The 72089-nt window shown below is 42.6% G+C and overlaps 2 protein-coding genes across 3 annotated transcripts in view; both read left to right on the top strand.

Moving 5' to 3' along the window:
* Nucleotides 1-24196: 24196 nt before the first annotated feature.
* DSC1 (desmocollin 1) lies at nucleotides 24197-44468 on the top strand (the record flags this gene model as incomplete). Its single annotated transcript, XM_080685954.1, has 16 exons — nucleotides 24197-24259; nucleotides 26923-27007; nucleotides 28285-28487; nucleotides 29905-30024; nucleotides 30861-31016; nucleotides 32287-32431; nucleotides 33545-33711; nucleotides 34067-34201; nucleotides 35614-35799; nucleotides 37267-37526; nucleotides 37685-37827; nucleotides 40168-40380; nucleotides 40844-41089; nucleotides 41935-42056; nucleotides 42730-42960; nucleotides 44061-44468. 16 exons carry the CDS (start codon nucleotides 24197-24199, stop codon nucleotides 44256-44258), a joined length of 2673 nt encoding a protein of 890 aa, XP_080542080.1. The 3' UTR covers nucleotides 44259-44468.
* Nucleotides 44469-59116: 14648 nt separating this feature from the next.
* DSC2 (desmocollin 2) overlaps nucleotides 59117-72089 on the top strand; it is a 31765-nt gene continuing 18792 nt past the window's right edge. The window contains exons 1-5 of one of the 2 annotated variants that reach the window (XM_080685953.1): nucleotides 59117-59543; nucleotides 67618-67702; nucleotides 68888-69087; nucleotides 69981-70100; nucleotides 71180-71335. In XM_080685953.1, the coding sequence (XP_080542079.1) occupies nucleotides 59475-59543; nucleotides 67618-67702; nucleotides 68888-69087; nucleotides 69981-70100; nucleotides 71180-71335 (630 nt within the window). In that variant the 5' untranslated portion in view covers nucleotides 59117-59474. The remainder of the gene's footprint in view (nucleotides 59544-67617; nucleotides 67703-68887; nucleotides 69088-69980; nucleotides 70101-71179; nucleotides 71336-72089) is intronic. The other variant, XM_080685952.1, reaches the window with a different exon arrangement.

Genomic DNA, 72089 nt, shown 5'->3' with positions numbered 1-72089 from the left:
CTCTCCTTTTACATTCCGGGAGACGAAGGGACCTTGGAGGGACCTTGTATGAGGAGTCCTGTGCCACTGAACAGTCAATATAGCGAAGAAGATACCTGAACGCTCTGCCACTTCTTAGGAACAATGGAACCCTTCATAGACTTGCTTGTTTGTTGTTGTGATAAAGAGAAAAGGGAAAGCAATGGCCGAGACTGGAACTTCTGAGAGCTTGTTATATTGCAGGCCCTTCACAGGGGTGTGTGTTGGGGGAGGACTTTCCTTATATGACTGCATTTTATCTTCATAACAACATTGTGAAATAGACATCATTATCTGTTTTCCTTATGAGGAACTTAATGTTTGGGAGGATAAGCATTAAGGGTTGAGCATTTTCCCTTCACCCACGGTGGCTTTCAATTTCCTTTTTTTTTTTTTTCAATGTTTTATTTATTTTACTTTTTTTTGCATTTTAATTTCTTTATTGGTTAAGGTATTACATATTTGTCCTCATCCCCCCATTACCTTCCCACCTCCTCCCCACTGCTGCCCTCACCCCCCTGTTGTCTGTGTTCACCGGTTAGGCTTATATGCACACATACAAGTCCTTTGGTTGATCTCTCCTCCTTATCCCCACCCTCCCCTACCTTCCCTCCAAGGTTTGACAGTCTGACCGATGCTTTCCCGTCTTTGGATCTGTTTTTGATCATTAGTTTATGTTGTTCATTGTTTCCCATAGATGAGTGCAATCATGGGGAATTTATCTTTCTCTGACTGGCTTATTTCACTTAGCATAATGCTCTCCAGTTCCATCCATGTTGTTGCAAATGGTAGGAATTCCTTCTTTTTTTAGTGCAGCGTAGTATTCCACTGTGTAGATGTACCACAGTTTTTTAATCCACTCATCTGCTGATGGGCACTTAGACTATTTCCAAATCTTAGCTAAATTGTGCTGCTATGAATACAGGGGTGCATATATCCTTTCTGATTGATGTTTCTAACTTCTTGGGATATATTCCTAGAAGTGGGACCGCTGGTTCAAATGCGAGTTCCATTTTTAGTTTTTTGAGGAACCTCCATACTGTTCTCCACAGTAGATGCACCAGTCTGCATTCCCACCAGCAGTGCACCAGGGTTCCTTTTTCTCTGCATCCTCGCCAACATTTGTCGTTTATTGATTTGTTGATGATAGCCATTCTGACAGGTGTGAGATGGTATCGCATTGTCTTTTTGATTTGCATCTCTCGGATAATTAGTGACTTTGAGCACATTTTCATATGTCTCTTGGCCTTCCTTCTGTCTTCTTTCTAAAAATTTCTATTTAGGTCCGTTGCCCATTTCTTTATTGGATTATTTATCTTTCTTTTGTTGAGTTGTATGAGTTCCCTGTAAATGTTGGAGATTAAACCCTTATCAGTGATAACATTGGCAAATATGTTCTCCCATGCAGTGGGCTTTTTTGTTGTTTTATTGATGGTTTCCTTTGCCGTGCAAAAGCTTTTTATTTTGATGTAGTCCCATTTGTTTATTTTCTCTTTATTTTCTATTGCCCTAGGAGCAGTATCAGTGAAGAAGTTCCTTCGGTATATGTCTGAGATTTTGCTGCCTGTGGATTCCTCTAGTATTTTTATGGTTTCCCGTCTTATTTTTAAGTCCTGTATCCATTTTGAGTTTATTTTTGTGTATGGTGTAAGTTGGTGGTCTAGTTTCATTTTTTGCATGTATCTGTCCAATTTTCCCAACACCATTTATTGAAGAGACTGTCTTGATTCCATTGTATGTTCATGCCTCCTTTGTTGGATATTAATTGGGCATAGTGGTTTGGGTCAATTTCTGGGTTCTCTAATCTATTCCATTGATCTATATGTCTGTTCTTGTGCCAGTACCAGGCTGTTTTGAGAACAGTGGCTTTGTAATACAGCTTGATATCTGGAATTGAGATCCCTCCTACATTGCTCTTCTTTCTCAGGATTGCTGCAGCTATTCAGGGTCCTTTTTTATTCCAGATGAATTTTTGGAGAGTTCTTTCTAGGTCTATGAAATATGCGGTTGGTATTTTAATGGGGATTGCATTGAATCTGTAGATTGCTTTGGGTAGTATGGACATTTTATGATGTTGATTCTACCAATCCATGAACACGGTATGTTCTTCCATCTGTTTATATCTTCCTCTACCTCTTTTTTCAGTGTCCTGTACATTTTTGCATACAGGTCTTTTACCTTTTTAGTTAAGTTTATTCCTAGGTATCTTAATTTTTTTGGTGCGATGATAAATGGGATTGCTTTTTTAATCTCTCTTTCTGTAAGTTCACTATTGGTGTATAGAAATGCCATAGATTCCTTGGCATTAATTTTGTATCCTACTACCTTGCCGAATTCATTTATTAAGTCTAATATTTTTTTGATGGAGTCTTTAGGGTTTTCTATGTACAGTATCATGTCATCTGCAAATAAGGACAGTTTTACTTCTTCTTTTCCAATTTGTATGCCTTTTATTTCCTCTTCTTGTCTGATCGCTATGGCTAGTACTTCCAGTACTATGTTGAACAGGAGTGGTGAGAGAGGGCATCCCTGTCTTGTCCTGTTCTTAGGGGAAATGGCTTTAGTTTTTGTCCATTGAGTGTAATGCTGGCTGTGGGTTTGTCATATATGGCTTTTATTATGTTGAGGTATGATCCTTCTATTCCCACCTTGCTGAGAGTTTTTATCAAGAAAGGGTGTTGGATTTTGTCAAATGTTTTTTCTGCATCAATTGATATGACTATGTGATTTTTCTCCCTCAATTTGTTTATGTGATGTATCACGTTTATTGATTTGTGGATATTGTACCATACTTGCATCCCTGGGATAAATCCTGCTTGGTCATGGTGTATGATCTTTTTGATGTACTGCTGGATCCGATTTGCTAGAATTTTGTTGAGCATTTTGGTATCTATGTTCATGAGGGATATTGGCCTGTAATTCTCTTTCATTGTGTTGTTTTTATCTGGTTTTGGTATTAGGGTGATGCTGGCTTCATAGAAGGAGCTTGGAAGTGTTCCTTCCTCTTGAATTTTTTGGAATAGTCTGAGGAGGATAGGTTTTAGTTCTTCCTTGAAAGTTTGGTATAACTCTCCTGTGAAGCCATCTGGCCCTGGGCTTTTGTTTGCTGGAAGCTTTTTGATGACTGCTTCAATTTCTTCCATAGTTATTGGCCTATTGAGATATTTAGAATCTTCCTGATTGAGTTTTGGAAGGTTGTATTTTTCTAGGAATATGTCCATTTCCTCCAGGTTGTCTAGTTTGTTGGAATAGAATTGTTCATAATATTTTTTAACAATCCTTTGTATTTCTGTGTTATTTGTTATTTCACCTCTATCATTTCTGATTTTGTTTATTTGAGTCCTCTCTCTTTGCTTCTTGGTGAGCCTGGCTAGAGGTTCATCAATCTTGTTTATTCTTTCAAAGAACCAGCTCTTGGTTTCATTGATCTTTTGTATTGTTTTTTTGGTCTCTATGTCATTTATTTCTGCTCTAATCTTTATTATCTCCTTCTTTCTGCTCACTCTGGGCTTTTCTTGTTGCTCTCCTGCTAATTCTTTGAGTTGTAGCGTTAGATGATTTACTACCATTTTTTCTTGTTTTTTTGAAATAGGCTTGTAGAGCTATAAACTTCCCTCTCAGGACTGCTTTCATTGTGTCCCATAGGTTTTGGATTGTTGTGTTTTTATTGTCATTAGTTTCCAGAATGTTTTTAATTTCTTCTTTGATCTCATTGGTAACCCAATCAATATTTAATAACATGCTATTCAGCTTCCAAGTGTTATCAATTTCCTTTTTTTTAAAGAAAAGATCTGTAAGTCTAGAACTATGCACCTAAGTGAAGGTGAATTTAGTGATTACATATAGCTCACTCGGTCCAGAAGACTTTGGGGATTGAAGTTATAATTATGCCCCAATAAAAGGTATAAACAGGGACTATCTGGGCAAACCTGGACCTCTAGTTACCATGACTTCAGGTCAATCCTAAACCACCAGAGGTCTTAGCTAGGAGCACTGTAGCTTAAGGACTTGATCGCAGCAATTGCATCTTTTGTTTCTGATTCGCATGGTCCTTGTCTCTATGTATAGTATGAGAAAGAATATATCATCTGCTTACATCCCATCAGCATTTAACCAGGAAGTTGTTTTGTTTTTGTGGAGGGTATATTTTTATCTAAATTCACCTGAGTTCCTGAAAAAATTCCAAACCAGAGGGACTTTGTTATCTCCTCCAGGGCAATCGTTGAGCTCAAGTTCAGTCTTGCATGGTGTGGTACCAACTACTGGTCAGACAGCTCACCTTTGGCTTCCCATCCACTCGGTTTCTCAAGGGTTGAACAGGTTGGAGCTGTTCTCCAGCGCTTTGCTTAGTCCTGTGCAATTGCTCTCCCTACATACCTCCGGAAAAGGTGAAATGAATGTTTGTAGAATCCTTTAAAGATCCATAATGAAAGATGGTTTGACAGTATAAGATATTAGAATAAACAGACCCTGGGATACTCTCCCAGGGGGAGCACCATGGAAGAGATGAACTTCAAAGGCCCACTTGGTAGTACCTCCCAACGACTTTCATTCATTTGGATCAGCAAATGTTTAGTCAGTCCCTGGTGAGAAACGCCCTGTGTGATTGTTACTCAATGAGAAACTAAAACTTGTTCTACATGTACGAGTAGACTGACTCAGGTTTTGAGTTGGGATAAGCACTAATCATTCAGGTGGAAACTTGTTCGAATTGCCTTGGAGGAGACAATGACCAGACCGAAGACTAAGTTTGTCAGCATTCTCCCAAATCGCTCAAGTTTGGAGAATGCCAAATTAATAGAATCTTGTCCAGTTTTACTCTGCTATCTTCAAACGTGCAAGTTTTAAAAAGAATGCTGTCATTTTATGTTAAACTAAAGAACACGGAAGTTGATGCTAACCATACTCTATTAAATAAATGTATCACTATGCAATTAAATATGTAAGATTATAAAACTCAATGTGGAAAAATGATTTCCATTTCTCTCTTTTTCTTAATTCCCCTCAACTGACAGATTTGAGACATATTCTTTTGGCTCAAGTATATTTTTGGATGATCTGCTGTGTCCTGATGCTGTGATAAGTGGTAAGAGTCATTACTCAGGAGTTGGCCGTTGTGATACAATAGTAAATAATTTAGGATTAAATTCTCTGTTTGATGTACTCACAACTGTAAGCCTAATTTTGCCCAACCCTGTATGTTACTGAATTTAGCAACAGATATTTATGCTTATGAATATTTTTATAGTTTCACATTTTAAAATATATCTTAAACCTCAAAGCCTACTTCCAAAACAGAATACTTGATTGTGAGGATGTACAGTGAGATATTTATATAAACATTTCTTACCTAAATGAAGAAAGATACTTGAGGGCACCTAAAATACCAGCAGAAGCTATTATAAGAACAGACAAACAGACTTTTGATTTTGTACAGTTCTCTGCCTATACATTTATTAGGGGTAGGTTGGTTATGCCAATTTTTTGAGGTATAATTTTGGCTTTCTTTCACAGGAGAAAAAGGTGATTGTGTTTTCCAACCTGTGCCATATCCAAGGGAAAATCGAGCTCTAAGGTAAGCGAGCTTGTTATGTGTGTTGGTGTCTGGTCCCAGGACTGTAGAATCTAGGAAAAGAGAGTTACTTTGCAGCCATTTCAGTACCTACGCAAAAAACTGTATGTGCATAAAGTTGTAAATCAGTAGTTTCCAAATTTTAGGGTGAAGAAATACAACCCGGGGGTTTTGCTGAACATGCATTTTCCTCAATCCCTCCCCCGTCTCAGGACAGATTGCTCTGGTCTGGAATGAGAGCAGGTGGCTGATGGTTGAGGGCTTCACTTGAGAAGAGAAATGTCATTGTTTAGGGAAATACTTGGTTTTGAGAAACTTGTTGGTGACATAAAGGACTGGAAGCAAGGACTCCCAGGAGATAGGAAATAAAGAAATGGATAAACCACTTTACATTAGAAATGAGCATGACTTTAGAGGAGGGAAGAGGGGAGAGCGGGGTACAGGAAGAGAAAAGGCAGGGAATTCCAGCAGAGGCCACTAAGCAATTCCTCCCCCGTGGTTGGGAAGATTTTCATATTTTAAGAAAAAGCATGTGTAATGTTATAGCATTGTTTTGCTTTGCTTTATTGTTTTCATTTCTTAGTTTCTAACAAGCACTCTCTCTTCCCTCTAAGCTCCAGTGAAGACTGATATGCACATGTATTTCTGTGGGGTGGCATTGTGAATAAAGGCTGGGACTATAAAGGAAATGTGGCTGATTGGACACTGACAGAGAGAGCGAGAGTGATCAAGGAATTCCACCTGGTGAATTGCAGGAAAGCGAATGACAGGTGATGGCAAAACTGGGGGTGATAGAAAAGCAGCTACAGAGTTGCCCTGACGGGGGAGTGGGTAGGACCACCTTCTCCCTTCCCCATTTAGTCAATAATATGTACATCTATTGAGCATCTACTGCATGCTATGCACTAATTATGCACTACGCACACATGTGTTATTGCTTAAGCCTCCCAGGAACGGATTAGGTAGGGACTATGATGCTTTTTATATAAACAAGAAAACCGAGGCATAGACAGACTAATTCATTTGTCCAAGATCCCACAGCCAGTGACTGGTGGGACCTGGATGTACAAAAGGCCGCCAGGTCGAGAGCACAGTACAGTCTTCACCACACATGGGGATGCCTTGGTTGACTTTGGAGATGAAAGGATGAGAGTGGGGGGTGATGTATGAGACCACAAAGTCAGAAGCTCAATAGGGTGACCTGAGAGTGGGATAAATAGGAGGGGAGCCCGGTGCTTAGAGCTCCCGATGATTGTGAACAGCCAAGCAGCAGTGTGGGAGTTCCAGACATGGTGCTCCTGTCCGGCTGGGATTTTTGTAGCTCACCGTGATGTGATGTGTTGGAAGGCCGGCTCCGTTTACAGCGTGAAAGAGTAGGACATCTTTAATGGGGAAACATGGCTGCCCCAAATTCAGAAACGAAAAAGAAATCTTCATCTCACTATTCTAGCACTATTCTAAGTTTAAGAAGACCTACATCAACAACATCAACAACAAAGAGATACAGAATTGGAAAAGATCAGAAGAGTACACGAAAATTGCTATTTGCACATACATTTTCGTTTCAATCTCACATCACCATGCATGAGATTAGTAGACACCTAATAGACGGTTGTTCATAGGAACGTTTGTGAAACACAGCTTTATCTTTATTTTATAGAAATATTTATAGGAAGCTGACTAAAGTTCTGATTAGGAAATGTAGGTTTGGTCATTCTTATAAATTCCTTTGCCTTCTTTATAAGGTTTTAAGTTTAATCCTTAAAGTATTGTTGACTTCGATGCCCAGAAACTAAGCAGCACCCACTAGTCCTTCTGTCCCACTGGCCCTTTGTTCTCAGCAAGTGCACTAGGTCTCAGGGGGAAAGAATAGTGTAAAAACTAAACATATTGTTTGTGAAAGCGGATTAAAAGGAAAAGAAATATATAAAAAATTTCATATTTTAAAATATAAATATTACCTGATTAACCTCCCCTCCTCAAAACACACGAACACACGACATGGGGTCCAGAAGGAACCTTCGCGTGAAAGAGAGGAAGAAACTCTTCTTCTGGCAGACACAGTGCGTGCCAGGGCCCCCAGCTGAGGCGAGGGGACCGGGCTGAGCTTCACCCCTCCGCCCCCTTCCAGTGGCACTTCCTCGGGGCGCAGCCCCAGTAGACAGATGAAGTAGATTTTTGGAAAGAGGATTTATTAGCAACAACAACAACCACTAAAATAAATTATGTACCGTTAGGATTGACCGGAATAACATATATGGATAATTAATAGGAAGAAACTTGCAAAAATTTACTGATAAATATATAATAATAAACTAAGAGTGTTTATACCTAAATTTAAAAATTAAAGATTTTAAAGACATCAACTAGCCATGCAAATAGTGACAGGCTTCGGAAACGCCCGTGTTTGGAAAATACTGTTCTGCTGCAGAAGCCAGGGGAATCCACAAGGTGTTTCTTAGATCAGAACACACATTTACTGACCACAGCACAACCCCACAGAAATATAAGTCCTCTTCAACTCTCCCAGATTATATAAACGCTCACTCCCAAACGGAGATAACCTGTGGGCAATAAGGAACAGGGGAAGAAAGATGCAAGGCTGGGCATTTATTACAAAGGGACTAACACTGTTCATAAGATGGAACTGATATTAGCAGATTGTGGGAACCCCTTTCACGTCCCCCGTGGTTCAGGGTTCCGGTTCAGGGTTCGGGTTCTGGAGAAGGCCGCACACAAATGAAAAGAGACTTGGAAAAGTATTAATTTGGGAATATTGGGGGCCAGGCGGGAGCCCACCTCTACTGGGAGGACTACCCCTTGCTCTGGCCTTGCTATCCCTTTTACTGAGACTATGGGATACTCCCATAACCTTTAGGCAGGAAATTCCAATAACAGAAATTTACATGAAGCAAACAGAGGTGGAGGCTGCTTCAGCTAACAATGTTTCTACTAAACAGTGAGCTAATGAGCTCTGACCTTTCAGAGCAATGAAGGTTGTTGACAATGATCAGTTTCTGGCAGCAGATCGGACTATATATTATCGATTATTTTTACCAGTACTATGACCATCACTACCACCCTTCATCCCAAATTTTCCCAGTCTTCTGATCTTACTTCTTTGAGGACTTTGACCAGACAGGCTGGTCTAACACTAGTCTAGATGTTGTTATGAAGGTATTTTTTCCATGTGATTAGTCCGTAGACTAAGTAAAACAGATCACCCTCTAAAATGTGGGTGGGCCTCATCCAGGCCATTGAAGGCCTTAAGAACAAGGTCAGAATTTCCCTGAAGTAGAAGGAATTTCTCCTGACGATGCAAACCCTGCCTCCTGAGTTTCTAGATTGCTGCTCTGTGGAATTTAGACTCAAGACATCAACTCTTACTTGAATTTCACATGAGCCAATTCCTTAAAATGAATCTCTTTCTTGCTCTCTCTCTACACACACACACACACACACACACACCCTATTGGATATATTTTGGTTCTGTTAGTTTTCTGCAGAACTAAACACAAAAGCTAAGTTTAATTATAGGCCTGAAGAGAACGAGGAGAGGCTGGGTGGATGTTGAAAGAGGATGCTCACTTCCAGCCAGGAGCATTCATCTTGAGAGTTTGTCTTCTAGGCTACTTCCTGTTGTCTTTGCTTAGATTCTCCCAGGAGCTGAGCCTGAGGGGAGACAGAGCCTGGGTTCAGGCTGCTTATTTAGGCAGCAATCTCAGGGCACAGGACTGAAGGTCAGGGGAGAGAAACACGGGAAGAGAAAAAGCCAGTACACAGGTACATTGCTGAGTCTGTCACCAGCACAGGTGGCTGACGCACAGGGAGCCTTATGAGATGGCTCCTAAACTGCCTTAGAACCTACTCATGGCCGTGCACCCTCCATTGTTCAAGGTTGGGCTCCACCCTGCGCCCCGGGAACAGCATATGGACTCACTACTTCCACAGTGAACCTTGACACTTGTCACACAGAACTACTGGAGAGGTAGAATAATAAACACAAACATTCTACTCTCTGACCATAACCAATCTCCTGTGATTCAGTCCTCTCACTTTATTACTTCCATTTTACCTGCTTTCTAACTCCTAAGCTCTGATTCCTACACGTTGTCCCATTCACAGTACCCTGCTGATTTCAAGTAGGTTCAAATTCTGTCCCCATCATTTACTAGCTCCCAGACCTTGGGGAAGTTACTTGAACTCCCTGGGCCTCAGTATTCTTGTCTATAAAATGAGATGATAATAATAGCACCAACTTTTTAGAGTTGCTATGAGCATGATTCGAGATAATGCATGTGAAACATTTAACAGTGCCTGCGACATAGATACCAGACACTAAATAATAGTTATTATGATGTGATGGTGATTATAATAATGATATTTGTCCAGCTTAGTTACCATAGTTCATCACTTCATCTGCTTTCTTACCTTTTGACTCTTGGGTTTCTTCTGGTCCTGACCAAGAAACTTTAAACCTAAATCTATAGTCTGTTCATCTCAGCTGGACTGCTGGAGCAGAGTTATATATAATTACCAAAAATCAAAAAAGAGGATTAGGGGCCTTATATCTATCCGAGGTCCCTGGCTGACTTCTGTCCTAATCTCATTTCTGTCCTAGAATGATGCTCTTACTTTTGAGTGAAAATTGAAATCCTGACATGGACTACCTCAAAACCACCCTCCTCTCTTGAGGAATACTGATCAATTATTTAGTAGAATATCCCTCAATTTAGGATTGTATGATATTTTCTCATGATTAGATTGAGGTTCTGCATTTTTTAAAGGATACCACAGAGGTGATATGGCCTTCTCAGTTCATTGTATCAAAAAGTACATGGAGTTGATATTGATGATATTAAGCTTTATTGTGTAATTAATGTGACAGGATTCTATTCTAAAGTCACAATTTTTTCTTTTATAATTAATATTTCTGTAGAGATACGTTGAGGCTATGCAAACATGCTATTTATGCTTACATCAGCAAATTTTCACAAGCAGGGGTGGGTGGGTCTTACCTGTGGCAGTTACTGTTGTGGTATTTCTAAAGGTGACTTTCTAGTTCCTTCTTTCTGTGCACATTTATTAATTGGAGGCCATCTGAAAAGAAAAATTGTCTATCGACTTCCATTTGTTTATTGGTCTATTTATATCAGCATGGGCTTGTAATGTTTATTTTAATTTGGGGCTATTGTCCAATAATATGTAACTATTTCATTTTTCAACTTGTTCTAACTCAAGGACGTATTCTAATGGGAAATACAGACAAAGAGATTAAAAAAGAAATGAACTAAGTAAAATACAATATTAGGTTGTAATAACTGCTAAGAATGAAACAAATAAGAGAAAATAATGGGATCCCTGGGATCTACTGTGAGCTGGGTGCCCGGGAGGAACTCTGAGAAGATGACTGAGGCTGGTTCATGCAGATGAGAGTGGGTGCCCCATGTGCTAGCTGGTGGGTAGGCATTCCAGACAGAGGGGCTGGCAGCGACCTAATCAAGAGGAGAAAATGACTACTGAAGTGGGTGGTCTCCTCTGGACAAATTAATCTCTCAGCACTTAAGCCCGTTTGTTTGTTTTTTCCCCATCCCACAGCTATTTATTTGTGTCCTCTACGTGGGAGGGAGGAGTCCAGCCAGAGGTAATACAGTCTCTGAACACACGGTTTATCTTCCAGGAAGGAAAACCGGCAAGTCAACTGCAGGTGACTAAGCAGAGTGAGGAGGCTCTGCCCGAGATGGGCACCGAACACTGATTTGGGTTCGGGAACAGAACCAGGAAAGGTTGCCTACCCGGGTGATGTCTAAGCAGAAACCCTGGACATAAATGGGACTTACATGTAGCAGGGCATGAAAGCACAGGTGGAATTGTCTTTTCTCACTGGATTGAAAGAGTTAAATACACAACCTCAACATAGCTCCGGGTTGAATTGTCTTCTTCGGAAATTCAGACGGTGAAGCCCTAACCTCCAGTACTTCAGACTGTGGCCTTATTTAGAAACGGGGACATTGTAGATGTCATTAGTTAAGATGAGGTCACGAGAATGGGACCTAATCCCTTGTGACTGGTATTCAAATAAAAAGGGGACATTTAGACACAGAGACATACACACGGAGGGAAGACAGTGTGAAGAGGCAGAGGGGGAAGGCAAGGCAAGGGGAGAGGTCTGGAGCAGATCCGCCCTCGAAGGCATCAGCCTGCTGACAGCTTGGAAACTGTGCGGTATTTTGTTACAGGAGCCCTAGAAAGCGAATCCCAACGACACGACATTCTGGAGGCAAAGCTGAGAGCGTGAGAAGTGAGGCGAAGAGCAGGATGTTTAGGCAGAGCACAGAGCATGTTTAGGGCAGTGTAACTGCTCTGTATGAGACCATACATTTGTCCAAACATAGAATGTATACCACCAGCAGCATAAACTCTTATGTCAACTGAGGCTTTGGAAGAGAATGCTGTGTCAGTATGTTATCAGTTACAGCAAGTGAAGGACTGTTGCTGGGGATAGTGATAGTGGGGAATCTGATGTGTGGGGTGGAGGGTATAAGAAAAATCTCTACTTTCCTCTCAACATCACTGTGAACCTAAAACTGCTCTAAAAAACGAAGCCTATTTAAAATGTTCCACCTTGCTCATAGAGCCCGTAAATTAAAATAGACCACAAAATATGCGACAAAGTATATTTCTCCTGTCTGTTCAAAGAAAACCTTTACAGGTAGGTATGCCAGATTTGTAAGTAGTACCTGATAACTATATCAGTTCTCTGTTTTATTGCATAAGTAACAAAGGTGTTCTCATGACTTCATGGGTTCCTGTCCGAGAGTGATACTCTGTCAGCTTACTATTTAAGTGGGCCAGCGGTCAGTGCCTATCATTCTTGGCAGCACATACAATCACCTGGAAGGGGTGTGTGTGTGTGTGTGTGTGTGTGTGTGTGTGTGTGTGTTTAATGAATGTGCGTGCGTTCCAATCCCAGAGATTCTGATTTAATTGGTTGGGGTGAGGCTCAGATATGAGTATTTTTTTTTTAACTTTACAACTGATGGAAGTGTGTTGCCAAAGTTGAGAACCCTGATCTAAGGCCGTGTTTCTCATCCTTGGCTACTCATCAAAATCACCCGGGGCACTCGCTAATGTAGATTCATAGGCCACACCCCCCAGAATCTAATTCCATAATCCTGAGTGGACTAAGGGAACCTAGTACTTTACAGGCACCCTAGGTGCTTCTGATAATTAGCCAAGTTTGAGAAACACTGAGGACATCCATTAAAAATACAGAACAAGCTAGACTGGTCGGCTTCTTGCTTTACGACAAAATTTCCTCAAACTAATTTTACTGCTGCCTCTCATTGAAAATTTTTTTTTTTACTTTTTACATTTTTTCCACGTGTGTGTTTGTGTATGTGTATTTGACTTAGCTATCCACCAATCCATTTAGAGTATTCAAGAACCAATTTGCAATATTATTTAATACAAACATATGCATAGTGGTAAAATATTTGTATAAATCACTAAACACACACATGCAAAAACACTTTAAAATGATATTTTTCTTTGGGGATCATTGATTTCTTTACAATAAGATACTACTTTCCTCAACAATTCTGCATCACCATGTTCTAGACAAATTTGGTATCGTTAATTGACATTCTGAGAGTCTGACGCATTGGGCCTAGAATGCATATGTTCCAGCACAATTCCTTCAATTTCCCTGCTGGCACACCTCATCCTCTTCTTCATTTGGGAGATAACAGCGCTAATTGGGGTGGGAAGGAAGTGCCGTTCTGTTGACCAGCCTAGTCAAGGGGCTCTGCCCCATGAGACTCTACAGAACTGCTTCTTCTCAGACAGTATCTTTCAACCAGGGATCAGATTACAACCACCACGTCCAGGTGGGTGGGGTTGGGATGAAAAAACTCCTATATTTTCATAATTTAAGTATTATATGCAGTATTCCAAGTACACTATCTGTTATGGGCGTTTGTACTTCTCAAGCTGACGTAGGGTTCTAGAAATATACCTGTCATCTGGGAAGATCTATCTGTAACTTACATTCAGGAAGTATGAAGTTGTAGCTCCAGAGACAGTAGTATTTCCACATTTAGCAAACAAACAAAACAAATACAAGTAAGTAAACGGTATTATCATCAATAACAAAATCAGACATTTGATAAAATAACAAATTAGGTTTTCTTTCTTTATTTCCCTTCTTCATTATACTTCTTTTTTTGCCCGTGGGTATTTTTCACTAGATCTTCAAACCCTCTGTAGCTAGATTTTTTTTTTTTTTTTTTACTTAGTCTCACTGTTTATTTTGTTTTAATTTTCTACTAGGAAGTAAAATGTACTGATATATTTTCCTGTTCTTTTTTTTTCTTCTTTTTATTCACAATTGAAAATAGAATAAGACTGTCCAGGTCTGAAAACAAAACATTGATATGTTATAATTGTTGCTTGTTTAATGACCAACTCTCCAGAAAAAAATAAAAATTAAAAACAATTCTGATTTTGAACAAGTGTGATTGTCACTATCAGAGGCCCTGGCAAAATACTGGGCTTTTTTCAATTGAACCCAGACTCAGAGAATGGAATCTGGAAGTTCCAGCATTTTCTACACTCACTTTCCCTCAATTATCCCATCGCAGGAGAATTGTCTGTAGATACTTGATTGCAAAAGCCCTATAATGCAATGATAATTTGAGCCCAGTGGCTAATTGAGGCAATTTCATAAAGGGAGCGTGTTTAAAGGGTGTAGTTTCTTTTGTTCAATGTTAATAACTCTTAATTCAATTACATAAAGAAAACCACAGTTAACACAAACGTAAAGTATATTTTTAAAGTAGTTTAGTTGAAAAATATTTATGGGTTACCCTGTCTCCATCCCGTAACTATTTTATACATCATATTTGAAAGTTAAAAGTTCTTATATACTTTATTAATAAAGATAGAAATGTAGGTGTCTAAGAAAATATTTCTTTCCATTATCTGTTTTGTCTATCTTTTGTATAATACAACAGATAACATGAGATTTCCCCAATATTTGCCCTTTCTTTTTTTAAAATATATTTTTTGTTGATTTCAGAGAGGAAGGGAGAGGGAGAGAGAGATAGAAACATCACTGATGAGAGAGAATCATTGATTAGCTGCCTCTTGCATGGGCCCCACACTGGGGGTTGAGCCTAAAACACAGGCATGGGCCCTGACCGGGAATCGAACTGTGACCTTCTGGTTCTGAGGTCGACACTCAACCACTGAGCAACACCGGCCAGACTTGCCATTTCTTTTAACTGAAATTCACTATGCAGTTTGCAGAAATCTGAATAATATATTACAACCATGAGCACCTAACATCTAATTCTAGAAATTATAATTATGAAAAACTATTTTACAGCTTTGATTTACTTACTGTATTTTTACTAATTTACTATTCAAATCAGTAAACCAGATCTATGGACTTCTAGAAAGACCTAAATCTGGCTCTAACTAAGATTAATGAAGGAATCCTGCACATATAATTGTTCTCCCAGAGTTTCCTCATTTGGAAGTGGAGCATTCAATGTGATAATGTACATGAACATGTGCTGTAAACTGTAATACTATAACATTTCAATACTTTTAAGAAGATACTCACTCTGCATTTTAGAATTTGAAGAAAAAAAAGGAAAGCCTGAGTAATGAAGAACCTTAGGAGCTCCATTGTTCAAGGGACCTTCAAATCAATCGAACAAAATATCGAGTCCTCTTTGGTGAAAGCAATTTTACGTTCATTCAGACTTTCCCAGATCGGTCGGGATGCATGTCAGGTGCACAGCACAATGGCATTATTCCAAGGGGATTTATGGTAATCCTATATAACAAAAGGCCAGCCACCATAAGCGTAATGACCGGAATGACCAGAGACCAGAACCACCATGGCCCCTCATTGGGCTGGCCCCGCCCCCAAGCAAGTGGTTAGGGGAGATCAGGCAGACAGGCAAGTGGTTAGGGATGATCAGGTAGGCAGACAGCCCCTCGCCGGGCTGGCCCCACCCCCAAGCAAGTGATTAGGGGCAATCAGGGAGGCAGGCAGAGTGGTTAGGGGTGATCAGGTAGGCAGACCAGTAGTTAGGGGTGATCAGGTAGGCAGACGGCCCCTCGTATAGCTGGCCCCACCACCTAGCAAAGAAAGAGGGAGGCCCAGGCCAGCCAAGCCATCGCACCCCACACCTGTTGCCTGCAGAGGGAGGCCACCGGTGGCAGGGGTTGGGGGGGGGGCAGTGCTGCACAGATGGCAAGCAGTGGCAGCGGCGGGGGTGGGGCCAGCTGCCTGCAGCCGGGGAAGAAAAGCCCCAATAGGCCCTGACCTCAGGCCAGGGCTAGGGACCCTACCCGAGGGGTCCCGGATTGTGAGAGGGTGCGGGCCGGGCTGAGGCACCCCTTGAGTGCACGGATTCTCATGCACCGGGCCTCTGCTTTTCTTTGTAAAATAAACATGCTTGATCGTGCTTCCTTGGGTCGCAGCCACACAGAGCTGCTCGGATCGGGCTGTAACTCTTTTACTCCTTCTCCTTTGTGCTGTTTTTCATTCCGCTATCAACATCAGAGACCTTCCTGTCTTTCTTCCTTTACTGATAGACTCCTCTACCTTCCTCAAGACGCATTCCAAATGTCATGTTTCTGGAAAGATCTCCCTGCCTCTTCGGCTCTGAGTTGGTTAATTACCACTCCTTTGTGCTCCCATCAGAGAAAGCTTATTGTAGTCAGATAACTTTCACTCCTGTTTGAATAGATACTGGCCATGTGCATGGGACATAATAAGCACTCAATAGAAGTAGCTGAATCCATCATTCTTCTTCTGTCCTCTCCTATCTTTGCTCATGTCTTCTCTCTTTTTCTTTCCTCTAGTCTTCTTATCTCTTATTCTTCTTTAATACTTTTGTCAAGCATAATATTTTAATATTTATAAACTTGGGTGTTTTCTAGTAACTTTTTGCTATCACTATTGTCTAATTTTGCGCTGTAGAATTTCAAAATCACGAATATTGTGGTTTTGTTCTGATACCTGGAGATGTTTGCAAGTATTTTAGTGAACAAAGACTAGAATTATAGGATACTTCACATTTCATTTTAAAAACAGTACAACTAAACGATACCCTCAAGCTTGTATTCATTTTCTAGCTTATTGGATAAACAAGGTATTTGCAGACTACCCATAAGCCATTGGGAAATGCAGCCTGCTTTTCATCTGTGGCCTGTTCCTCCTATGATTCTCTTCCTAGGCTTGGGTTGCTGGTTTTTCCTTTCTCTCTTTCCCCATATGTTATGTGTGATATATAAATTAAAATTTATGTACTAAAAATTATAAATATATAATATATGTGAAATGTCACACCTTCGGGAAAAGTTAAAACAATTCAACGTATAAATATTCCTCTCAAGTCCAAGCAGAAGAAGAAAAGGAAAAAGGTCACCAGAAGTTACTCATTGATTCTACTTCCTAGCCTGGCCCATATCCTGCCTTCCGTTGCTCATGGTGTGAATCCCTATGTCCTTCCTCTTCGTGAAGCTCAATATCCATCCTCCTGCCCCACCAGAACAGGCCACGGAGCGTAGAGGTGACACAATGCACTCCACAGAGTGCAGATTTTTTGGTTTAAGGTAACACTATCAGGCCCTTGGCAAAACATGCAATAATGTGCTTCCCTTTCAGAATTGTGGTAAAATATCAAGAGTCAGCGTAACAGTGGAAGCTAAGGTGAGGAAAGCTGAGCTTTTGGTCTGGCCTGGAGACCTCTGATCTTTCTCAGGAGAAACGCAATGTGGACACCCACGCACATCTCAGAGGGCAGGCAAACATTCTCAGGAACATTCTAGTTCAAGGTCACACGGAGAAACTTCTACCATAAGACACCCGATTTACAAAGTGCTTCCCTGTCCGCACAGGTGGGAGTGTGTTGTTTGATCACACAGAGCAGTTCCTGCTTCCCATTATCATCTTCCTCATCTTCCAGTGCAGGAGGCTTAGTCACGATCATAGCAGCCATTGTCAAGACCAGCAGTCCAATCATTAGGCCTGACGAGTGGCAGCAAGACCACTGACATGAGGGGCTGTTTGTGATCCAGCTGAGGTAGGAACGGATTCTTAGGGCGCTCCATGAAGCTCCGTACAGAACCCGAGGGCAGACATTCCCTTTTGTTCTGTCGAAAACAAGCTACAGGAACTCGGGGAATGGCTTCCATTTTTAGTTCAATAGCAGACAAGTTAGAAATGGTTCCTTTGAGTATGCATCGCATTTGCTGTGTAGAAAGGGCAACGCATACTTCTATTTAGCCAACAAACAAATTGGTCAAGCTCTGGGAGAATTTCGTGGTTGTTACCTCAGAAAATACCAATAGTTTCTCAGGGAAGATTAACATTCCAATGGATTTATAAGGCAAAAACACCTTTTTAAAAGTTTATCTTTGTTTTTGAAAGTATTGCCGATGTCTCCTCTTCCCCCCATTGCTCCCTCCTCCCCACTCCCGCCCCCTCTTCAGGTCTTCACTACTGTCACAGTGTCATCAGACTCAATCACAGATATAAAAGTCTAAAAATGTAGCAACCTCCTTATCTCAAAAAAGCTCCATTGAAGAGTTTTAATTATTAACTTGTTAGGGTTATTTCAAATGTGCCAATTCCCATATAGTTTCAAATATATGCCAATATATTGGAAGAGCATACACGTCATTAAAAAAAATTCAGTGGCTTGGCAGTTGTGAAAAGTGCTCAACATTATGACCAGGGAAATAATTCAGATTAAAATGATAATGTCTTTCTTATCAAAATAGCAGGATTTTTAATGAAATACTATTCGGTCTTGGCTGAGATATTTATTATTACATTCACTGTCAGTAAGAATGTACATTGGTACTCAGCTTTTGTGATACAAGTTGGTTTTACATACCAAGAGCCGTTACATGCCGTTTCTCCTAGAACTTCTAGGTGATCCTATATCCAGAAAAGGTTTATCTATCAAGGTGGTCTTTATAATAATGAATAATTGGGAACAACTTAAATACCCTATATCAGGGAGTGGTTAAATCAATTGCAATGCATTTATTTGAAGGAATTGAATAAAGTCACTAACATAGCTATATAGGTCTTGTCATGACATAGACAAATGTTTGTTTTCTATTATTAAGAGGGAAATAGATGCTACAAATTTGCATATGTAGCACAGTGTAACAATGTGAGAATTTCTACATGCATAAACTAGACTGGAAAATTACCCTTAGGTCATGAACAAAGTTTCCCTCCTTTTTTTTTTAAATCTTAACTAAGTTTAGGAACTGAATATCTATACTTATATTTAAAATTAACATTTAATAATATGATTTAAAAATATATTTTATTGATTTTTCACAGAGAGGAAGGGAGAGAGATAGAGAGTTAGAAACATCAATGAGAGAGAAGCATTGATCAGCTGCCTCCTGCACACCCCCCACTGGGGATGTGCCCACAACCAAGGTACATGCCCTTGACCGGAATCGAACCTGGGACCCTTCAGTCCGCAGGCCAACGCTCTATCCACCGAGCCAAACCGGCTAGGGCTAATAATATGATTTTTAATATATAAGGTTAATAAGTGACAGTAGGATTTCATCTATCATTAAAAACAACAACAATACTTCATATGTTTAACTTTGAAGGCCACCAAAGAAAATAATAATTGGAGGAAATACCGGGAAGTGAATGAGTCACTCATTATGTTCACTGCACCAGGATTTTAATCTCGACCACATCATATGAAATACTTTCACTCATATTCAAACACATAGTAGATTGTAAGCTCCATGAGCCAGGGATCATGTCTTCTTCCGCCTTCGGTCACCAGTAATGCTTAGAGTATAGAAGGTGTTAATAAATGATGGATGGATAGTAGACTGGTATTGTTTTAAATGAAAATTTTAAGAAGGTGAGTTTGGTGGACATATCTCGATTTGCCTGTCTAGCCACGATTCCTCCTTTTTCTGTTAAGAGGCCATAGCTGTCTTTGGGCAACGACCTCTTCCACCACCTTTTGCCCATGTGTCTGGCTCACCCCTTGACTTTAGGCTAATAATGCCAAGAGTTGGCCAGTGAGATTGTGTTTTGCTCCAACTATTGGAAACGAACCCTGCTTCTTCAACTAGGGAATACTAAGCCAGCAGGATGTGACCTTGAGCTTCTGGTGGCATCTTCGCCACCTCACTGAGAAAACTGAACAATAGCAAAGCCAACACCAGGAAAGGCAAAACTAGGAAATGAGGAAGACAATGCCTTGGTGACATCATTTGATCACTTGGCTCGAGCTATGCCTGAACTTAGAATATCCCTCCACTTCTCAATTACACGAGCTCAAGAAATCCCTTACCCTCAACAATTTCATTGCGTTTCTCTTAAGCCAGCTGGAAGTAGGTGTGCGTGCTGAATCGAGAGAGCTCTAAATCATACGGAGACGTGTGCTGGCATTTCTTTTTCATAGGTCTGCCAGCAGTGCTGATAAGAGCTCATAGGAAGTGGTCATTTCATGTAAAATTAATCAGTATTCTATGCAAGCAGCCTCAAGAAATCATTGCCAGTAATTATCAGTACCCACGTGTCACTTCTAATTTTTAATAACCTTTTACCCAGAGAGGAGCCTGTGAGTCCCGTGGAAGGAAAGGGGCTTTCCGCTGCAGAACATGGAACTCAACGGGACCAAGAGGCCCTCTGTTGCCAAGACTTCTTATTTCTTCGTTCAAACACTTCTACTCTCGCATAGTAGGATCACACATCCTGTGTCCCCCTGTCGTGTCTCTTTAACACAAAGAGCCCTGTCGTGGCTTCCTTAGTGTGTCCAGCGTTCCTAAGTCCCGCCTCTCCTGGAACAGATTGGTTCCCTGGTCAGAGGCAATAGTTGTGTCAGTAAGCAGCTATTCTGAGGCCTGGAATGTATGTATTTATACCCAGCACTTTCTGCAAGGTGGTTGTGCATAAACATAAACTTGGTCACTGTATTTTCATAAGACACATAGCTTTGAACTTCATAGGACAGTGTATTTTCTTGACAATGCCTTAAGATAAAACTAAACAACTGCAAAGGTCATATAGCTTTTTAGATTCAGATCTTTCTCCGTACAACCATAAGTCAGTGGTGGGAAACAGGTCATGCAAGTTGGTTGTGCATAAACATAAACTTGGTCACTGTATTTTCATAAGACACATAACTTTGAACCTCATAGGACAGTGTATTTTCTTGACAATGCCTTAAGATAAAACTAAACAACTGCAAAGGTCATATGGCTTTTTAGATTCAGATCTTTCTCCGTACAACCATAAGTCGGTGGTGGGAAACAGATCATGCAACATTTACGTATTTAAAACAAATTCTCTTCTACAGGAGGCTCCGCACTACGAATGCGATCATTGTCTATTAATTTCTCTCTGAATTGCTGAGATGCTTAATATTTTCTACAGTGCCTCTTTTCACCCCACACTTTGAACTGGAAAGAGAACTACATCTGTGTTCTTCTTTACAACATGTGCCTTTAAGAAATAATACGATTTCTGTCTTCTTTATTCTGCATGTGGTCTAGCCGGACCTTAAATATTTGTTCAGTGAATAAACGGGCTTGTATATCTTTGGATAGCTATTACCTAAGAGACCTTGGGTTTGCGATAATTCTTTTTGTTTCATTTTAAGTCCAGTCTCTTTAACTTTTTATTGCGCACCTAGGCAATTACTAGTATATGCTGTAAAAATTAGTCCTTGTTATGAGCCAGACACTGTCCAAAGTGCTTTCTATGTAGTATCACATTTATCCTCATAATAAGCTAGGAATTAACAGCTGTTATTACTTCTCCTTTATAGATGAAGAGACTGAGGCATGAGGGGTCAAGAAATTGCCGTCTAGCTGCAGAACCTAAGCTCCTAGCCACTGCACCACACGATCCGTTATTCAGTTCTGTTGTTAGACGTGTATTAGAACAAACAAATACAGCAAGCAGACACATAAAAAATAACATAGTGCTCTCTCTGGGAGTCTGATGGCAGGAAATTGGTAGAGATCAATCTTGTTTTTATTTAACGTGATTTTAAGGCAATCAATTTTGTTACGGTAGTTTGCTTATAAAGTACTTAGATAAGGACATCTTTGTGTACAAGTAGAAAATCTGGGAGGAATATTTTTGATGTGACCAAACCAATGACTTGGAATTAGCTTTTGTACAAGTTTTTGTGGTTGTTGTTGTTGTCAAGATTCTTTTCATCTTTATCGTTGAAAATACGTACTAGTTTTTTTAAATTACTTTTGAGGTAGATAATGGGAGAAGAAACGTAAGGGCAGCCTAAAAGAAGTAGGATCAAAATAATCAATTTTGCAGAACCGTGGAGACTATTCTGGACGCACTTGAATTTAGCAATCCGTGCATCTCTCCAAAAGGCAGATGCTAACTTTTCCGTATCGCCAGTCTGATTTTTGTAATGCATTCTTTGCATTTCCATAATATAGGAAGATGTGACAATGACTTCATTAGGAGGAACATGTATTCCCACTTTCCAGGACTGGAGAACTTGAATCTTTAAGCTACAGACATATACATTTAGATATACACTTAGATAATTAAATGCTTAAACCTGCACACACAGAGTTACACTTGGGTCTACAAGTACCCACTTCGGTAATTATTCCTATTTCTGTATTTCCATTCTTTTCTCCCCAAATATTATATATAAAATATTCAATTAAAGTGTTTTATTTTCTTATTAAGAAATCAAATTTCAATGCAGACATAAAATATACTTACTGGTGGCTATACCTTTGGCAATAAAATACTACAAAGATATCTTTTAGTTCTTGTTCCAGAGTTTTTACTTCCCAAATCTCTCTGGCCCGTAACTGCAGAGAAGTAGTGATGGGGTTATGTTCACCTCTCATACAAGATGGAGTGCGCTTCATGTCAAATCAGCAAAAGAAAACGTTCCATCCTTCTTTCCTCTGCGCCTGGGGATCGGGCTGGCCCTGCACTCCTCAGTTAAGGATGAGATGGAAAGAAATGTGAGTAGCAAGAGCAGGAAGAGTAATTTCTGGTATAAAAACGTATAAAGTAAGTAGTTTACCAGCCGTTTTACTTCGCTGTAGGATGACTCTCACGCAAGAGCCCAGATGGGCGTATTCTAGAACGATCGGCTGTTAGGAATAGGAGTAGATTTCAAGTGTTTCTGAATACCTTTTATTAGTCTCCCACTGGCTTACTGTCCAGCCAGACAGATTTCTCATGAACCCGATCAATACTTCCTGCTCCTTTTCGAAGTGACTGCACTCGGTGGCAGTGAGACCCGGGTTCAGACGTGCACTTCCCCATTGTCTGGGGGGTCATGGGCCAAGGATGCTTGCTTGCTTGCTCCTGGCTTCATCCTTTAAAAGGGGTCCTCACTGGACTACTCGGGAGGACTCACTGAAATGCCCATCATGGTTACCCTTCCTTTCCTCTCTCTCCCCTAAATTAAGCAATTACCACTTGAAAATACTTCCCCTCCTTCCCCAAATGCCATCACGGGTGTCGCGTGCCATTGATATTGAGCTCACTAAGTTGTGGCAGGAGATCTGCTGCTGAAGTCCTCATTGCAAGCATCATGAGTGTTTAAAAGAATAAACTTGGTGACATTTCTTACTTTTAGGCTAGGATGCCCTACATGTCATGTACCAGTAATTAGGATGAATGGAGTGATTTTAAAGACAGTGGGTCTCAGACAGTTGTTGCTTTTGAATAAGGATACTCAAGAAAAAAAATATTGCTTCATGCATAATAAAAAGAATGCAACAAGAAGATCATATCTCGGCCATTTCTTTACCCTCGTACTTTTCTGAGGACTATATGCATTCTGGTAAGTTCCGTGGGGCATCCAGAGGACCAAACCACCGAGGGCAGACAGCAAAGGGAGAGACAGGCTGCGTGGTGAGCTGCTGAGGAGTGCCCGGGCTCAGAGCCGCAGCGCTGGGAGAGCCAGCCTCCGCCCAGATGCTCAGATGGGGAGATAGCTGCTGCTGATGCGATTACAGTGTCTGTGTCCCCTGATTTGCCAATGCTGCTGAGTAGGTGTCGCTCCCTTGCATGGAGTTGTGCACAATTGCACCCAGGGGCAAGATAGGTTAATAAGGCCAAGGAGGAGGGGAGGCCGTGGGAGTGGGTAATGACTGGGGAGGACTTCAGAGCATCAACCTGGGGGGAAGGGGCGGAGGGCCGGGGAGCCAGGGAGTTCCTCCTGCTTCTGCTGATGTGTCAAGTGGCGGGGGAAGTTTGGAAAGCTGCAGTGAGGAGGAGCTAGTGACTGGGTTTGGGGCTGTGTTGTACCCCACCCGCCCCACTTGCAGGCAAACCTCTTACATTCAGAGGGAATTGAATTGGATGGAGAAAGGCTGACCAGGAGCAGGAGGGAAGCAGTTCTCTGCTGCTCCTCCTCTTGTCACTCAGCGACTCCTGACTCTCCTCCAGATCCAGCTGGTCTGGGCCCGGGGAGCAGCAGAGTTCCCTGCTCAGTGCCAGCCTCTGGGAACCTGCTTGGCGCCTTGTGCATCCCCAGCTGCCCTGTCCCCCAGCCACCGTCCCGGCCCCTGGGACCGCTCCCGATGGCTGTGGCCTCCGCTGCCCCGGGGAGCCTCTTCTGCAAGCAGCTCCTTTTCTCTCTCCTGGTGAGTAACAACCAGGGGATTAAGGGATTCAGGCAGGTTAACGAGCTAGCTTCCCCCTCCCGGCTGGGCTCGAAAGAGAGAAGGGGACAGGGTGGAGGCAGAGAAGATGAGCTGGGAAAAGAAAACAGATCTGAGAAAATCCCAGGAAGAGTGGGGAGACTTGGGACCCCGGATGGCAGGTGTTTTGCTGACTCTGCAAGTGCCCACGCCACACTGTTAGCTTCTGAAGGGAATCCCCTGTTCAGTCTTGCTGTGGTGTTTTCCTGAGGAGTATAGTGGGATGAATTCATTCCTCAGGCATTTGGCCCAGAAGGTTCTGAGGTTTGCTTTTACTACTAGTCATGAAATAAGCTGCAGTTATTAAACATGCTTAGTTCTGTTAAGCTGGGAGAAGATGAAAAGGATTTTGGGTAAAGGTGTGAATTATTTAAGACTTTCTTAACTTGGGAAGAGCTAAGAGAAGGGTGGCGCTCTTAAAGAAAAGGGTTTTACTTGAGAAAAATAAGAATAATGTAATAGTCATTGAAAAAAATAACATTAACTTGACCCTCTTTGTGTGTTGTGTTTTTTTTTTTTTTAATTGATTTGAGAGAGAGAGGAAGGGAGGGAGAGAGAAACATCGTTGAGAGAGAAACAATGAGAGCGAAATATCAGCCTACTGCCTCCTGCACGCCCCCTACTGGGGATATCAAGCCTACAACCTAGGCATGTGCCCTGACCAGGAATCAAACCGGCAACCTTTTGGCACGTGGGACGATGCTCAAACAACTGAGCCACGCTGGCCAGGGCCCACTTAGGTGTTTAGTAATGTTGTAACTGTGCACTCGGGTGCTACTTTTGATTTTGGTGGCGAGGGGGAGAGGTGAGTTGTCCCACATATCGGGCACTTCTGAGCACTGAATTTCCTCCTCTTCATTTTGACAAAATATTTTAACTTCAAATTATATTTTCCGCCAAAACCGGTTTGGCTCAGTGGATAGAGCATTGGCCTGTGGACTGAAGGGTCCCAGGTTCCATTCCGGTCAAGGGCATGTACCTTGGTTGCGGGCACATCCCCAGTGGGAGGTGTGCAGGAGGCAGCTGATCGATGTTTCTCTCTCATCGATGCTTCTAACTCTCTATCCCTCTCCCTTCCTCTCTGTAAAATACCAATAAAATATATTAAAAAAATTATATTTTCCGAATGTAAAGATTTTATTGTGCAGGGACAAATACTTTCTCCACATAAAAAATACATTGATGGTGGTTCTCATTCTGTAACTGCCTGGAGGGTAAAGAACTCGGACGCCTGCTTGAGTCAGTACTAGCGAGGTAAAATGTGGTGGAAGCTTTCCAAGGCTTTACCCAGATTTCTTTTGCTTTTACTCTCTGTTCTGTCCAGCCTCCTTTGGTTCAGCCCGTGCCCATCTATCCCTTATCCTCATGATGACCAAAGGGTGTCTACCCCCCCACCTCCCTCTAAATCGCTAAGCTGCTAACTTAGCCTGAGACTTGGAATGGTAGTTCTGGAGCCTTCCACTAGCTCTGCTGGCAAAGGCAGAACCAACAACTGGGGGTCCTGGGCAGGAAGGAGAGACCATGGGTGTAGGAATAGGAATATGGATATATCCTGTGAAAATAATGTATATGTGTGTGTGTGTGTATGCATATGTATGTATGTGTCTATTTGTATATGTATACATATTTCTAATTACAAAATACTCTTTTCACATTATATATTTAGATGATTAGTAATAGAATTTTTTATGCTCAGAAAGGTCTTTAGATATAATTTAGTTCATTCCTTGGCATTAGGAGTAAAAATATTAAAAAGTCAAATGAATTAAAACATCTCATGTTCTAAAAAGTGGTTATTTAAATTAAAACTGAAGACAAATATTTTTAATTGCACATATATAACAGTGGTCCCATAAGACCCTAATGGAACTGAAAAATTCCTATTACCTTGTGACATTGTAGCTGTCCTAACATTGCAGACTCACATTTCTGTACTGATGCTGGTGCAAATAAACCTACTTTCCTTGAACTGATAGCTTTTTAAGACAATAGTTGTGTCTTCAATTCAATTAGAATTATTTACCCCATTGAAGGCTACACTCTGTATTTTGAGATTAGTTTATGAGTGACATTATTTAGACTTTGATGTTTGTGCCAAGCCAATCCAAGGAATGATTTTATATCAGTGAATATTTTGGGTATTGTTCTTTAAGAGGTTAAATAATTTTCAAATATTTTCTAGGCTTAATCAACTATAACCTCAAATTTTGGGGGTCTGTGAAAATGATGGTTTGTGTATGTTTTTATTATATTCCAGGGTTAAGTATTTGCTTTATGCTAAAAAATCAGAAAGACACTTATAAATGACCTTAAAGATGATAACTTCTATATAAAACCAATGGTTGGTCACACATTTTCTTAACATTTTTAATGTGATTTAGGTGCCAAGAACTACTGTTCGCTTGAATTATTTCATCGATACTAAATGACTGTGGTGTCCCTCAAGCCACTTTCTTTGCTATTTCCTTTTAAAATAAAGATGAAAATAATGAAGGATTAGAACATTTCTTTGTTGCAGAAATTGACAACATTTTTTATGAATAAGACAAAACTGTAATTTGAAAATTTATAATCAAATGTAATTCCTGATTTTTCTTTCTTTTGAGGTTTTAATATTGTTCTGCGATGCTTGTCAGAAGATTTCTCTTCAAGTTCCTTCTCATCTTCAGGCTGAAACACTTGTAGGCAAAGGTGAGAAACAGCATTGAGAATGCCCCAGTTTTGACTGCTGCATCTAGCTTCAGGCTGCTCTTGTAAAGGTTGGGATAAAAGCCATATAGCAGATACTTGGCATAAAAATGTGACATAAAATGAAAGATGATCTAGTTGTTTTCTGATAGTGGTTAGAAGCAACTAAAGTGCCAAGTTGGTTGTATCGTTTTCATGCCAGAAAAATTAGTGAACATCAGAGGGCTAAATTATCTTCCTTTAGTTCAAACAAAGCAAGACACCAAAACCAGGAGCGTATTTTAGTTCATGTTGACTAACCTGCTGCCCAGATTCCAAAGCCAAGATTCTTTCACTGATAATGTGCGGAACAGATGTGTCAAAACCTATGTGCCTCGGATGGAAGGCTGTGCCTGAGGTTGATGATGATGAACCATACCCCGCAAGAAGTTATGTGGTCTGTTTCACAGACTCTCTTGTGAGAGTCAAATGAAATTGTAACTGGTCTTACTATCACAGCCATATCGGAAGCGTAGGTTGGTTGTGCTGAATCCAAAGGCAACATTCCTCCCATCAGGCTTTTCATTGGCTTAAGTTTACACTTAGAAAAATGCACTTGGAATACACAGGTGGTGCTCTCTGCAAGACAGAGATTGCTTGGACCAGGGCTTTAAATTAATTCCTTATATTTTTAAAGAACATTTCAATGATATACAGTCTGTACTCTAAAGACACACAATAAATATGCTAAATGTATTAAATATAAATCTGCAAAAGAAATATTTTGATAACAAGCACAATACATACAAAGTATTTCATTTATTAAACCTTCAAAAGACATTATGAAATGATTATTTGCAATATTACTGAGAAGTATCATATAAGTACAGACCAGTTTTATGTACTTTTGTGTGGGCAAGAGTTAACTATCAAAGATTTCTGCAAACATGTTCAAAATCTACTGATGTCATAGTTTACTAATACAATATAAACCAACAAATTTTATATGTATGCACAGATCCATGAATAAAATGTAAAGTGGAAACAATAAATCCAGTGACACTAATAAAATGTTTTATGTCTATTCACAAATTAACTTACGATGAAAGCAGTGGAAACTGTGACTTCATTAATTTAATTAGCTAATGTTCATGGCCTCTCAGTCTTCGAAGAGCCGGTACTCAACAAATTCCAAGTGTAGCTTTCTGCTTCTCATGCACTGACTTGCAGTTGTTATTCCTGTAAAACTTGTTCTATTGCTGTTTCATCTTACCAATTACTGTGATATTTCTTCCCTGCAGTGAATGTGAAGGAGTGTCTCCAGTCGGCCAGCCTAATCCGGTCAAGTGATCCCGACTTCAGAGTTCTAGAAGATGGCTCAGTTTACACAACACACGACCTCATCTTGTCTCCTCCAAGGAAGAGTTTTTCCATTTTCCTTTCAGACAGTCAGCAGCAGGAGCAGAAAGAGATGGAAATTGTACTGGAAGCAAGGGGAAAGAAGGTATATTAGGCAAAGGTTTGACCATATTGATCTGCTTATGTGAGTCATTCATTTCCTAGACTTCCTTCCCTGTTAAAATCATTGTTTTGAATGCTCACTTATTTGTCTGTTCCACTGCTAATTAACATATGCGAATACTAGACTATTTTAAGGAGTGGTAGAGCTATTTGCAAAATGGTATAAAAATGAACATCTCTGTAGCCAGGGAGCAAAGTCAGAATATCAAAGGTTCCCGACAGTGCTCTGAGGTGTGGCAGTAAGAACAACCAACCTGTAGAACGAGACAGGGGTGGATCTGAAACAGAAATTGATTCAGGCTGGAGGTGTGGCGCTCCACCCTGAGTGGCTCGCTCTACTGACTGTGGGGGTGAGTCTCTTTACAGAGGAGAAGAGATTGTCTCAAGCTTACTTCCTTCTTAGAAAACCCCTGGGCTCCTTCTCTTCAAGAAACGGATAATGGCCAGTCCACAGGGTTGGTTCCAGGGATGGGCAAACTTTTTGACTCGAGGGCCACCATGGGTTCTTAAACTGGACCGGAGGGCCGGAACAAAAGCATGGATGGAGTGTTTGTGTGAACTAATATAAATTCAAAGTAAAGCAGCGGAGGGGAGAGCAAGAGAACTGGATAGAACAGCCGGATCCGGCCCGTGGGCTGTAGTTTGCCCACGGCTGCTCTAGACTCACTTTCTTACAGTGATTGGTGGTGATCAAGGCATAAGAAAGGAGAAGGTCACTGGAATTCACACAAATCTCACTTCAAGCCAACTCTACACATGAGTTTGGTCTTATAAAACCAGTTATTAATAAGTGATTCGATTTATGAGACTTTTCCATCTAAATTCCTTTTGATCCCAAGAACTCCTCTTCATCAAATTTAGAACATGCTCAAAGTTTTTAAAGCATTGTTTTATGTCAAAATTGTAAGGAATCTCCATATCACGTAAAATAAAACATACTTGAGTGAATGCGGACCTGTATCTTTAATATAGGTATACAAATGCTTTGAAATGCAGCTAGTATTTTTAAAAACATTGGTTGTACCATTTCTAGTGGAATAAAATCAATTCTTAAATATTTATTAATAAATTAGCTATTTTCAGGGAGTCTAGACTTCTCAAGATGACCTCTTTTACCAATGCCTTATAAAGTTCTGGTTACTTAACTGGTTAAATCAGGAATTCGGTGAAACTGGTTCTTACTGGTGTGTGTGTGTGTGTGTGTGTGTGTGTGTGTGTGTGTGTATGTGTGTGTGTGTTGTATCTTATCAATAAAATAATAAAAAAACAGAAATAGTTTGGGGGCTGGTTATCCAGGATAGTATTATGAACACCCTTACAATTTTCCTGTTGATATAAGTGCTAGCATCACAGCTCCCAGGATGATAAGCAGCGCTACCTTTCCCTCTCACCGAATGCAGGTTCTGAAAAAGAGACACACCAAAAGCGCAGCCCTCAAGCGCAGCAAGAGGCGCTGGGCTCCGATCCCGTGCTCCCTGATGGAGAACTCACTGGGCCCGTTCCCACAGCACGTCCAGCAGGTACATCGCTATTGTTTGATTGGACATGTTAGAGGGTGTTTGTTTGCTGTTACATTTTCCACTTGAATTGCGTAGTATTTTGAAGGAGGGCTTGAACTTACTGGTACTGATCTGTTGGTGCTAACCATCTACTCACCAGAATCAGGGCCTGTAGAAGTGAGTCAGTGTATTTGCTTCTTTCCTGCCGAAACCATATTTAGCACTTAGAAAGTTTCATATTTTGAGTTTCTGGGGCTCTTAGGTATCTACCCAGTTTCCTAAATACCCTACCATCCTAGCACTCATGTGCAGAGAACATGCTTACCCATTTTGCATAATTTAACTTCCCACTTATCATGTAACCTTGCCAAAAAAGGGTCCAGTATTTCTGTTTACCACAAAGGTAGCGTCACTGCCACATAGCTGGTGTGTAAACATAGGCCAGCTTTGAAACTATTGAAGAATTCATTGTGGGAGAAAACGTGCAGTATTTTTCCTTTTTTTTCATCACGAAGTGTTTCATTCCAAATAATTCAAAATTACCCAAACTATCACTATCACTTATATAGGAATAGGAACAAGTGGATAATAATTATAAAAGTATATTTAACTCCATGAATTGTCCATAAATATGCAGATAACAAAAAAATTGGGGGTCAAATAAGTGATAGAGTTTGTGGCTTTGTACATTCAGAATATGAATAAGAATTTAAAAAAACCTGGGGCATCCTGGGTAGATAGACAGAGGGAAGAAAGAATAGGTTAGTCAGAAAGAAAGCAAGTGATAAAAAAATCAACCATCGCAAGATGTTAGGTTGAAGATATTTCTTATCCTAAATTGTCACTCGTTGCGATAGGTCCAATCTGATGCCGCACAGAACTATACCATCTTTTACTCTATAAGTGGACCAGGAGTGGACAAAGAGCCCTTCAATTTGTTCTTCATAAATAAAGATTCCGGGGATATTTTTTGTACACGAAGCATAGATCGTGAGCAATATCAAGAGTTTCCGGTAAGATTCTTGGATTATTATGAAGAATTACGTTGTTTAGGACTGCTTTAATATTTTCAGCATTGTTTGTTTATGTGTTAGAAGAATCAATAATTTATTATCTATATTTGATATAGATAATGTGAAATATAAACTTCAAATTTCTATTGATGCCATTATGAAGGAAGACAATAGATATCCTTAGGGAAGAAAAGTGGGGGGAGAACTATAGAAAATATGACAAAATTTTAAAGGACAGGTTTCGATCCATGGAATCCTAGGACAACAACAGTTCATTTTATTGAGTTCAAAGTTCCCTACAATAACATAGTTCAATTATTCTCAACCCTGCCTGTACTTTATAAATGACATGAGAACTTGAAAAAAAATATGCTGCTCTGGCCTATCCCCAGAAATTCTGATTTAATCGTTCTGAGAGGGGGCCTCGTCACAAGAGAAGATAGATGATAGCGACATAGAAATGCCATAAATGCTGGAACTTGGCAACTGACTAAAAAGGCTAATGAAAGAAAGGGAGGACTTATGTACCTGGAAGTTTAATTCTGGTTCATTTTAGAAGTTGGTTACACTAGGGAAATCAGGGAGAGCTAGTTGCGTGGAGAAGAACCGAGTTCACACAGATTTCACCTTGGGCAGATTTAATTGGTTCTGTCGGGGAAGAAAACCTACTGAACTCAACAACCGTTCATTGACCACTTGACCATGCACAAACCACATGAAAGTACAGAAATAATGTGATGGGGTTGAAAGGGAAAGGTCATTAAATGCTGGCATTTTTGGCCAAGAGATATAATTTTGAGTTGTATATGTATTTATGGGCATTTTTATTACATAAGAAATGCATGTTTTTGGTAGAAAAATGAGAAAATTCAAGTAAATAGAGAAAAAAATAATTGAGTCACCCAGAGATAGTTGATAGATTAACTGCAAGTAAATAGAATTGTTTTATTTATAAACTTAAAAAAATACTTGTTATTAGCATAACTGGGGGAAGTCTACCTGTATTCTAATGAGAAGAACAGCACGCAGTTAACTCAGGGTATGGGCCACCTCACTCAGCGGGCCTGCATGGCGCTGGGAGAATAATGAGTGTTGAAGGAAGATGGAAGCCATACGGCCGGCCTACACTGTGCTGGTGTGCTGTCTCTCTGAGGCCTAAGGTCTTGGTTACATATACCTTCTAGACGTGTTGTCTTTCTGCAGCGGCCAGGTTTAATTCTGTGCATATTTGTTATGTGGGAGTAAGCTGTGGTGTCTGTCTGCCTTCCAGCTGTATGCCTATGCCACAACCGCCGATGGGTACGCACCGGAGTACCCACTCCCCTTGCTGTTCAAGGTTGAAGATGATAACGATAATGCCCCGTATTTTGAAAACAAAGTAACTATCTTTACTGTGCCTGAAAATTGCAGGACTGGTAAGTTCCCATTTCAGGAAAACACTGGATGTTTGCTTCAATTGAGTTACTCATTACGGTTTTAAGCAGTTTATGCTAAACATGTGTAAATGCTTATGAGATCATGTATGCTTCAAATGCAAACCTATTTGCGCTCATTTTGCTGTGCACATGTAGGAAGCAGCATAAAGTCACTAACTTGGTTAGATGAATCCACAATGGATGTGAATGTGTGACAAATGCTGTTTATATTTTCTAATTTGACCTTGTACATAGCTGTCGCAGATGTATTTATAAAGCAGAATAATTTGAATATTTATAAAGTCTCACTACATTTTCAAGGACCTAGAAATATATCATAGCATGGAAAGGCGAATCTGATTTATAACAATATACGTTGCTTTACTTGGCATGTTTTTCAGACAAAATGAAGAAAATAATGTAAATTTGTTTGATTCTCTGGGCTGCCAAAATTGTGATCTTGGGCTACCCAGGGGCCTCACAAGACTGCCTGGTTTTTTAAAAAACCTGCAAGAAATGTTCTTCTTAGCTCCTCTAGTCTGTGGCCTTGACATGTGTATATTTAATATTACTCTCCTAAAATAAGTGGTTTGGTAAAGCCATGTTCAGTACACTGATTTCTGGGCCACAAAGCTCAGCCTGAGGCAAAAGGTTGGTGTCTAACGTTTATTACTAATTACTTGCATCTATTAATAATTCAGCACATTTATTAAAATATAAAAGCATGAAATCTTCATCATATGCAAAGCTGTACTATCCCTCTAATTAACATTATCAAGTTGAACTCTAAAGGAAACAAGATATACAGAGACGGTCCCCTCCAAAAGTAGCCTGTGGACTAAGGAAGTGGGTTTGAGAACCACTGTTATCGAGGGTGGGGTGAATGTCCTCTTAGATAGAGCACACAGATCCTGTTATCCATAGGACTCACTTAGCTGAACTTTCAAAGCCAGGGAAGCTCAGAGTTTTGGAGAGCATTTATATTCTTCCACTTACCTATAAGGGATGTACTTGTGGTTTGGGGGAGAACATGCTGTAGCAATGCCCTGCTTATATTTCTGTTTGTGATATTGCTATTTTAAATGACTGACAATATTGGACTTCTTTAAACAGGAACTTCAGTGGGGAAAGTGACTGCCATCGACCTCGACGAACCTGACACTCTGCACACTCGTCTGAAATATAAAATCTTACAGCAAATCCCGGATCATCCAAAGCATTTCTCCATCCACCCAGACACAGGTGTCATCACCACAACTTCACTTTTACTGGACAGAGAAGTAATGAACTGATTAATTTCCCAGTCACTCACCGATATTTAAACTGATAATGAGCCCCCGGAGGAATTCCATAGGGCCCCCGGGGCCGCCTCTCCAGCACGCTGGGGTTAGGGGGCCTCTGCACGCTTCTTGGTCTGTGCAGAGGATTTGGGAAGGGACAAGGTGTGAGATGGGGTCTCACCTGAGAATATTGGCTTGATTGGGTGCCGAAATAGAAAAAAATTGGCTTTTACGTTTTGAAAGGTTATCAGCTTCCCATTGTTCTGACTGACCAATCTCTTGCTCTATTTTTATTTATGCTCATTTTTTTGGGGGGTGGGGGATGTTCATCAATATTCCCTTTCCCCTTTTTCAGAAATGTGACACATACCAGTTAATAATGGAGGTACGAGACATGGGCGGCCAACATTTTGGTTTGTTTAATACAGGAACGATCACTATTTCCCTCGAAGATGAAAATGATAATTCACCGTATTTTACAGAAAATTCTGTGAGTATGTCTCTGTATTCATTTATCTAAGTTCATTTGCCTCTTCAAAAAACAAATCTAGAATGTGGTAGCTCGGTGAGAGTACACATTTTGGTTTTAATAGCTACCACTTCAAAATCAAAAGGCACAAATAGAAGGATTTCTTTAAAAATCACTGAAGGGCCAGTTTTCCTGGATGGAGGGAAATGACTCTCTCCTTGGCCACATGAAAGCCGGTTGGCCCTTGAAGCCGTTCATGTAGTTAGTGTTTTCTTGGATTCCACGCTATGGCATCAGATTCCTTGGATTTGAACGCCTCTCATAGGATAAAGGAGAAGAGGCCCTCTCTCTGGTGTCACTTATCCTTCAACACCTTAGGGATGAAGAAAGACTCACGTCACACCCTTTACTCTGCTGGGGAGTCAGTAGTCTAGGCTGGCCCACCGCCATCTCTGTGCAGGCCCTTCACATGTCACGTATAGAGCAAACTTTCCCTTCGGGGCTACACGAAACAGGGAGCATAGACAGGAGGAAAATTCCAGGAAATACTTCTTCTTTCTTGTCCTTTTAGAAAGTGATCTTCCTTTTTTCATTCATGCATATCAGAGTACAAATCAAAGAAGGGAACACGCGCAGTGATGAGCCATCCATGCAATGTTTTTACACTAATTGCTATAACTTGTAAGGGTAGGACTTAGTCCGTATTTCTTATGAGAGGATGGAAGGCCAGTGAAGTGACTTGCTTCTGGTCTCATTCATATAAACCAAGTGAGAGGGAAACTGGGGTTAGACTCAAGATCTGTTTTGCTCCTAAGGCTCTGAGGCTGACATCCTTCTCTGAGTTCATCCTACATCTCTAGAAGATTCTGATTTACTACTGTTTTAGTCTCATATGCTCCCATAACCTTACTTATTTTTTGGAGGTGGGAAGAAACTCTAATTTAACTTCTAAAAAAAAGAGAAAAACTATTTCTTTAAAGTGTTTGCCAGTGAATCAAAAGTAAATTTTTAAATAATTGGCATAATAAACACATCACCCAGTAAAAATAAGAAATGAATATAGGTTATAATTATCTATAAATATTGAAGGCTAAATATATAACTATAAAGCATTTATTAAGTGCTTGCTATATCTGAAAGGGGGTGATACACTGTAAATGTTATAGATTCAGAATAGAGACAAATATGAGTAGGAAAATTGCCTCAGAGAAGTAGGAAGGTTAAGATGTAAGTTAGTCTTTCAAGGGTAAATAAGATTTAAAACAATAGTGAGGAAAGAGTAACCTGTGCATTAAATTTGTAAATTCTTCCCAATATATGATTACACGTTTCCATATTACTTTGCTTTCTTTTGCTTTCAATAATAAGTTTTAGAGGAGAAAATCATATTGTTAAAGCCATAAATTTATAATAACAACAGGCAATTTGTTTAGTATTTTGCAGAAGTAGAAGAAAACAGAATTGACGTTGAGATTTTACGAATGGCGATTCATGACCTGGATCTGCCAAATACTGCTCACTCAAAGGCTGTATACACAATCCTACAGGGAAATGGAAACGGAAACTTCAAGATCAGCACGGACCCAAATACAAATGAAGCAGTCTTGTGTGTTGTCAAGGTAAACAAACAAAAAATCATCTAGCAATACTTTAATTGGTATCTATCAATAGATATATAAAATTCTAACTTAATTGGTGTATAGGCATTTATGTATATGTATGTGTATACATTTCTGTGTGTACATGACTAGCGAATGACAATGCAATGCTGAAATGATCACATTGGTTTAAAAATTATTATTGTTGCTGTTTTTATTATTATTATTTCACCCTCATTTTCTCTCTTAGAGGAAAGGCATGGCAGGCACAAAACTCATTGTTCTACAGGTGAGGCAAGCCAAGGCAGAGAGCTATTGCATTAGTAATCAGAGATGAGCTTGAGAAGCATTCTTAGACACTTTCCTGTCCAAAACCCTCATTTTATAGAACAATAGACAGAGAGAATGGGAGAATCACTCTTTGAAATCAAACCTCTTGACTTTTCAATTCCCTTCATGCTCATATTATTTTTTTGGCTCTCTGTAGTGCATTGTATAAGACAATCTACTGAATATAAAGCAGCTATTCCCATTAATCCCCCTATATTTGAGATAGCCAGTGCTTTAGGATTTTAAAGATTTAATTATAATTACTGGCACCTACAATGATTACTTTAACCGAACCTGGTTCTATTCTAAGTCCTTCTGCCTACAGCCCTCACTAACCTGTTACAGACTTCCTCATTCATTTCTTAGAGACTCTATTGTGTTAGAAGCTTTATGTACAAATTGTGATTCTTCGTAAGATTTTTAGAAAAGGTCCTTTAATGATTATATTGCCTATTCCTTCTCTTTCTCTTTTTTTCTTTTTTTCTTTTTGGAGGGGAACTTCTAGATTTCTATCTATTGTTTTCTTTTTTTTGTTATCTTGATAGATTTCAGTCTCTAATTATTTAACTATTATTTTGGATTCTTTCTAATTATTCAGTTCAGGACCAAGCATTTTGTTTAGGAACTAAGCAAACCAAATATAATGTGCTTTGAAAGGTGCTGCTAAATAATATGATCATATCTTTTAACTCACATACTCAGATAACTGCACCATTATAGCCAAATCTCACATGCTAGCTAGCAGTCTATCTATTTCATGCATTTAGCTTGAAGGGACTTCTGCTGTTTTGGTTACCATTGTCATGCCATTTGATAAGAAATAAAATAAATGGTAATCCATTTGAATTTAGTCAAACACTTATTCTGTATTCCTATTAATATTTAAACTTAAACAAACAAACAAACACGAAGGCAGGACCTTCCCAAAGAAAAGTGAGAAGAAAAATTAGTAAAGTTTTAAAAATAGAAATTTTGCATGGATAGTGTTTGTCATTGTAGGAAGCTAATTATTAGTCTTCAACCACATTAGCACCTTCCTTTGGTAACATTGTATACATAAAAATGAGGTTCCTTTTTGTGTTAAAAGTTGGAATCATGATTATAAGTCTCCTTTAGATGTGTTATATATTGACTAATTAAAGTATGCTTATTTAACAGCCATTGAACTATGAAGTCAATCGCCAAGTTACTTTGCAAATTGGTGTCGTTAATGAAGCGCAGTTCTCCAATGCACCAAACTCACAACCTCCTACTATGTGCACTACAACCGTCACTGTTAAAGTTAAAGACAGCGATGAGGGCCCCGAATGCCAGCCACCAGTAAAAGTCATTCAGAGCAAAGATGGACTCCCGGCCGGCCAGGAGCTCCTGGGGTACAAAGCGATGGATCCGGAAACACGCAGTGGTGAAGGCTTACGGTAACGCCTTTTTTTTTTTTTCAGAAAGCTCCTTATTTTTAATTGTGATGTCAATTGATTTCAAATTTAGGAAAGTTCTATGTATTTTTCAAAATGACAGGTTTTGAGATGATGTCCATGTTTGGTTGGAGCATTTACATTTGATTTCTTAAAATTAGGTATAAGAAGTTAGGAGACGAAGATAACTGGTTTGAAATTAACGAAAACACTGGTGACTTGAAAACTGTGAAAGTGCTAGATAGAGAGTCAAAATTTGTAAAAAACGACCAGTACAATGTTTCCGTGGTTGCAACCGATGCAGGTAGGTGCAATTTTCTAGAAATAAAATATCAACATAGGATATAATTTAAAGAAAATCTTGGGGTGAAATTTGCTTATTTCCAGATCAAGATTTATTGCAAAAATTGTTTGCATTATGATTGCATTGCTTTTTGGAGACGGCCCATTTAGGCCCCAGTGCATCAATAACGCAAAGCCGGAGGTGGGAGTCCCAGGTTCAAGTTCCATATTACTGATCTCTGCCTTGGACATGGGGGCTTCCTTAAGGACTTCCACTTTTTTTTTTTAGGAATATAGATTTGGATTACTATGTCTTTTTTAAAAATATATATATATATTTATTGATTTCAGAGAGGAAGGGAGAGGGAGAGCTAGAAACATCAGTGATGAGAGAGAATCATTGATCGGCTGCCTCCTGCACAATCAGGGATTGAGCCCACAACCTGGGCACGTGCCCTGACTGGGAATCAAACGGTGACCTCCTGGTTCATAGGTCGACCCTCAACCACTGAGCCGTGACCACGTCCAGGCTAGATTACTATGTCTTGATCATGCTGAAAAGGTTCAAGCCACCTAAAACAGTTGGGTTCAGGGTAGGTTTGTTTTGAGCCCCTCTAAATGAGGAGCAAAACTTTTGTCCCATTTCCTAAAGAAATGATCAAGCAATGAGTCTTGAACGAGTCTTTTGCTATAGTTCGCAATCCTTGGCCAAGGTTAGTTCTAGAACCTGTCTTGTGAAGAAATGTTTTTCCAATGTCGTCAAGTAGCCTCTCAAAACCTTGTGAACACGTACTCCAGATGTAAGCCGTTTTGAACACGGAACAGTGTTGTGTAGTTAGTGTGTTTACTGGCCACTGGCTTTTCCTTTCAGAATGCAGGTCCCTGACTTGAGGGTCACTTCAGAGCTGGCGGTCTCGAATAAATACGTTGCCAGCCAGGCTGCTTCCCCACCCCTCGTTCTTGACATTCCTGCGCTTACGTTTTACATTTACCAACAAAGAATGAGCCTGTGAGCCCCTCGGATGCCCCTCACCATGACCTCAGGCTTTCCTTCTCTCCACCTAACTCCACCCCACCCCACCCTGTGAGCCATGTAATTTCTTGTTTTTTAAAAACAAGTAAAAAACTTGTTTTTTTCAGAGTTTCCTGAGGGCATTTTGCAATCCTAATGAGAACCATGGTGGCCATCTGGCCATAACATTGGTCAGCCATAGGTTGAGACGGGCTCGCCTACTTTTAATTTAGTTCTTTCAATATAGGGAAACAACAAACAAACAAACAAACACACAAAACCTACCAAAGAATGGGGAAACCATTAATTGAGAGACAGAGTTCATGTTGCCATTATTTCTAATCTTGGGCGAACTGCTGCTCCCGTATAAGTAAAAGTGAAATCTGAACGGCTCAAAACCACAATTATGCTGTCAAACAAGAATTTATATCTACTAATTTATTCCACAAACGTTGATTGTCTAGACAATTTACAATAGAAACTAGAATTCATAAGTCAAAGTCAAACTCTCACATGATATTGTCTGGCTGGAGTGGTTCAGTATATTGAATGTTGTCCAGTGCACAGAATGGTTGACTGTTTGATTCCAGGTCAGGGCACATAGCTAGGTTTCGGGTTCGATCCCTCGTGGGGCACATACAGAAGGCACCTGGTGGATGTTTCTTTCTCTTCTCCTCACATCAATGTTTCTCTCTCTCCCTCCCTCTCGCTCCAACCCCCTTCCTCTCTCTAAGCATGTCCTTGGGTGAAGATTTTTAAAAAATTCACATGATATCAATTAAAAGATTATTATATTCTCATAGCAGGTTCCATGGCATAAAAGAAAGTATAGATATCATCAGCCATGTAAATCAGTTAGGAGCTACCCAGATGAAAAGATAAAAGTAGGAGATTTCACACAAATACAGAAGCTTGGTGAATAAAGTACCCTTTGGAGAGTTGGAGAACAGAGATATAAGATATTAATTTTGTCTATAGTGTTAACACAAAAAATGACATGGCAAATCTAAAAGGTAGAAATCTATGTCTCAGCCTCATGGAAAACCCGGTGTGCTCAAGAAGTATAAAAATATTAAGTGCATTCTGTTCGGTGTGTTAGTATTAAGTTACATGTTAGCCAGGACACACTAGGCATTTCACCAGGCTGTCACAGGGAACATGACTGAGCTCTGAGGATGAAGGATGCTCACACTTCAGCGAGTCAGTGACAAGCCAGGGAGAAATGAGAGGGGACTGTGACTGCCATTACCCAAGTTGAGACCGTTGGTAGAAAGCAGCCACATGTGTGTCACAGAGATGGTGGGCAACACATTTTTAAGTGAAGATCTGCCTTGTTTTGACTCTCCTTAGGTGGCAGATCTTGCACTGGAACATTAGTGGTTCTTTTGGAAGATAACAATGACCACCCGCCACAGGTTGACAAGGACGTGACCATTTGTCAGCATGCTCAGGATTTTGCTGTTCTCTCACCGATGGATGCAGATGGGCCTGAGAATGGCCCACCTTTTGTATTCCTTCTGGATAATTCTGCCAGCAGACATTGGACCTTAGGATCAAAGGATGGTGTGTAATTATGCTAAATCTTGTCATCCACAGAAACTTAAGATGGCGGATGGTCTTGACTTTTACCTAACATCATGATAATAAATAAATATTCATTTTAGGAATTTTTTTTTATTGATCCCCCAAAGAATAATACCTTGCTTTCTTTAAAGCAATAAGTAATGTATTTATGAAGTTTAGACTCTTGTTTTGGATATATTTTAAGAAAACATAAATTTATCTTAATATAATAGGTGAATAACATGTTAAGTATGGATTGTTCTAATAGAAGCATAAACAGTATCAATTATCCTTTTTTTCAAGAATTCAAATCATTTTTAAGAAAGAAAGAGGAATCACTAGAATTTTTCTTCTAGGCTAAATTCTGTGCCTCTTATTCCTCTTCCCCACCCTAAGAATTCCAAGTCAGAATGGTATTGCGGTCATGTTAACAGATATTCTCTGTCTTCTTTCTCCCCCATAGGTAAAACTGCCATTCTTCGTGCAAAACAACATATGGATTATAACTATTACAATGTGCCCATCACCATAAAAGACAGACATGGTCTTGCTGCAAAGCACGTATTGTCAGTCAGAGTATGTGACTGTACAACTCCGTCTGACTGCAGAATGAGCAGTAAAGTACGGGACAGGGACGCCAAGCTCCCAAATGTGATCCTTGGCAAATGGGCAATTCTTGCCATGGTGTTGGGTTCCGCACTGTTGTTATGTGAGTACACTCACCTAGAATGTGTTAGCTGAACTTTTTCCTACTATTTAAAAAATACATGCGATTCTTTATACTGATGACATGGATAAATTCTTTTTATAATCTTGCACGTACTAGATAAGTTAGGGTTCTGGGTCATGGAAGAAAAAAATGTATCAATAAAAGCAGATTAGAATAATTTTCAGAGGGATAGCCCTAGTTCTTCTGATACTCTCTGCGAGGCACTGGGTAAACTATTTCCTCCTCTTTGAGCTATTTTTTTTCCAGACGTAAAATGAGAGGTTGGATACAATGAATGTGAAGATTCCCTCTCATACAAAATATTAGTCTTTTAACCAACCAAGTTTACGTAGTAGTGAGTGCACAGAAAGAATTCGTGAAAAAAGTAGCGAATTATCAGTGTTATTAGTGAAGCGATATAGCATACATTTGCAGAAGACTCCAGTGAGTGCAATGAGTGGTAATGGTCATATGGGGAGCCACTGAGGAAGAGTAATACATGCAGAGATGCTAAGACTTTGCATTCTGCCAACGGTTTTTTAGAGATGCAAATGCAATGGAAATCCCCGCCCACACTTCCCTCCCTCTCTTCCACCTCCCGCCTCCCTCCTGTCCTTTTTTATTAACAACCTATTAACTACACACAACCTATCTGCATTTGTTAATATTCTGTTTTAATTTTATGACCCAAGGGTATCTCAGTTTATGAAATAAAAACCCTGATAGGTGTGTTGTTTTTTTTAAAGTTCTGGAAAGAGAATTTTGAACAGTTGTATGATTCAAATGATTTAATAGATGTCAGCCTGAGAAGTAATATTACTTACCTAGATATTCTTATTTTTTAGGTGCTCTGTTTACATGTTTCTGTGTTGTTACTAAGAGGACAGTCAAGAAATGCATTCCAGATGACGTAGCCCAGCAAAACTTAATTGTGTCCAATACTGAGGGACCTGGAGAAGAAGTGATGGTAAACCGTATTTCAGGTTCTTTACTTGTATGGTGATGCAGTGAGGACAGCTGATTACGTAAGAATAGCAATAATTAGACAACTGTTGCTTATTGAGCACTTGCTATGCTAAGCGGAGCTCCAGGTGCCCTGCATGCATTAATTCATGTAAACTCCATGGTTCTACCGCATTCGTTCCCTGCGGCTGCCTTAACCAAGTACCACAAGCTGAGGGACTTACACATTAGGAACTTACGGTCTCACAGTTCTGACCAGCAGTTAGGGTGTTGGCAGGGACACGTTCTCCCGAAGGAGCTGGGGAATCGCTGTCTCGGGCCTTCCAACACCATTCTCCTTGGGTGCGTGTCCCTGTCCAGATGTCACCTTTTGGAGGAGGCCCCGCCCTCATGGAGGATGGCCTCATCTCAACTGAACTAATAACATCTGAGTAGCCCTACCTCCAGCTAGGATCCTATCCTGAGGCACTAAGAGTTAGCGCTTCAGCATAAACATTTTGGGGGGCACCACTCAACCCTCACCCCTACGCTAGGGGGACCGTGAATGTCTTGGCTTGATGCATGGGGAGCTGAGAGGCCCAGCAAGGAAGTGGTTTGCCTGGGGTGGGAGAGACATGGGCACAAGCTGTTAGTTTCCATCGGATTCACTCATTTTCTAACTCTCACTCTGTTTTTAGGAGGCAAACATTAGACTCCCCACACAGACCTCCAACGTGTGCGACACAAGCATGTCTGTGGGCACTCTCGGGGGCCAGGGAGTCAAAACACAGCAGAGCTTTGAGATGGTCAAAGGCGGAGGCGGACACCAGACCTTGGACTCTGTCAAGGGGGCAGGGCAGGGCGTGATGGAGGCTGGCAGATACACGTACACCGACTGGCACAGCTTTACCCAGCCCCGGCTTGGCGAAGTGAGTGCCCGTGTCTTCGGTTCATACTCCATGGAAGTTAACACTGTTTGTCAATCAGGATGTCCCCCAAGTTTTACCCTTCGTACACCCTGAATTCATCATCTTTTAGATGTTGAGTTAGTAGAGACATGGATGTCAAGTCCAGTCCCAAAGGAAAAAAATGATTCTGTGAAGTTCGCTTTTTAAAATGAGGTTTGCACAACTTTATCTAGGAGTGGCTTATGCAGACACGTGTAGGAAGTGGACAAAGACTTAGCTTCTCCCCTAAAAATTACAAGGAAAGTCCCCTGAGTGAAACATTTGTTGGAGAGGAATGCCCAGATCAGAAATGATAAACATGTCTTAGTGTGTTGAATCCTTCGCATGGTTATAAAATCCTGGCTGTCAACATCAGTCGGACAAACTGTTAAACTTTTATTTGGGGTTTTCAGTGTCTTGTTTTATGTCCAGATTAATCAACGTAGGTTTTAGCCCGTTTAATAGAATACATTATTATAGTGCATACACAATATTATTTAATAGTGTATCAACAATGAGAATCGTAGCCGATATTGGTTTCCCCAAATACGTGAAGTTACAGAGACCCATTTCGACTATACCCGTGATCGGCAAACTGCGGCTCGCGAGCCACATGCGGCTCTTTGGCCCCTTGAGTGTGGCTCTCCCACAAAATACCACGGCCTGGGCGAGTCTATGTTGAAGAAGTGGCGTTAGAAGAAGTTTAAGTTTAAAACATGTGGCTCTCCAAAGAAATGTCAATCGTTGTGCTGTTGGTATTTGGCTCTGTGGACGAATGAGTTTGCCGACCACTGGACTATACAAATCTTAAGTTCAAATGGGAACCAGCAGGTCGGTTGTGTGATATATGTGCAGCCTTAGGTTTTCCTAAATGTTTTCCCTGGCAGCATTGATATATTTGCTATATTTTAAGAATGACTGTAATACAGACCAATCGTGTGCCTTTTTTATGTGTAGGAATCCATTAGAGGACACACTCTGATTAAAAATTAAACAGTGACAGGTAAATCAAAGCCATTCTTTTTACGCTAACGTGTTCAGGTGTTCGTAAAAAACAATGAGATGTGCTATTTCTGCCACAGAAGGTGTATCTGTGCGGCCAAGACGAGGAGCACCGGCTTTCCGAAGACCAAGTCCGCTCCTACCACTACGAGGGCCGGGGCTCGGCGGCCGGCTCGGTGGGCTGCTGCAGCGACCGGCAGGAGGAGGAGGGCCTGGAGTTCCTGGACCACCTGGAGCCCAAATTTAGGACGCTGGCGAAGACGTGTGTGAGGAAATGAGGGGCCTGTCCCGAGGGTGTCCCGAGGATGCCCCCAGGGATGCCGAGGAGGCGTTCGCTGGACGTGACCGTGACACCGCTCCTGCCCACGTACCAGTGCATCGGGGGTAACTCCGGTGGCTGGAGGACTTCCTGCACGTGTCCAGCTCCCTCCGGGCCCCGTCTGACAGCCTCCGTGTTCTCTGGGAATCACCGCTTCGTGGGTCCGCTGTCTCCTGTGAGCCTGTACATACCGCCCCTTGAGCATCTTTCGTTCCCTGTATCCTGGGGGGGGGGGGGGGGGGGGGGGAGAGCTGGGTACTGCGGAGTCTAATCAAAATGAGTTTTTATTCTAGATGACAATTAAACTCTTTCTCCCAAACCTCGGGAAGACTTCTGCTTTGAGAGATGTTGTCTTTGGTGCCAGCACACTGCTGCTGAGCCCGTGGCTCGGGGGTGAAGGGTTGGTGGGTGCTGGGTGCAGCCTTCACTTTGGGCACAGTCGCTCCTGGAGCTGTGAGGGCCTTGGGCACAGTCTCTGCCCTGTGAGTGCCCTTTCCAGCTCCCGCAGCTCCTGGGGTTAGGGCAGGGGTGGGCAAACTTTTTGACTCGAGGGCCACAATGGGTTCTTAAACTGGACCGGAGGGCCGGAACAAAAGCATGGATGGAGTGTTTGTATGAACTAATATAAATTCAAAGTAAAGGAGCGGAGGGGAGAGCAAGAGAACCGGATAGAACAGCCGGATCCGGCCCGCGGGCCGTAGTTTGCCCACGGCTGGGTTAGGGGGAGGGCTAGGAGCAGAACAAGTTTCCAGCATCCGAACCACAGAGAGTTTATAGGGGTCACACGAGAGGATTTCCCTGAAAGACTTGCAACCTTGATGCCGGGGGTGGACTTAGACCCACACATCTAGTTTGCTTGCTCGTCAGGATGTCCAGTTGCTTTTGTAAGTATAAATACCTTGGCAAGAGGCGCACTCCCTCGTGTGCCACCGGTCCACCCTCTGCACGCATGTGTGGGACAAGGCCTGCAGGCATGAGGCCTGCAGCTGGGACCCACCGTGCTCAGGCCTCGAACATGCTGTGGCCCGAGCGACCATCCATTCGTATTGGGGCGCAATGCTCAGCCCCCACTGGGAACGACCATGAGAAAGTGGAACACCACAAAGAAAGCGTGTCTGGTGTGTGTATGTCAAAAACAGACATGTGTTAAAGCAACACCCACCAAACATTCGTTGAATGATAGATGAGTGACCATGTGAGTTAATAAATTATTCTCAATGCCTAATATTTTAATAGGATACTACATATTATTAATTTAGAAAGAAACCATATACTATTTAAGTAATATTTTAAGAGTTTTCTATGCCAAACCATAAATTTATAAACAATAACAGCATATGTCACACAAAAATTTCTCAGTCAATAACAGCTGTTTTTTCACAAAACTATGAACTAGTTAACTGTTAAAAAATGAGTGGTTAGTTTGTAAAATGTTTGTGGTTAGTTTCCTTACTCTCAGCAGTTCCTAATTAAAGGTGTTTCTTGGCATGAAATTGGATATTAGAGCAGAATTAAAAAGTAGTTTTAAGAGCCCTAGCTGGTTTGGCTCAGTGGATAGAGCATCAGCCTGCAGACTGAAGGGTCCCAGGTTCGATTCCGGCCAAGGGCACATGTCTGGGTTGCGGGCTCTGTCCCCAGTAGGGGGCGTGCAGGAGGTAGCCAATCAATGATTCTCTCTCATCATTGATGTTTCTCTCTCTCTCCCTCTTCCTTCTTCTCTAAAATCAATAAAATATATTTTTTAAAAAGTAGTTTTAATAAGTAAGATTTTATTTTATAAGCAGTTCACATTCTATGATTTTATAGTCACTGTGAGGAAAATAATTTTGGAGGGAAATACAATTTCTGTAGTCTGACATACATGTTACTCTGGCAATGATACCAGTTTTGAAATTCTAAAATGTAATATTAAAATTTTGGAAATATATCATACTATCATGATAAGTAATACTCTTTAATGTAGGTGCAGAATGTTTTCTGAACGTTTAAAATTTGCTAACGAAACATTAACTTATATGTGTTTGTTTATGTCTTCTTATTTCTTAACTTTGCTTCAATATGAAAGAGAAAACTTATATCTGAACATAAAGTACAGTTAAAGGCCAAAGAAACATTGCTTGGTCAGCAGAGAAGACACTGAAAGTATTGCCAGAATTATTAGAAAGTGTGGGAAATGAATTTGTACTGGAAGTTTTAGCTACTTAAAATGTTCTCAGATATCAATGAAATTTACCTCACAGAGAAACTGTGACGGTTTTTTGGTTTATATAGGAAATTCATAGTAATTCTCTGTTTACACTCAAAATGAAATATTAATTGTATGATTGATGAAAATTTTGAAACTTCACTGGACTGTTTACAAATTTAGTTAATTAAAACATTGCATTTTATGGATTATTTCATATAAATTGTCAGTAATTGAATCATCAATTATTTTTCTATAACTAACTCTATAGTTAGGTAAAATTAAATTTTCTTTTTCTTGATTCATGTAAAAAATTCCATGGAAACATCAAAGTAGATGAAGATTCATATAATTATTATAAATGAGCTTCGTTAAATACTGTCTTAACTTTACTGGGTTTTTAATTCTTCCTGAGTTTATTAAAATATTTTATAACACTTGATATGTAGGCATATATCTACTTTTTAAAAATGGAATGTGCTATGTTATTTGGAAAATGTACATAATAGATATTTTGGAGTTGAGGTTTTTTATTATCATAGAAAGGAAAAGCTAACCCCCTTTTTATGGTGTGTTAGTTGTAAAAGTCCTGCACGAGTTAAAAATCATCAGTTAGGTTAAGCAATCAAGCAAACAATGTACATCACTTCCTGTCTCTGGTCTCTTTTATCTGCTTTCCTAATAAATCTAAAGGAACTTTGCATTTGGCCAGACATTACATTTGTCTTTCTAATTTTGTAGGAGAAAGAAAATAAAACTACAGCAGGAGAAAGCATTACTAAGAATGGATAGACTCTTCTATATTATGGAGGGCCCAATAAAACTGAGCAAACATCATTTTTTAAAAAAACTCTTTGAAAGGATAATGTTGCATTAAAAAAAAAACACCTTGACCTCAAATTCTTACTAACAATAAAATAATAACATTTTCAAACACATAGACTAATTTAAATATATAAGAAACATTATAAAAACAAATGTGTAAAGTAGATTCATAATATACAATTTGCAAAGATAGATCAAATTATTTAAAAATCTCTACTTCTTACAGCAAGCTTTTTGATTGATAGGAATAAAATGTCCCTAAACAAAACCAATCTGTAGAGTTGAAAGTTGTTTGTTTCATAACTTTAGAGGGAAAAAATGAACAAGTATGGCTCTCCTCTGTATTTGGCCTGAGACTATACAGGATCTTAAACTGTTTAAAATGTAGTTGTTATTGTGCAACCGTTACCTATTTACAGTCTGTTTTTATTCGCCCATGTTTAGGGACCTTTAAATACAATAACATTGAATTATTCATTTTAAAAAGAACTTTGAGATTTTACCTTGACTTCACACTAAGAATTCGTGCAGAATTACTGTCTGCCGGCTGTAGTTCAAGAAAAACGAACAGGAACTCTAACGCAGGTGGAAATGAAAGCATTTCCTTGCTCTGGCTTCGCCTCTGCTCTAAAATAGGTAGAACGTTTTGGAGTTAAGGATGGATGACATTTACATAGTTCATTTACACAAAACTTAAAACCCACAGTCACGAAGGTATTTTGTCCATAGTAGGTATTCTATAAGAGGGATCGCGTGCTGTTCTACCTGTTCGAGATATTTCTTACCCATCTGCGATCCACACTGAAATTCTGGAAGTGTGATTCCCGGACCGGTGGCCACAGCATCACCTGGGAACTTGTTAGAAATGCTAATTCTTGGGTTCCACCCCCTCCCCGCCCCAGATCCACGGAACAGGAAACGGAGGGTGAGGTTCTGCAGGGGTGGGGGAGGTCCTATCACGGTCACCTCGGTACCACCAGCTCTTTGCCGCTCAGTCTCTGCCTTGGACAAGACCGCACATAGGACTTTGTAAGCGCCGTGCAGACAGGATCCCCCAAGAGGCCCTGCAAAGGCTAACAGGCAAACAACACAACTAGCCAATCAGAGTTAGAAACAGGTGGCCTCGGGCCGCAGGTCTACCGCCACCGTGCAGTGTGACCCAAATTCAAGACCATCCTGCCTCTCACCACCCACAGAGCAGAACCCCCCACTCTGTCTTCTTATGTAGCCGGATACTGACTCTGAACTTTGTGCCTAAGCATGCCATACGTTGGAGGGTATACAATGACACAGACAGGAACCAAATTTAAGTAAAAGGCATGTTCATTGTCACTTAGTAAATTTACTTTGCCTATCCATAATTAGGGAAAAAAATCACATGTTGACATTAATTGGTTTTGGTCAGGCCTATCCAAAATATTTTACCAAATTATGTTTAAAAACCAATCTGTCTGAATAAAAACCCTGATAGTTTAAGCAACACACAGCACCCTGAGACCATTTTGGTCAATAGGTCTCATGATGTATTCTTTTCATGATGAGCCAGTTTATCACCATGCACGTTTTTAATGTTTTCTTTTTCTGGGTGTAGCTGATGTTGAGTATCATAGGTGTGGCTAAGAACCTGTCAGAACCAATTTTGTCATAGTAAGTAATCATATCCTGTCATGATTTATTTCTTTTTGTTTCAGACTGGGAATCAGAAGAAAATTAAGAAAAATTTTGAATTGCTTTTAATGTTTTAATTTACTATTAATTGATATTAAGTACCTATATAATAGAATATAATTAATATAATCTACCTAATAAAAGAGTAACATGCTAATTGACGGTACCTTCGCAATGCCCACCAGCCAATCAGGAGTGAGTATGCAAATTAAGCCAACAAAGATGGAAGGTTAATTTGCATACACAGGCGCCGAGCGGCTGGTGGGGTGGGAAATTTGTGTTGTCAACGATGCAGGTGTTCCACACCACCCTAGCCGCTCGGGGCTTCTGGGCAGCGTGGGAAGGCGGAAAGGCGGCTCTGGCCAGAGCGAAGGTGATGCCGGCAGCCAGGGGAAGGAAGGCCCATTCTTGCATGAATCTTCGTGCATCGGGCCTCTAGTATAATATAAATAATTATTACTATAGAGACTATTGATTAATATTAAATATTAATTTTATATTGATGTTTTAATATTGAAGTTAAACGTTAGCAGGACACCTGTCACTGACAAACACATGTTCCTTGGTATTTCGTGGGACGGTGGCAGAGACCACGGGTTATCTACCCATTATCCCCTAACCTAGTTCCTTCTTAGGGGTGGCGCTCTGATTTGACTCAGAGTGGCTATCTGACCATAATTCCCCTTGAACTACTAGTAGAACTCTCGTGCTGCACTCTCAGTTGTCCTGAAGGGTAGCAGCCTCTGTAGCAGGCTTCTTCTCAGGGGCCCTGGAGTAAATCCCTGTTTTACATATGGCAGTCTCAAAGCAACCCCTAACTTGTTAATAATTAGCCTATGATTACACTCAGCAAACATTTCCTGGGGCTCCATGGGTGACAGGCATGGCTGTAGGCACTAACAGTAGAGGCCAATGTGAAACCTCATGAGAATGACATTGTAATACAGAGACAGACTGAGAGAGAAAAATAAGTAAAATCTGAGGGAGGGGTGGCAGGCTGGAGTGCTTTGCCCATGCGCTCACCAAGGCCAACCGGAAGAGCCGGATAAAGCACGGAATCTAACTGTTTGGAGCCACCATACGTGGCAGAATCCACAGAGTAGAGAGGCTGAGGGGCAGAGAGGAGGGCGCCCGGGGAAGGTGCATTTACTAGTACCTTCTGTGGGAGAACCCCACTGCCCCCAGGACTGTCCCCAGGGCGCATTTGAAGACACGGGGCCCAGGCCACTGCGAGGACCCAGCAGGGCCACGTGGAGGCCTCTGCGCGGGGCTGGAGAGACAACCTCGGACTGGGGGTGGTCCCTCCAAGAGAGTTCTTGAACCCTACACCTTCGTGGGGCCGGGAGTAAGACAAAGGCAGACCCCTCTGCTCCACAGAAAGGCCTCCCACAGCCTCGTGGTGCAGGAAGGCAAGGCCTGGCTGGAAGGAACCTCGGTACCCGGCCCTATCACCCCCCTCCCTCCCCAGCCTCCTCCCTCCTCCCCCTTCCATTCCCCCCTCCCTCCTCCCCCTCCCCCTCCCCCTCCCCCTCCCCCCGCAGCCAGCCTCTCAGTGCAGGGCCTCAGAGAGGAAGACGTTTGACATTTTAAACAGGGCGCTGGGGAAGGGCCTCCCCGAGAAGGAGCCGCAAGACTCAGACCTGCGGGAGGAGAGGAGCGCGCAGGCTACCTGAGCAGAGGGGGTTCCCCGTGGGAGCAGCGGGTCTGAGGAGCGAGCCCAGCACCACGTTCAAGGAAAGAGAAAAGGCTGATGCGCTGTGGCCCAGTGTGTAATGGAGGGAGATACAGGGCTGATGTGATGGAGGGAGATACAGGGCTGATGTGATGGAGGGAGATACAGGGCTGATGTGATGGAGGGAGATACAGCACTGATGTGATGGAGGGAGATACAGCACTGATGTGATGGAGGGAGATACAGCACTGATGTGATGGAGGGAGATACAGGGCTGATGTGATGGAGGGAGATAAAGGGCTGATGTGATGGAGGGAGATACAGGGCTGATGTGATGGAGGGAGATAAAGGGCTGATGTGATGGAGGGAGATACAGGGCTGATGTGATGGAGGGGGATACAGGGCTGATGTGATGGAGGGAGATACAGGGCTGATGTGATGGAGGGAGATACAGGGCTGATGTGATGGAGGGAGATACAGGGCTGATGCGCTCTGGCCCCGTGTGTGACGGAGGGAGGTAAAACTGGGGTCAGAGAGATGCAGGTGGAGGAAGGCTTGGGACCACTGGAAATGCTCCGGGTTTGGTCTAAATGAGATGAGAGGCATCTGCAGGGCATATTTAAAAGTCTTACATTTTTGGAATAATTCTGGAGGAGTTTGGGTAGAGAAATGTCATGCTCCAACATACTTATTACCGGGGACAATCTGGTTTCTGGGTTGAAGATTGACTGAAGTTCGTAGTGTTGGCAGTTGAAAGAATAAGGAGGAGGTTTGTTCATTTTTTTTAATAACTCAGTGAGAGATGACCGTGTGCCAGACTGGATGAAGATGGTGAAAAGGGAGTGGATTCCACGTATATTTCAAAGGTGAAGCTTATAGGATTTACTGACAGATTGGATTTCAAGAAGGAGGTCTGCAGATATTTTGGCCTACATGACTGGAAGGATGGAGTTGCCATTCACTGAAAGGGAAAAGGCTGCGGGTGGGCATTGTTAATGGAGAAGATCAGGCGCTCAGAACTGAAAGATTAACTATGCAATGCCTTCTAGACACATAAGATGGACGGTAGGAGCCTGGAGGTCAAGGGAGAGGCCTGGGGTAGAGCTTTAGCATTGCCAGTCACCGGCAGCCTGAAGACCGGATGAGATCAACAAGGGAGCGAGGGGTCGATGGAACCAGAATTGAGGCTCAACTACTGAGTCCTGGGGCAGTACACTAGCAAGAGGTGAAGGATAGGAGGAGGAATCCATTGGTGAGGCAGAGAAGGAGAACCAGAAACCAATGGAGAATGTGTTTCAAGGTTGGGTGCACCAGCCCTCGGCAATTAAGACAAGCTGGTGAGGAATGGCCATCAGATTCAGCAATGTGGGCATCTCTGCCAACTTTCTAAGACGGCTTTCTGAAGCGGGAGGAGTGGGACCCTGACTGAAAAGGGTTCTGGAGCTAACGAGGACAGAACCTGCAGACAGTGCATACAGGCCAGCTTTCCCCAGAATATTTCTCTGTAAGGAGAGCAGAGAAACGGGGTGTCCTAGATGGGGAGAGAAATAGGACAGAGAGAGGTAGCGATTTCTGGTGTTTTTCTTTCTAAGTTAGTTTTGTTTATATACGATTGGGGGAGATAGAGATGGATCAAATTGATGATGTAGGAGGGAAGGAGCAGAGTTGTGAGAGCAATGCCCTCGAGTAGGTGGGCGGAGATGGGAATGAATGCCATGGGGAGCAGTTGCCCTGAGCCAGAGACAGAGGCGGTTCTTCTGTAGTATGGAAGAAAAGCCCATGGATGTGGGACAGATACGTGCAGGTGGGTAGATGTGGGGAAGCTCGTAGCAGTTCTCCTTGGTCGTTTCTGTTTTCTCTGTGAAATAGCAAGCTAAGTCAGTAATGGCAAGTGAGTATAGAGGAGGATGCACAGGAAGGTTGAGCAGAGAGAGAGACGGAGGTATGAAGACAGGGCCAAGGAGAATGGGGAAGTGAATGGATTTGGCAAATAGTATGACTGCAGGGCAGCACTGAGATCTACTTAAGATATTGATCATGGCTTTAAAGTGAAACTTCTGATCTTGGGCATGAGTTTATCTCTCGCCACATTCAATTCTAAATGTGTGGCAGCTGGGAAGGTGGAGAGAGGTTTAATCAGGGAATGACTGACAAGAGAGAAAGAGCTTTCTAATTTTTTTTTTTTTTTGTCAGTCAAACAGGTATAAAGGGATATTTTATGATTTTAGTACGCACTTCTCTGATTTTTAAAAATATACTTTGTAGGCTTTGAAATTCTTCTAGTAGAATGTAGTAGAATGCCTGGTCATACTCTGCAGCCTTTTTTTTTTTTTTTTTTTCTTTTGAGGTTCCTGTCATGTTCTTACTGATGTGTAGGAGTTCCTGTATATCACAGATATTATTCCCATCTCAGTTCAGTCATAACTAAACTATTCTTCCAATCTATCACCTATTAGCTTTATTCATGGTGTTCTTTGTTGAACAGAAAGCCTGGACTTCAATGTAACTAAATGGATCTTTTTATTCCTTTTTTGGTAAATGCTTTTTGAGTTTTATTTCAGAAATCTCTGTCTGCCTCTAGGTCACATGGATGTTATTCTATCTTGTCTTCCATTGACTTTGTCTTTTTCTTCACATGCAAGTTTAACCCGTCTGGAAAGCACTGTGTATGTGGTGTTAAGTAGGGGACCAGTTTTACTTTTCCTCTAATGATGAGTCAGTTGTCCCACGGCCACCCTAACTGATGTCTTCTTTTCTCAGTGGTGTGTGCCACCAGCAGGTTTATCAGGCATTAAGTTCCCATGAATTCAGGGGTCTGTCTCTGGGTTCTAAGTTAAAATCCACTCGCTTAGTTGCCCATTTTTGTGCAAAACCCGCACTGGAAACCCTTGGTAAACCCATTCCACATTTTAACACCTATCCCAGCACCTGCCCACCCTGCTTGGGAGCAGGTGAGGAACTTGCACCCGGCCATTGGACCTAAGACACCATTTTATTAGTCATTCAAAATAACATTAAAAACAGAAAAAGGAAAGCAAAGAATTACTTGCCCCCCACATTCTCAGAAGTCATTCATTCCTGTATTCATTTGCTCACTCATTCAACAAATACTGATGAGGTGCCTACTTTGGGCCAGGAGTCAGGATGGATAGTGTAGGGACACAGGGCTGGGCCAAAAAGGGCAGGTCGCTGCATTCATGAACACGTCCAGTCCTCGCTGAGAAACAAACATTGATCAAACATTGATCAAGTAACTCCTCGCACCAACTGAGCATTATAATTGTGACTAGAAGTCTAAAGAAGAGGGGACTATTTAAAGAGCGTGATTTGACCTGATTAGAGAGGGTCTGGCCTGCTGGGGAGAAAATGAAGTTGATATTTATAGGATGGAAGGGAAGTCCAGGCAGGTAACAGGGCACCTGGGAGAGAAGGGGCCTCCGTTGTTTGAAGGCCTGAGAAAACCGATGTGTTTAGTGTGGCCACATGAGAAGCCAGACAGCAAGGATGCCCAGGCACAGGCAGCAAGGGAAGAAGAAAGCAGGGGACGGCGCTTTCAAAGAAGCCGGGAGCCCCTATGTTCTAGGCCGGGCTAGCTCAGAGAGAGTGAGCTTCTTGCCCCGAGGTCCGGTCAGGAAGGTGACATTTCATCATCTATGAACAGATCTTAACACACGATTTTTGCATTGGTAGCTTTTCATCCTTTACAGAATGCTGCTTAAATGTCATGTTGCACTCACCTTGAGATTAATCTTCTCTTTTCTTCCAGAAAGGAGTCAGCATGATGTAAATCTCAGGTGGTGGGTACTTGTCCTACCCAATCTTTTATATATATATATATATATATATATATATATATATATATATATATATATATATTTTTTTTTATTGAGTTCAGAAAGGAAGGGAGAGGGAGAAATAGAAACATCCATGATGAGAGAGAACCATGGATCGTCTGCCTCCTGCACGCCCAGTACTGGGGAGGGAGCCTGCAACCCAGGCATGTGCCCTAGACCGGAATCGAACCCAGGACCCTTCAGTCCGCACGGCCATGCTCTATCCACTGAGCCACACCAGCCAGGGCCCAATCTTTTAATACTTCCTCAGGTGCTTCCCTTGAACAAGGGCCCTTTGTGTCTTGTTCACCCCATGTCAAGAACAATGCCTGAGACATAGTGGGTGCTCATTAAATACATGTCAAATTAGTTAATTAGTAAAGCAAACATTTAAAACAATTGTAGTTTTAAGGATATATTCATGCATAGCACTCCCGGGGGATATCAACAGCATCTATTCAGGCAGACGTGACCCCGGGGACCATCTCTGGGCATGTTCTGCACAACTCTCTAATATTCACTCATTGGCGTGTTTCTAATGAGGGTTTAAGTAAAAAAAAATAATAATAATATAATAAGAATTGGCTTATAGTTTATTTCATACTTTATCCCTTACATAGTTCAAAAACATACTTTGAAAAGCAATGGAAATTGATTTTGATTAGTATACTATGTTTTATCAAGGCCAACTTTGAAAAAAGAACTTCAAAGAAATATAGACAGCATTAAAAATAAATGTTTTATTTATCTATCAAGACTGTTCCCCCCTCTCATTATAAAAGGATTCTTTAAAAAATATTGGTGTACGTTTTAGCACAAGTTGTGGCATCTCATCTTAGTTTACAGTTTGTGTATTTATGTGAGACGAGGTCTGGGGTTGAGGGGGAGGGGAGGGGAGGGTTTGAGAGAGATCAGTGAACTGACACTGAAGGTCAGCCCTGGGCCAGGGCCTGATGAGAGGAACTGGGGATCCGGACAAGGGAGCTGTCATAGGGAGGAGGTGGGTGGGGACGTGAGTGGGTTGTAGAGAGATGGGGTCAGAACTTGGGGAGCACTTGCAGGGGTCCTCAAACTACGGCCCGCGGGCCACATGCGGCCCCATTTATCCAGCCCGCTGGGTGCCGCTGCCTGTCCTGCTTAGCAGCTGACTCTCCCGGGCCCGCAGTGCGTACAGGAATTTGTTCATAGTTTTTTTTTTTTAAACTATAGTCCGGCCTCCAATGGTCTGAGGGACAGTGAACTGGCCCCCTGTTTAAAAAGTTTGAGGACCCCTGACTTAGAGTATGCCAGGCTTTGTTCTGCATGTCTTCCATGCATCACATAATTTATTTTTTAAAATATATTTTATTGATTTTTTACAGAGAGGAAGGAACAGGGATAGAGAGTTAGAAACATCCATGAGAGAGAAACATCGATCAGCTGCCTCCTGCACACCCCCTACTGGGGATGTGCCCGAAACCAAGGTACATGCCTTTGACGGGAATCGAACCTGGGACCCTTCAGTCCGCAGGCCGACGCTCTATCCACTGAGCCACACCGGTCAGGGCCCTGCATCGCATCATTGAATCTCTGAGAAGTCAATGCTCTGTGCTCATTTTACGGTGGTCATCAGATACTGCCCTGCCGCCTCTCACCTAAAGGTAACCAGACAACGTCCTTTCATCTGTCTTCCTCGCTGAGGTCCGTGTTCCACTCGCTTTGGGGCTCCACTCGTTGTCATATACCGCCACGCTGAGACAGATTTGCCCTAAAGATCCAGTGTCTGTGAGGACCCTCCCGCCCCCCCACACACCCTCACCCCACCCCCAGGCCCTCACCCCACCCCCAGGCCCAACAGCGGGGGGACTGGAGGAGTCACGGAGCCCAGGGAGAGCTGTCCATGTACACATCAGCGAGGGAGGGGGAGTTTCTATTGTCTTTAATGGGTTTAATTCCTAGTTTCCGAAGTTGGAAGATGGTGAAGCGAGGCTGCATAGGTGTGGCCCACGGGCCCTTGGTGGCCGTTTGCTCATCTCTTTAAGGACAACTCTGGTTCTGACGTGCTTTCAGAAATGAGCATCCTGGCCAGCCAACATTCTCAAAGAATCAGTCACAGAAGAATCCCCAGCTTCATTTCAGGCGTGGAAGGGACCGCAGGCGGCATCTAGCATCACTTGCGTTATCTTACTCAACAAACGGCCGTGCTGAGCCTGAGCGGGTCCGAGCAGCTCCAGACGGGGAGGGCGATGCTCCCGACTTGGGGTCCGGTGCCCCGTGTCGGTGAGCACACGGGCAGCCACTGCACGGCAGCAGGATCCCCTTCCCCGCCAGCAGCCGTTCTTCTAGAAAAGTCCCCCACCCACATTTCATCGTTTCTTCACAGTTGTACCCATTTTTCCAAAATTGGACTGTGGGGGAATCCGGTGATCAGACAGCCGGATGGAAACACCTTCAATAAACCGGGCCACACGTTTATAAAGTAGTGTGTGTTTCGCTGAAAAGTTTCACACTGAAGCAGCAACAAACATCACCATTCTCATGGCCTCAGTCCCTTACCTGGTGTGAAAGATGAAAGTAAATATCGAAGACGAGTTCTTTTCTAAGGGCTCCCCCACCCTTTTCTGGAATGGGGAAAAGATGAGCCACCCTTAAAGGCATTAGGAGTCAAACGGGAGGCAAGCGTTGTCAAAGGCTGTGACGCTAGCCCGAGTACATTTCTAGAACCGGAAAAAAACAAACAAAAACTAGTTTGCGTGTCTATTTTGGGGAAAGCTGCAGTTTGGAGATCACGATGTCATCAATAGGATGATGTGTTTCGGTGAAATCACTGCTGGAGAAACACGAGGGTTAAAAACGATAGGAAGAGGATGTCACCTATAGTCTCGTGCTGAGGACCCAGGCTTGTGTTATTAGCAAAGATTCCATGATAAATTTTTTTTTTAAATATATTTTATTGATTTTTTACAGAGAGGAAGGGAGAGGGATAGAGAGAAACATCGATGAGAGAGAAACATCGACCAGCTGCCTCCTGCACACTCCCCACTGGGGATGTGCCCGCAACCAAGGTACATGCCCTTGACCGGAATCGAACCCGGGACCCTTCAGTCCTCAGGCCGACGCTCTATCCACTGAGCCAAACCGGTCAGGGCGATAAATTTTATGGATATGAAATCAACCAAACAGCTCATTATGTGGTTGCTCACTAATACAATAGAGCACGGGCGTCCTACATAGATGTAGGGCCTGTGCTGTGTGGCCTGTGCTGTGTGACACCCCTCAGGAACGGCGGTGTGCTCAGGACGGTTTTGTGTTACTAGGATGGCTCCTGGTTTCCAGGACTGAAACGGTGGGAGTGTTACGGTTGGCGTTTCAAACAGGTTTCTCCAAACATCCTGGAGGAGACAACCGAAATGAGATGGGACAGACCAGTTTCTCCTTTGTGGTGAGGGTTTCCTGGTTTACGGTGGTGATTGCAAAGCCGTGCAGAAGGGTGAGTCAGGCGCCCTGTCACTGCTTTGAAGAGCTGAAAGCACCCTGCTTTTGTGTGTTAATCTTCCCAGCTAAGTGCTGCAATACGTCATCTGGTTTAAGTGCACTTCAAGTCAAAACGCCAATTTGATCCCTTTCTTTCTTTCTCTCTCTCTCTCTCTCTTTCTTTCTTTCTTTCTTTTCTCACCACAAACTCTGGTTTCGGTGGTAGGAAAGGAGGGATACACTTCCACCAGGTGCCCGGGAGTCCAATTTAGGCGACGAATTACAAGGCCGGTGGTTAGTTAAGCTTTAATTGTGATGAGGGCCGATTTTGGAGAAAAACGGTAGCCCACAGGTAGCCAACATCTCGGACCTCAGACAATGCATTTTCCGTAGTAACCCAGCCGCGGTCTTACTTTCTTGTAGCCTGGGTAAATAGACGGGGTGGGAAAAGTAGGTTTACAGGTGTTCCTGTGGAAAATATTACAATCATTACTAAATAATAATACAGCCCTGGCTGGTTTGGCTCATTGGATAGAGCGTGGGCCTGTGGACTGAAGGGTCCCAGGTTCGATTCTGGTCAAGGGCATGTACCTTGGTTGCGGGCACATCCCCAGTAGGAGGTGTGCAGGAGGCAGCTGATCGATGTTTCTCTCTCATCGATGTTTCTAACTCTCTATCCCTCTCCTTTCCTCTCTGTAAAAAAATCAATAAAATATATTTTAAATAAATAAATAAATAATACAAAAATGAACTGTGCTTCACGGACTCACATTTGCGAACAGACTTTTGCCCAGCCCTGTATATAATATAGAGTTGTCTTTGACTTATGCTCATTTGTTTGTATCACTGTCCTATGGGCCATGAGATTTCTTTAAAAAAACCCACAAAAAACCCAAAAACAACACACACAGCTGAAATGGATCAGTTACAAATGAACAGCCTGTGGGAGGCAGGGAGGTCTGCCGGAGGTTCACTTAGGCACAGCGCGGGTGAACTAGCCAACCCTCTGGCTGGAGGCGGTCTGCGCCCTCTGGAGCTGACCCCGGGCAGGGCCAGGTCGGGTCCCAGGCTGAGCCTGGGCCGCAGCGACCTTGGACCCGCGCCCCGGGGACTGGCGTACCGTCAGGGCTCGCGCTGGGCTGGGCCCCCGGCTAATCCCCAGGCGGACACCGGGCGGGGGCGATGGGCTTGTCGGTGGCGTCGGCGTGAGAAACTCGGTGCGCAGGGGAGAGGGTGGCGGCGCAGGGGAGAGGGTGGCGGCCCAGGGAGTTCCCACCTGCCGACCTCAGAGAAACGCGGGCTCAGGCAAAGACGGAGGAGGGGCCGGCCGATCGGGCCTCGGACGCGTCCGGAGCCCCACCCCGGGCGCAGGAAAAGCCCCTGGACTTAGGGGCCGGCGCTTCAGAGGCTCCGGGAAGAAAGGCGTCTCCTGCGCCCCGCTCGCTCCTCCGCCGCCGCGCGCCCGGCCGCCTGCGTCCCACCCGCCGGTGCCCCTTGCCCGCCCCGGACCCCCCGGCCGTGTCCGCCCAGCGAGCGCCCATGGCGGCAGCCCCAGCCCCAGCCCCAGCCCCGCGCGGAGCCCTGTGCCGGCTGCTGCTGACCCTCGCGGTGAGTGCCCGGCGCCGGCCCCAGCTCTGATCAGTCGGGGGGCTGGGGGGTTGGGGGGCAGGGGCGGCGAGCCCAGGACCAAAGGGAGCTGGTGGCTGCGGCGCGGAGGGCGGACGGGACGGGAGAGGCTGGCCCCCCGGGCGCCGCGATCCCCGGGGGAAGCGGAGGCGTCTCCGCCGATACGATCAGCGGGCGCGCGGCCCGAACGCCCAGCGGAAAGCGTGGCCTCCGGGGCCGCGGGGAGCCCGCGCCCACGCCCCTGCGCGCCTTCGCGGTCGCCTCGCCGCCGCGTGGGTTCAGGCCACCGGGGGGGCCTCCGGGCGACCCGAGACAGGCAGGGCCCGCGGGCGATCGTGGCAGTGAGTGCGCGCGTGTGCGTGCGCGCGCGGTCGGTCTTGCCCCCCGGCCCCTCCTCTCCGCAGGGGGCGCTCTGGGGGACCCCGGTCTTGTCCATTTCCCTTTTTCTTTGCTGGTCGCCCTGGGACGTGACCTTCGCCTACGTGTTGGAGAAAAGAACCACCCAGGTCCCTGCTCCCGAGGCACCTGGTGCTCCCGCGCTCGCCCTCCCACCCAAGCCGCACAGCCGCGGACCCTACCCCGCCGGGAGCGGAGGGGGTGGCCCCGTCGGGCTGGGACGGCTCCCCTCGGGCTGACCGGCCTGGGGGACCGGACGGCGCAGGTCCCGAGCGGGGAGCGGCCCCCTGGAGGGTGTGCACCGGGCGTCCCGGCCTGGCCTTCTGGGGCTGCGGGAAGGGGAAGCGTTAACTAGACCCGTGCGGGGGGCACCCCGGTCCTGGTTCCCTTGGCGTGGAGGCTCTGGCGCTGGGTGTTCGGTCAAACCCCATGGACCGGGGACTGGCCAGACAGACGGACCGTGGGAAGGTTCCCCCGCGGGGGAGGGAGGGGAACTGGGGGCTGAAATACTGGGACAGGGTCCCCTTTGCTACTGCTCTTATTTTACAGCGAATTCCTCAAATTGTTAGGTAATGAAGTTGTAGTTGTTACTATTGGCAGGTCTTTACAGCTCCATGGACTCCAAACCCTTCGCTAAATTCCTGGGTCCTTGGTGTTTTTTTGTTGTTTTTTGTTTTTTTAAGGAAAAGGGGTGGTAGTCACAGGCAGTAAGTAGCATTGCCTTGTATATACTTCCACATAGAACTGTCTGTCTGCATTCACCTCAGATCCTTTTAGAAGAAAGTGGTGATAAGTGAATACATACATGGAAGAATCCCCATGTCAGGGTCCTGCTTAGCCTCACAGCAGGATAGACCGGAGGTGGGGTGGGGAGAGAGCAGGGCCGGGTGCCCCCCTCATCCTGCTGCCTGGGTGGGAAGGAAGGTCTGGTGTGAGGCCCTGAAGGGGATCCTAGGTCCTGGGCTTCTCTCCGCAGAGCTGGGTCTCCTCAGTGGCTGCGGCCCCAGTGGGGAAGGTGCAGAGAGGCTATCGGAGTCGAAGATATTATTAAATAAGCATGACTTTGGAGGACGCCCTTGACATTTCATGATGCGCATACACCAAGGAAGCCTTCCCCATTCCACTCCCCCCGCCTCCGCTTCAGCTCTGGCTTCTGCCCAAACACCTGTGAAGCTTCTCTCTCTAAAATCATCAGGCGTTTTTATTGCTAAGTCCAAATCACTCCTTTTACAACTCCACCTTGGAGAGTGTGCCTTTTTTCTTGAAATTCACTCATCTCTTCTTTCCTGGCCACTCAGAATCGGACTCCCCATTGTAGGTCTTGTCCCTAAAGTGTCATACAGGTGCCTACATGTACTACATTCATTCTGCTAGTTTGGATATCTCCACTGAACAATAGGCCTTTAGTATGATGTGTGGCACGACATTTATCTTCCCAGACAATGTTGCTTTTCCTCTGGTGTCCTATGTTTCAAACACCTTGTTCCTCCATAAGTCTGGAAGCTGTTTGTTTTTCTTTCCCCAATGTTCCCCTCCTTCGATCCATCTTTCAGTCCCTTTAAATCCACATTCAGAAACATCTCCTGGGTGCCTTTACTGCTCTCCATCATCTCTGCTACTACTCTTTGCTATTACAAGTAACGCCACGATGGATAAGCCTTTATATACGTTATTTCATATATGGGAAGTGTTTCATATTTATGGGAACGGGTTACCAGAAACGGGATTGCCAGATAACAGTATAAAAGACTTTGTACTTCTTCCAGGTGTCACCAGCTCCCTCTCCCCTCCACAGAGGTTGTATATGACTAGCTAGGAAGCTATTTTATGATAGATAGCATGTCATATCATTGAGGAGATAGATATACACATAGTATACCACACTGTGTGTATGTCGTATGAGGCCACAGTACTTAATCTAGGCAGTCATTTGGCAAAAGAGAAAGTTGAATCCATAACTCATGCAGAACACCAAGAAAATTCCAAGCAGATGAGAGATTTAATTATAACGTATCTACCGTACAGATATTAGAAGAAAACATGATGAATTTCTACTTAAACTTAGAGTAGAAATTTATGGCTCAGATTTCAAAAGCCATGTATTAAAATTGAGAAAATCAATTATATTAAAACACAGACACAAACACTTGTCCATGGCAGTAAACTATGCCAATGTCAAAGGCAACTGACAAAGTGGAAAAACAAATTTCAGATCACATTTTAAAGGTTTAATCTAATATATCAAGTGCTCTTCTGAATTAAGAACATGGACATGAACGTGGACATGAAAAATTCCCATAAAGTAACAAAAACGGCCCATAAAAATATTTCAACCTCATCCATAATAAGAAAAGATGAATTTAAGGCTATATTGAGTCATTTCTTATTTGGCAAACATCCAAAAGTTTGACAGCTTGCTGTGTAGACAAGAATGTGAAGAAATTGAAAGTTTCATAGACAGCTGGTGAATGGAACAAAAATTACTACCTTTATGGACTGTATACAGGTATATCACACGTAAATTGAATCTGTCTTACTTCTCCCTTTCCAAATTGAATGCATTTAATATCTTTCAGTTCTTCATATACGAATATCACATTATTTTTATTTTTGAGACTATAGGATCTTTTAATATGTGCTGAGGCTAATATCCTTTCATTGCTTTTCTTTTTCATAATTTTCCTGTTCTATTCCTAATTATTGATATTTTCTTATGACCTTTAAAATCATCTTGTCTAGTTCCAGAAAAAATACTGTTGGGATTTTTATTAGGACTATGAAATTTATAACAGTGAAAATTGATACATTTATGTTGTTTATTTTCCTTTTCAAAATAAAGATATATCTGTTGCAAGTCCACTTCGATGCCCTCGAGAAATATTTTCAGATTTTTCTCAAGTAGGTTTTACATGTTTCTTGTTAAATTTACTCCCTAGGATTCTATATTATTGCTTTTGAAAATGATTTATTCTCTTCCATTATATTACTTAACTGGTTTTATTTATGTGTATGAATACTGATTACTTCTCTATTTTAATTGTTATTGCTGCTCCTTTACTGAAATTCTCTTATTGTTCATAGTAATTTATTGGTTGGTTTACTGGGGTTTTCCAAGTAAATAGTCATATCAAATGCAAATAGAGATTTTTTTTTTTTAGTTCTTTCTTTCCAATTCATATGCCATCTCCTATCTTCCTCTTGCCTGATATACTTTAACTAGGGGTCCAGTGCACGGATTCATGCACCTTGAAAGGAACTGTGAGTCACAAGGCTGCAGAGGGCACAGGGGCAGGTCTCGGCCCATCCTCCACGCCCCCGCCCGGCCCCTCCCGCCGTGGCCCCCAGTTCCCTGTCTGCCGGCAGCCCCACTCCCGCCACTGCCATTCCCACATGCTGACGGCGCCCGCCTGGCTCACATCCACTGATGGCACGAAGCAATTGGGGCCGGCGCCAGCAGCGGGTGTGAGCAGGGCTGGTGCTGTTAGCAGGTGTGAGTGGGGGCTGCTGCCCTGATCGCCCCTCAGGAGCAGGGGGAGGTGGAGAAGCCCTCATAGGTGATCGGGCCGGCAGCCCCCGCTCGCACACGCTGATGGTGCTGAGTGATCGGGACCGGCACCGGGTGCTGGCAGTGGGTGTGATCAGGGCCTGTGCCAGCAGCAGGTACAAGCGCTCAGCGGGACCACAGTGCACGGGAGCAAAGAATTTTCAGTAACCACCAGAGGCTCGACCCGATGACAGCGACCGGTGCGCCGCCTTGGTCTGGCGCCCCCGCTCACCTGCTCCACCATCCCACTGTGGCTGATGCCTTCCATGTTCTGTGCTCTGCTGCCTGCTGCCGACGCCTGCCATGGTCCGCGCGTGCCCCCTGGTGGTCAGCACACGCATAGCGGCCGGTTGTTTGGTTGTGTGGTGGTTCTGCCGTTCGGTCTATTGGCATGTTAGGGTTTTAAATATATAGATGTAACATTAACTGTAAACAATGGCCTTCGAAAGTCTGTTTTGTTTCTGAGTTTCGTGTGGCTGCCATTTGTGCTTTCCTATTGATGTTGTGATTATAATCTATATATATATAAAAGCCTAAGTGACCGTTACGACCGGACGACCAGAACGACCGGTCGACCAGTTGCTAGGACACGCACTGACCACCAGGGGGCAGACGTGCAACATAGGAGCTGCCCCCTGGTGGTCAGTTGCTCCCACAGCCAACTCCCACAGCCCCTTCCCTAGCCAGCAAACCTCTTGCAGTCCCTCCCCTTGTCCAGCAGGCCCCATCCGGCATGAGGTTCTTAGACCAAGCAAGTGACAGGAATGTGATCCCAGACCCCTGTGAGGGCCAGTTTACCTCCGGCTCACCCCTCCGATGAAGGCTTTGTGTTTGGGTCCCAGGCTAATGTGGGCGACACTTGTCTTAGATCCAAGGTGGACCCATGTTTTGTTTTCACTCTTTTCCAGGGAATTAAAAAAAAATAGTCAAATCTTTTCGGATCAGAAGTCATATCTAGTAATTACTCTGTGTCCCTCCTTTACCCTATTTTTGCCTAGCAATTCCTTGCTAGATGCTTTAGGCCAGTGGTCGGCAAACTCATTCGTCAGAAGAGCCAAATATCAACAGCACAATGATTGAAATTTCTTTTGAGAGCCGAAAACCGACTTCTGCGCATGGGCCACGAAGTTTCAATCGCACTGTACGTGCGTGCCTGCACGTGGTATTTTGTGGAAGAGCCACACTCAAGGGGCCAAAGAGCCGCATGTGGGTCGCGAGCCGCAGTTTGCCGACCACTGCTTTAGGATGTCTCCAAAACAACGTATCCATCATTTTCATTTTTGGCATGGGGTTTGTCTGAATGTCCTGGCTGCCTATATTGGAAATGAAAATTATTTCCCGGTTCCATTCCTCACACAGGTCAGACTTACTTATTCAAATGGAAAGGTTCTTATGTAATTGATCTGCTTAAAACCAGTCTTTGTCTGATTCTCTATAGGAAATAAGATCCATGTGCTTTGTGAATGCTTTCAGAATCTGTCCACACCTACTTGTCAGAATACATTTTAAACGTCTGTTCCTCTCATGCTACATGCATCGGCTCTTCCAGATTTTCATGTTCAGGTCTGTGTTGTCCCTGAGCCTCTACATATGCCATTCCTCTGCTTGGAACATATAAACTCTGCTCCTTCTTGACATGGATAACCGTGCAGCCACTCTTCAGGTGACATCATCTGGCTCTTACACGGGGCTGGTTTTCCCGCTCTCCCATAGTGCCCTGTGCGTGCCTGTTCCAGCACTTACCCACTTTACTGAAATTGCAAATATGCCTTCCCCTTGAATCGAGTGTTTTGTGAGGATCACGTTTACTTCTCTGTGTCTGACACATAGTAGACATTCACAGATATTTGTGGAATGCGTCAATGAATGGATGTATAGGACACCTATCCAAAGTATTGTCTTCATTCATTCTTTCCTTCTCCCCTGTTTTTCCGTAGTCCAGGTCACCATCTTCCCCCTCTTAGATTCCTACTGTAGCTTCCAAACTGGTCTCCTTGCTTCCATCTTTGCTTCTCTGTAGCCTATTGTCACATAGCCACCAGAATGAGTCTATGCAAATAAAGAATGATTGTATGTAAATACTTGCCAGAATATGCCTCTGCAGCTCCTAAGCCTGCTGCTGCTCCTCTCTGCCCTCCTCAGAGTGGCCTTTTAGACCCTGTGTGACATGCCCCTGACTGTCTCTTTAATATCATCTCCTGTCACTCTTCTCGCACTGTGCTCCACTACGAGGGCCTCCGTTTTGTTCCCATAAAACACAACAAGTTCCCTTCCAGGACATCTGCTCCGGTTGGTCCACCCGGAAGACTCCTCCGTTGCTGAATTGGTTGGTTCGCTTCCTCATTTCATTCAAGCGTCTGGTCTTCCCTTTGCCGCTCTCCGTGTCTCGTTTTTCTCGTAACATTTATCTCTTGGCCTCCCTCATGTGACCTTTGTGCATTTGGGTATTAACTTTTTGAGTCTCCATGAGGTCAAGGACTTTGCCGTGGTCATTGCTGTAGCCTTTGAACTCTGCCTAGCAGCTCACAAGCAGCCCCTGAAAGTTGGTTGAATGAGAAAGTGGATGCTTCTGGCAATCAGCTTGAGCTGGAACTCTCTGGACTATGCAGCCTGGACTCCCCTATGTTAATTTCCAGTTCCCACACTCTCTTCATTGTGTCTGTCTCCAATTTCCAAGTGAAATATAATTCTGTGTTACCTGATCCTTCACGTGTAATTAACATTAGATAAAGATTCTTCAATGTGCATTGGAAGTAAAATTTATTTTTTAATATATTTTTACTGATTTCAGAGAGGAAGGGAGAGGGAGTGAGAGATAGAAACATCAAGGATGAGAGAGAGTCATTGATTGGCTGCCTCCTGCAGGCCCCTGACCGGGGATCGAGACCTTCACACAGGCAGGTGCCCTGACCGGAAATTGAACTGTAACCTCCTGGTTCATAGGTCGTTGCTCAACCACTGAGCCACGCCTGCCGGGCAGAAGTAAAAATTTTTATTCAAGTTTTGCTGATTTTAATTTATGTTTATAGACTTTGTAAGTAATGATGTAAATGTTACTTTTACTTATCTTGCATTTGGTCAAACTATAGAAGAAAAATTGTGCAAATGTTTCAGAAGCATCCATTGTAAAATGTCAGAGAAAGTGGAATTAAATTGCAGTGTGTTCAAATATACATTGTATTGGAATTGGTTGGTTCACCATAAATCACTAAATCATTAAAATTTTTTTTAAGTAAAGTATTTTCTAAAATGACCTTAACTCTCCTTTATGAGAAGATGGACCTTCAAAATAAGTTAGTATTTCAAGGTTACGTGCTCACTCCTTGGGGGTGTTTTACACAGAAACGGGCCACATCACCCAGGGCAGTGAGTTAATGCTCCTCTTTAGAAGCACTGAGGTTTTTTTGTTTTGTTTTAAAAATACATTATTATTGATTTCAGGGAGGAAGGGAGAGGGAGAGATGGAAAGAAACATCAATGATGAGAGAGAATCATTGACTGGCTGCCTCCTGCACGCCCCCTCCTGGGGATCAAGCCCACAACCCAGACATGTGCCCTTGACCGGAATCAAACCCGAGACCTTTCAGTCCACAGGCCTACGCTCTAGCCACTGAGCCAAACCAGCTAGGGCGAAGCACTGGGGTTTTATTTAGGCTGTTTTTGATTTGGTACCACCGCTCAATTAGGCAATTGGCAATTAATAGAAACGTTTTGCTGGCTCATTAATTTGTTTTTTGTTTCCCTTTCCTATTTACACGCCTGTGCTGCCTTCCTAATAGTTTCGGTGCTTGCTGGCATAGGTTGTCTTTGGTTCCTCAGTATCCCCACTGAGTTTGGGAAATTATGACTAACTTTATTTTACAGGATAGGAGACAAAGCCCACACGGGAGGGGTTCTCTGAGTGTACGTTCTCTGTGAAGGAGTGAGCCAGGACTCTTAGTCCATTGTTTTCTTCTCCACCCTGATACCATTTTTCTGATTTTTTACTCCAGTGTAATTATGATCTTATTTTGTTAATTATATAAACTGATTTATAATTGTACAAATTTATAATTTATATAAACATATATATATATTAAAACTATTTTAAATTCATAATGTTGAATTGATTTTTAGATCTTAACATGTGCCTGTGATGCGTGCAAAACAGTGACACTACATGTTCCCTCCCAACTGGATGCTGAGAAATTTGTTGGCAGAGGTAAGAAACTGCCAAAGTAGGTGAAAGTCTAATTTGTGCGATCTTGTAAAAATGAGTGTAACTTTCAGAGGAATAACTGTATTGGAACCAAGAGTTAGAACTAATATAGCACATTATCATCTATAATGCTTATGGTATCATTCCAATGAAAGGAATATTCTTTTTTTTATTTAAAAACATGATTATATGAAATAGATAAAATGTTTACTTTGAGTAATAAAAATTATTAATATTCACATTAATTGAAGGAGATGGTATATGTTTTAACATGTTTCTGTGACATTGAGAAATTGTGTTGAAACTATTTCCTAAGTTTAATGGTATTGGTTTTGGATTTTTGTCCTAAAACATTTTGGCATCTTATTGACATTGATTTTCACATATTGTTTTTTCAGTAATTAGTTTTTTATATAACTCAACTGTATAAGAAAAAAAATCAGACCAATGAGAACACAGAATATGATGACTATTTAATAATGGACATAAAGAGTTCAAGAATATCTTAATTCAAAAACTGCCAACTTTAATTCTCTAGATTCTACTTACTTCAAATGTACTAATCTCATGTAATAACAAACTTTTTTGGTGTTAATTTTAAATATTCAAACAATAGGGTTCACATGCTTTTATATCAAGACAAATATCCTATATAATAAAAGGCTAATATGCAAATCAACTGAACGGCAGAACAACTGGGTCGCTATGACGCACACTGACCACCAGGAGGCAGGCACTCAATGCAGGAGCTGCCCCCTGGTGGTCAGTGCGCTCCCACAGGGGGTGTGCCGTTCAGCCAGAAGCCGGGCTCACAGCTGGTGAGCACAGTGGTGGTGGCAGCGGGGAGTGGGCCTAAGCCATCAGTCGGACATCCCCCGAGGGCTCCCAGACTGTGAGAGGGAGCAGGCTGGGCTGAGGGACACCCCCCTGCCCCAGTGCGCAAATTTTGTGCACCGGGCCTCTAGTCTCTCTATAAAAGGGTCTAGTAGATGTCTTAGAAGTGATGCATGTGCTAATTTGTGTTTAGCACAACTTAATTAGCCAGAGTTTTATATGTTCTTTTAAAAACAAAAAACTTACAAGTGTCAGTGCAGTTTTTGCACACCCACCCCCCCGCGTACATTACTGCCAGAACCACAAATTAGCGTGTTTTACCTTACAAATGATTGCGTGCACGTTATTTTGCAGTGAACCTGAAGGAGTGCTTGAAGTCCGCAGATCGAATTCATTCAAGTGATGCCGATTTCCAAGTGTTAGAAGACGGTTCCGTCTATACAACAAACGCTGTTCTTTTTTCCTCCGAGAAGAGACATTTTACCATCTCCCTTTCCAACTTGCAGAACCACGAAGACAAGAAAATACATGTCCTTTTAGAGCATCACACAAAGGTACCCAACTCCAAAATGAAGTGGAATGAAGGGTTTGCTTCAGGTGTAACTCACATTACCAGGAAAATGTGCAAGCAGATCAGCGATGGGATAGGTTAGCTTGAAGAAGGACGAACCCCATGATGCAATGTATCAGTATTCAAGTGGAGAAGGATTGGGCAACACGGGTTAAGGAGAGGCTGACATCCAAGGACTTGAGATGAGCTACAGAATAAGAGCTTGAGATTAGACACGAAGGAGCACTTTCTATCTCTTCTGTAGAATCGATTTTTAAAAACAAGCTTTGAAACTGTATCTGGAGGCCCCGCGGGACCTCAGACAGCATGATCTTTAGTGTTAGAAAGTAGATGGCTATCGGGTTGTGCTTTGGACCTCCCTGTGCTTATGACATGGTGACGCCTAAGCTCGTAATGCCTTCTGTTCAACCCCTGGCCTCACTCCCCGCAGCAGCTGGAGAGTTGTCACCCACGTTTCTCTCCTCGTTCTGACAGCTCTCTCTGTGGGTCCCTGACTCTTCCTCCTTGCTGGTGAGTGGAAGAAGCTTACACTAAACTCAGAAGGGCGCACACTCCACTCATCTTCTTTGCGTGTCTCTCATTCCATGTTTTTGCATGGCAGTGTGGCCAGGGTAATTTTTTTCTCAGTGTTGCTTCTCGGCTTACAAGCCCATCTCTCTCTCTATGCCCATCACCTTATTTCCGCAAAAGGGCTGCTGGGTTGTTTCTTCATGGTCATTTTGCAGAGTTGATGTGATGTTTAGCTTTATTTTCAAGCACAACCCGGGTCATACACCTCCCAGCTAATCCCCAGGAGAGCAGAAAGATGCATCAACGTTCCGATGCTTGAGAATAAAATGGCCGTTGACTTTATTTTTTATTTTTTTCTAAATCGAGGCACTAAAGCGAAGTCACCCCGAAGAAAAAGTGTTGAGACGTGCCAAGAGGAGGTGGGCTCCCATTCCCTGCTCAATGATGGAGAACTCCTTGGGTCCCTTTCCGCTGTTTCTTCAGCAGGTACGTTCCCTTTCTCCCCACGGTGAGGGGCTATGGTTCCCACCGTTTCTTTTCCATTTAGACAGCGAGTATTTAAAACATAGTGGTGTGTGATAGATGAATGAACGGGTATGTATATCATGTGTTTAAATATATGGGGATAAATACATGTCTTTATACCTACATGTACTTCTTGCAGTTTTATTAGTAAAACTGTAAAGCCCAGTTAAGACTTTCAAACACATGGTTCCCTAATGGATTTTCCTACCAACACAGCAAGGGGCTCAACAAGGGGATCAACAAGGGCTATGGTCTAGAAAACTCCCAAACGTCTCCGGTAAAATAGAGGATGAATACTGCTTGTTGAGAAAAGGCCAAATGCTGTGAAGAGACACATACACCTTCCTTTTGCTTATCCCAGGTCTGCTGCTTCCATCAACTGGATCCACCTCTCTCTCTCTCTCTCTCTCTCTCTCTCTCTCTCTCTCTCTCTCTCTGAGTGCGTGCGGAAGGCAACCCATTGACCTGTCTTTTTCACATCAGTGCTTCCTCTCTCTCTCTCTCTCTCTCTCTCTCTCTCTCTCTCTCTCTCTCTCTCTCTCTCTCTCTCCCCCCCCCCCCTCGGTGTGTGCGGAAGGCAACCCATTGACCTGTCTTTTTCACATCAGTGCTTGCTCGCTCTCTCTCTCTCTCTCTCTCTCTCTCTCTCCCCCCCCCCCCCCATCCCTTCCACAGTCTCTAAAAATAAATGGAAAAATATCCGCAGGTGAGGATTACCAACAGCAAGGAAAAGCAGCGGGATAATGTTCATGCTCAGAATGCTTGGTTTTCTAAGACGGGCGAAGTCGTAGATGTTTGACCCACATTTCCCTTAGTTATTCTGGAAGAGTAAGATGCCACTACATTCTTCCCTTCGTGCTTTGCTCTGGAAATTTCTCAGTTATCAGATGTCCTTATCCTCTCTTGCTTTTCATTCGCACATACTAATAAATAGAGGGCAGTTAGTAATTTCAGTAAAAACGGCAATGTGGTTATATAAATATATAGATGGTTTTGCTGAAATAAAATTTTGTCTCACGTATGTAATATCTACCTTCTAGATCCAATCTGATACAGCACAAAACTACACTATATACTATTCTATAAGCGGTCCTGGAGTCGACCAAGTCCCTCTGAATTTATTTTACGTCGAGAGGAACACGGGAAACCTGTTCTGTACTGGTCCTGTAGATCGTGAGCAGTATGACTCTTTCGAGGTAAAGTCTAACGTGTACATATTGGCTATTTTGTTTCTCTATTCATTTACCCTTTTCTGTTCTCTGAGTTTATCATCGAGGCATCAATAGCGCAGACTTGGCTTGAGGCAAAAAGAATTTCATTGATTCTCTTAGAAAGTTCTTGGTGTCAGAGTTTTACTGTTTTTGTTGTTTGTTTCTCAAAGAGAAAAAGGAGTGCCACTTCAGAAACAGTTACTTAGTTGACAAAAAGTTCTGTGAGCCTCTTTGTGGTAGAGAGAGCGATGGGAGGGAAGTGGAGTTTAGAATTAGGCCCCATACCTTTGCAATGGGAGAAAATGAACTTGTGGTGAGCAAGTAAGGACTACGGACAGATTATCCAGTTGTTTCATCATCTGGGTAACTTCCCTTGGAGGAATCAGAGGTAATAATGTAAGAATTTAACCTAATGTATTGATTTTTCCAGGAGGACCTGGTCATTAGCGTAAATCAATTTTAATTAGTTTATGTCTATTTTTGATTAATTATTCACTAGTAGACCAAAGTAACTGAACAGGCATTTATACTTTGAATGAAATGTTTTGGGATAGAATTGCTACAGCATGGCCTTCTGAACACCTGTGTTGTCCTGTTCTTCCTATGATAGTTGTCCTGAGAAGAACTGGGTCTGAAATTCATATTACAAAATCAAAAGAAATAGATTGTATTCTCCACACAACTTACAGCCATTCCTTTGTTCTATTTCGCACCCCCCCTTTTTTAAATAAAAAAGTTT

Source organism: Plecotus auritus (genome assembly GCF_963455305.1).
Source record: "Plecotus auritus genome assembly, chromosome: 8".
Classification (NCBI taxonomy): Eukaryota; Metazoa; Chordata; class Mammalia; order Chiroptera; family Vespertilionidae; genus Plecotus; species Plecotus auritus.
Note: the sequence above shows the minus strand (reverse complement) of the source record. Positions and strands in the feature narration are given on the sequence as shown.